We start from the raw sequence: 72089 nt of genomic DNA on the forward strand, positions 1-72089 counted from the left end.
CTTTGGCGCGCATCTATTGTAACGTTTCGCACATCGTCATCATCATCACCATCATTAACTCGGGCAAGCAAAGCAAATCAGCTTCATCGAGATATGGCTTTATCGTGTAGTGCAGTCGGTCGTACATGGTCGTTGCTTGGCATCGTACGTTGAGCGACGCCAACGTTGGTAATGCTCGTGTCTTTCTTTCTACTCTCACTCACCCGTAAACCGAGCCACTCGCACTCGTACTCTCACACACACTTACACATTTATATGCATACATTTTAAAGCAGCAACTGTGGCTAGCTCGCTACTCGTTCGTTTATCTCATATGCATTTGATGCTAGCAGCATTGTTGTTGTTGCTGTTGCTCTTGTTTTTATGGCTGGCTTTGGCTTTGTAGTTTTTAGTGGTGTGTGTGTCCATGTTGTTGTGCTATGGTGTGAGTTGTTGCTTGGTTGGTTTTCTTTGTAATTTGGTTGGTTGGCCGGTCATTTGAACAGGACATACGATTTAGAATTAGACAGCGCGTGTTACAGAGCGGTTGGCATTTTGACGAAGCTTTAAGCGCCCACTTCTTTTTTACAACTTTTTTTAGTTTTTTCCTTTAAAAAACCAAAAACACACTTTCGGCATAAAATTTTTGGCTACCCGACAATCTCAAAAAAAAAGAACAACTAAAAACAAAAAAATTTGGACATATTTAATCAAAACTTTTAATTTGTTTTAAGTTCGAAGAAGAAAAAATTTTTATTTTATTTTAAACCAAAAAAAAAACGCAAAAAATTTTTAAGTTAGATTTTTAGTTTCAAACGCGTAGAAAGAGCAGTGCAAAAATCTCAAAATTCAAAATTCGTTACAATTTTTAGTTGCTTTCATTTATAAAATCTTGAGTTGACAAATTTTTATTTTAAACAAAACAAAAAAAAAAACGCCAAAACAAAAAAGTTTAAAATAACAAAAACCACAAAAAATTGACGCGCCGGTTTAAAAACACCCCAGTGTAAATAAAGCGGTTATGGATAATTAAACAAAACAAACGCAAATGGTAAATGAAACAAAAAATAAAAAAGAAACTTAAAAAGTTGATGAACCCCTACTATTACTGGCTACAACAATAAAACAAAATTTTTTTTGCAAATTCAGTGGCAAACAAGAGAAAGAATACTTTAAACAACAACAGCAACAACAACTGAAACCCAGTGAAATAAATGAACAAATAATGAACGATCAATTGAAAAAAAAATTCTAAGATGTGATCTTTAAAAGCCATAACAAAAAAGAAAAATCCTGATGGAAACAAAGAGAAGAGAAAGAACAGAAATTAAAAAAAATAACAAATCCATTATACATACACTGAAAATTATTTAAAATAAAATTATGATAAAAGTAAAATTATAAAAAAAATTCTTTGTGACAATGAAATTTGTTTTTAAATCTTTAACTAAAGTGACTTAAACAAACTTTTCCTAACATGTATTAAACTTTTCCCTTTTTTTTTATTATATTTTCTCTGTGTCTGTGTATATGTGTTCTAATCTTTTTCTCTCAGTGTTTTGTGTCATTTGTTTTCTTGGAAACGAATTCTCTTAATTGTTGTTGTTTATGTGTACTCCCTTAACAAAAGACCATATCCACAACTTTATTCAACATCCTTTTTGCTGTTTCCAAAAAAAGATGGCCTCTAAACCAGTTTTTCTTCTACTTCATTTTTAAATTTAGATGCGACCGTAACAAAGATACAAAATCTTCCCTAAAGAAAATCAAAACGATTCGTAACCGTAACTCTCTCAACGATCAAAGCAACAACAACAACAACCAAAGTACACTCAAATTTTAACACTCGCAAAAACAAAAACTCAAAGGCTCTCAAATACAGCAAACGATCAACAAAAATTGCGGCCGGCTTTGGCCTAGCTCGCTCACTGGCTTGCTCGATCACATTCACTAGGGGCGCTCTCTTTGGCCCAGCAGCATAATTACACATTCAAGGCTTGGTTTTATATAGCAAACACATCGAAAGCAAGCAACCCCTACAAATTCTCTATACAGCATCATCTTCATCTGCTTTTGATCAACGTTCATCCTGTTCATTAGTTGAATGCGGCCATTTCAAGGATAAAATCATACCGAATGTAGCAGCATATGGCGACATTGGCTAGCGAAATGCCGCCGTTACATACGGCGGAAGCCTTGGCCGGGGTGCAGACTCCGGCCAACGCTTCGCAACCACCGCCTACGGCTGTGGCTAGCGTAGGCGTTGGTGGCGGTACAAATACGGGTGCAGGCAGTGGTGGTGGTGGCGATCCCTCGGATCCCTCTGAGGTGGCCAATTCTGGCCCACAGGCCCCTACGACGGCCAGCAATAGCAATAATACCATATCGGCAGCTGCCGACTCCAGTGATAATCAGCCCTCTACACCCCAGCCGACGCATCACAGCAATGGTTCGGCGGTCAGCGATATGCAAAATCATCATCATCAGCAGCAGCATTCTTCATCAGCGGGCGCCTCCCATCATCCCTATGCTAATCATCATATGTATGCTTCACAACAACAGCCCTCTACGACCACCGCTTCTTCTTCGGCTGCCTCTTCAACGCACATGCAGCAAATGTATCCCCACAACATATATGCTTCCGCCAATATGGATATGCAACAGCAGCCTCAAACTCCCTCTCAACATTCCGGCTATCCTTCCTATCTCAACTCCTACGAGCAATTCTATCAGCAACAACAACAGCAGCAACATCCCTCTTCACAAAATCCCCAAATGGATTACATCAATTCGAATTCGAACTCACAGTCGAGCATGTATCCTTCGGCCAATGATTATAAACAGCAGGCGGCAGGGGTACGCTATCATCCTTATTTGCATACACCCACCTCAGGTTTGCCCTCCTCGGCGGGCCCACAACAAAACTCCAATTCCAATAATGCGCTGGACGCGGTTAATTCACAATCAGCGCCGGTGGTCTCCTCGGCCAGTTCAAGTGTCATGAGTCCTCGTGTGGTCAGCTCCACAAGTCCCTCCTCGTCCAGCAATCAAATGCAGATGAGTGGCAGTGCCAGCAGCATAGGCAGCATGAGCGCTGGCAATCCCAGCTCACCGGCCAGCGGTGGCAGCAATGGGGCCCCACAATGCAAAAAGTGTGGCATTATGTGCACCAATGACTCGGAACTGCAGGAGCACATAGCCAATGTGCATGGGGCTTCGCCTTATGCCAGCAGTGGCTATGCAAGTTCGCCCTACATCAAAGAAGAATTGCAGCAACAACAAACACCTCCCTCGCAAAACCAACAGCAGCAGTCAGCGCAACAAAGCACTGGTGGTGGCACGGGCGGCGGCGGTAATCCAGGTGAGATTTTAGACTTGGATTCCCAGAAAATGTTGTATCCTCCCGGTGGTCAAGGTCTAATGCCCGGCGGCATGATGCATCCCTCCGTAGGTGTAACCGATCCTTTGCAATCCATGCACAGCATGCAACAAAGAGCCGGTATGGCTTCCTGGGACCAACAGTCGACAGAAGGTTTACCCCCCTACTTGCAACAGAACTCGAATGATGGCAAAAGCATGCCCAACCATTCGCCCTACTATCCCTCGGCCAAGGAGTCTCCCTATCATGTTTCGAATAGTTCAAATGTTATCAAATCGGAATATCCCATGATCAAAAGTGAATATCCCGGCGGTGATACGCAGCAATATATGGGTGATAAGTCCTTTGATCCCACTGCTCCCGGCCAACAGCAAATGATGCCGCCGGCAGTCTCCTCTAGTCCGGCGGAGTTTCCATCGACCACCACGGGTGGACCTCAAGATACGGGCAATTCGCAACAGGGCAATGGACAATTTCGCGGAGCCAATTTTGAGCCGCCCTCCTCGAGTTCGGCTCTATCCACAAACCTCGGCACCAAGGCGGCCAATTGGAAATCGAATGAGGCCCGTCGGCCCAAGACCTACAATTGTACGGCTTGCAATAAATGGTTCACCAGCTCAGGTCACCTGAAACGGCACTACAACACAACGCTGCATAAAAATGCCGTGAAGTCCAGTGGTCAACCGGATCCTGCCACCTTACCCATATCGGCCCATCATCATCCCGCCAGAGAGCCCACGGCAAAGACTAGCAGACGTGGTGGTGGTGCAGCAGCAGCAGCTGCCGCAGCCGCGGCAAATGCAGCTGCTTTGCAACAGCCTCCGAATCCTGTCATACCTCCCGAGCCGCCGAATAGTCCGCAGGATTATGGCGGGCCCCAGACGGCAGCTGGTGGCTTGACGCCAATGTCCCACTATGCTGCCACTCCCTCGCCCAACAGCATGTACCACCAGCAGCAACAACAGCAGCAGTACCAACAGTACATGCCACAAGTTCAATCAACGACAAACGCTTCACCACAGCATGCTTCCAACATGGCTGGCGCCCAGCAGCCCAGCTCTCTACACGCCCCACAAACCGTTATGAACGGTCACCCAAACGCGTTAGCAGGCCCCTCCGTCCCAATGACACAAACAATGCCAATGCCGTCCTCCCAAATGAGGGGCCTGCTGAACAACAACAACACCACAACAACAACGCTTATCATAAAGAACGAGCACATGGAGGCGGCAATGGAAGATCCGGATCTTCAGGATCAGGATCTGGAAGAGGACGAGGCACTGGAGGAGGAGGAGGTGGAGGAGCCGGCGGGAGTAGTGGGACACATGGACCCACAGCAGCAGCCACTGCAGCATCGGCGGCTGCTGCTCTTGCCGAAGGAGGAATATGTGAAGGAGGAATTGGAGCACAGCATGCACTCAGCAATGGAAGGGGCGGACCAGGAAGCAGTGGAGGCGGCGGACCGGGAAGCGCCGGCTCACAATGTGGCACTCCACCACATGCAATCACAGCATCAATTGCACTATCAGCTGGAGCAGCAGCAGGCGGACATGGAGCGTCTCTATCACAACACCACGCCCAGCAGCACTCACAGCAACATGCAAGTCCACTCGCCCCTTATTATCTCCCACCAGCAATACCGGGAGCAACTGGAGCTGGAGCAGCAAATAGTGGCGCAGGGCACCTATACCCTCACGCCAACCCCGCCGCCGCTGCAGCAGCAGCAGCTTCATCACAATATAATGGAACCACAGCCTTACATCAGCATGCCTTTGGCTATCAACACGCAGCAGCACAGCAGTATGCTGCAGCTGCAGCAGCAGCACATCACCACGGAGCAGCAGCAGCCGCAGCCGGATACTACCATCCCCACCAGTATGGCCAATATGCTGCCCCCCAGCCACCTCATGCCGCCGCAGCAGCAGCCTACGGAGCTGCAGCCGCTAGCCAGTACTCAGTTGCAGCCGCAGCAGCAGCTGGACACAATCAATACCAATACCCAGCACATGCTGCAGTCGCACATCACCACCAGCAGCATCACCAACATTCCATCGTACCACCAACTGCAACAGCCGGGCTCGGTACTGCAACAGCTGGACCACACGCTGACCTATCCTCACACTATTATTGGTAATAACAACAGTGCAGGCGGCCCACTATCCATGGCGAATGCCGAAATTCTCACCCTGGATGCCTATGGCAACTTGGTCTCCGCCTCGGCAACACATCAGCAGCTGATACAAACAGCCGACGGTCAATTGGTGCAATTGATACCGGCAAACTCCGCCACGGGTGGTGGGGCTACAACACTCTATAGCCAATCGGTGTATAATCCATATATTGCTCAACGCTCGCCGCAAGAAGGGGATCTGCCACCGATTTCTCATCAATATCAAGAGCAGACCACCACCTTGACTGTGGTGGCACCTTCGATGGCCTATTCGCCAAGCATAACCTCATCGTCCAATTCAATGGACCACAAACCGTTCAAGTATTCTATGACTGAGGATTATCTCAACAATAACTACAGCAACCACACAGCAATTTCGGAACACCAAGATGTGATACTACAACAAACCAAGCTGGAATCCGATGAGAGTCAGGATATGCAGCAGCAGCAGCTACAACAACAGCAGCAGCAGCTAGAGAAAGAAGAGGCACAAGCTCGCAAGAAACCCGAAGTCAGCACGGCCACCAAGCGTAAACGCAATCCCAGCTCCTCTTCCAGCACCGGCGCTGCAGCACCCCCAGTGACAATGCTGCCCAGTGGCCGCATCAAGTGCATACCCTGCGGCAAGGAGTTCACCAAAATCTGCTACCTCACGCAGCACAACAAAAGTTTCCATTCCGGTGAGTATCCATTTCGATGTCAAAAATGCGGTAAACGCTATCAATCCGAAGATGTCTATATCACCCATTTGGGCAAGCACAAGACCACCGACAAGGCGCACAAGTGCGATATGTGTCCCAAGCAATTCCATCACAAGACGGATTTGCGGCGCCACATTGAGGCCATACACACGGGCAACAAACAACATTCCTGCGATATATGCGAGAAGAGTTTCTGTCGCAAAGATCATTTGCGCAAGCATCTCGAGACACACAGTAGACCGCGTATGGTTAGCAAAAAGTCACGCAACGCCACCAACTCAGCGGCAACAACGACAACCACGAGTGGTGGTGCGGCGACCGCGACAACGACGACGGGTGGTATTCGTAGCATAGCCAAGGCTTTTGCCAAAATCGAAAAGAAATCCAAAGATTCTCCATTGTTGTTAAATGCCCCAACAGCATCTTGTGCATCTCCACCACCGGCTATGCAGTCATCTTTGGCCGCCGGCAATGCTGCTATGCACGCCGGCGGCAAAAGACAGCAGCAACAGCAACAAGCTAAGCATTTGCTCAATATCAAATGTGAGAATTCTTGCTCACCCTCAGCATCGCCAGTCTCTATGCAGAATCACCACCTGGCGGATGATGTTGCTGTTGACGATGATGAATTATTAGACGAAGATGACTATGATCTTGATGAAGAAGAATACATAAGCATTGAACAGTATGAACAAGAAATTCATCAGCGTCAACAACAACAACAGAGAGAACTGCAACAGCAAGAGCAACAACAGCAAAGTTTGCAACAGCAGCTGATGGAGAATGGAGGCCAATTTGCTTTGGGAAAACAGCAACAACACCAACAACAGCAGCAGGCATATCAGATTATAGAGCAGGAAATACCTTCGTATTGATGATCAGTGGCTATTAAAAGGCTTTCTAGAGAGATGACAACAGAGAAATGAAGATAGAGTTTATAAGAGAGTGGGTAAGAACATTGAAGAGAGCGAGAGAGAGTCAAAATGCGTTAAAAGTTTGTGAAATGAGAAGTTAAGTTCTGTAGAGATTAACAGTTTTTTCACTTAAAGAGCAATTAAAGAAAATTTAATAAAATCTAAAAAATTTAAATAACAAGCAGAGAACAGAGATTATATTAAGAGAAAATATAAAGCATGGGGAATTGCCACTGTTCGACTATGGTTAGGCTACCTTTAATTTTAAATTCTAGGCAATTTTTCTTGGAGTAATTCTCAGTATAATGGAGAGATGTAAAAGGGTATGGTTTCTCTTTTCATTCCCCCTTAAGATTTTCTTTCAGCAAACAGGGAATTTTCTCGACTTGAATTTAAAATTTTCCCTAAGCAACTAGTCGCAAAGCTCCACACATCAAATGACTTGTACTTATCTTGTGCATTATTCACTACACGTGTGTGGGTCCCCAATTTTGAGCACCAAATTAAGGTTATCCCTTGTCAACGGCTCTTGAGAATGACCTTTCCTCTCTTGTACAGTGAAAACTGTACAAATTTGCTGGCGCGCATTATTTTAGCAAACCTTTTCCAAAACTTTGTAATCTTCTCACAGTGAGACTGCAAAACCCCATGCACGTCAAACTAGTTGCCCATAATGACTTTTACAACTTAGCAGCATTCACTGGACATGTGTGTGTGGGGACTTTCTCAAAGACTTTTGTGAAAATTGTTTTTTTTTTTCATTTTTTTTTTTATAATTTACCGGGCGTAACGGAATCGAAGTTTGTAAAAAAAAAACAATATAAAATTTGTATTTGAATATTTTTTAAATCTTCCCATATGCTAAAAATTAAAACAATTAAAAAAATTAAAAAAAATTTTGTGCCTTAGAGAATTTTCATAAACTTCAGAGCAATCTCTAGATTTATTTTGTAAAAATTTGCATTAAAAACAACTCATGGCACAAAAACTGTAGTCATTTTCTTTTAAAAATTGTTTCCTTATTTTCTATCGTAGACACATTTTTTTAATCTCAGGGAAATTGGTTTCACAAAAATCGATTAAAATCGAGTCTAACCTGGTAACCATCTGTGTTGTTAAACTGACGAAATTTTCATAATTGTTTTTTATTAATTTCTCAATTTTCCACAATAAAAATAATAAAACTTAACTTGCAACTAAAAAATAGTTTGGCCAATGCATAAGAGGAAAAAACACAGTCATTTTTTTAACATTAATTTTGGGGTGTTTTAGGGTTTCTTACTTTCTGGGATTTATGATTCTTTAAATCTCATTGTGTATATCCCCCTTTATATGATCAGATTATTCAAAAGACGCCTCATATGTTAAATTCCAAAATTAAATGAAAAACTGCGACAGTATTTTTTTGCTTTCTTTTTATAAAATCAGCTGGCGCGTGCCATATTTAATGAGCAGTGCAAATGTGATATGTTTTGAAAAAGTCTCAAAATGTAAACCCCCTATATATGTACATATGTTTATATATACCCTAAACACCATACAACATAACAAAAACATACACCTTGTTTTTGAAACTTTTTCGATAGAAAATTTGGATAGACGGGTATTTGCATTAAAATATAATTATTCAGCTAACACTTTCATACATTTAAAAATATAAACCCCCCTATACAAGTTGAAAATTTTAACACAACTTTTCTGATTAACTGTCGTATTCCCAAAACTTAACGAAGCCTTAAAATAGGTTTAATCTGTCACATAAACCTATTTCAAATCTACATGAAGTTTTATTAATACCGGTGTAATTATTCTTTACACATAAGGGGTCTTTACATAATGAGATTTATATGAAGTTTTTTTTTTGCAAAAGAAAAAATTAAACAAAAAATTATTTCCAACAGATTCAAAACTTTTTGAAAATCTTCGTATTTAAAACTGCTTAATTGTAAAATAAATTTTTGGACAAGTTTTAATTATGAAGATTTTTAGAAGATTTTTTTTCTCGCATTTTTTGTAATAAAAAATAATTGTAAAAATAAAAACACTTATTTTCATACAAGGAAAAAAATGTAAATCTAAAATTTTCTAAAGAAAAATATATTTTTTGTTATGAAGCATACTTTTTTCCACTTGGTACTAATTGTTATATATATTTTTTTTTTTTAAATTTTTAGTATGTATACAAAAATGTTTTGCACACAAATTGGTAATTTTTGCAATAACACTATTGGCTTTAGTGTTTTTTAAAATTTTCTTGGTTTAACAACATTTACTTGGGTCAAGATTTCATTAATTTTATTGTTTTTTTAATCACTTTACAAACTAAACGAAAACTTTTTCATGATGTTGAGTCCTGTAGAAATTGCAAAAAATTTTTTAATTAAAACTCATTTTGAGGTTTTTTATACATTCAAATATACAGACATTTGGCCATTAAGTGTAAACACCCTCAAGGAATATCAATCAAAGGTAGTGTTTATCGTTTATTATTATCGATAACTCTTCATTATAACTTTGCCAAGCCGAAACTAACGGTGGTCTCATTTGTATAACAACGACAAATCATATGTTGCAATCCGCCATCTTGTCATTAAGCTGATCGACGTTTTGCAGACACACACAAAACAAATTTTACATAAGCAGAGAATAAACAAGAAAGAAGACAACAACAAAGAGAATGCAAACAAAAATCTGACATCTTAATACCGTCAAACCTAGCTGGCTGTTAACAGTTGTTCTCGTGAGACCACCTTTTTTAAAACCGTCTTGCAACTTTGCATTCGAATTCTAGTGCATTGCCTTGCACAACATAGAACTATTGCCACCTAGCTTCACTTGCGTTGCCAACGGGCAAACTTATTATAGAAATTTCCATTTCTGTGATGAAATGCATACTTTTTTTTTCACAATTTACTTAGTAACCGAACGTTTACAACACTGATATTGAATAAAACTGGCAAAAATTTCGAACTTTATAACAATTTTTATTTCAATGTTTTATGACTTGGCAACGCAACTATAGTTGAGTTGTGATTTATAATCGACCCATAACATAAACACTGTAATTGTTGCCTATGTGAGACATACATTTTAGGTTGACAGCATATGAATCGACTTTCTGTGGAACAGATGCTGCGTTTATTTTAGTATTAACCATACAGTGCACATCACGATTAATGCGTTTTTTTACATGGTATCGCATTATATCGATAACTATTTGGTGCAACCTTGAACTAAAATTCTATTCTGAACATATGAATTGTATTGGATAGGTCTAAAATAAATCACGGCAAGTCTTAACTCAAACTCTGTTTACACTGCTCATTAAATCTGGATTTAAGCTCTTATCAGCTGATTTTATAAAGGGAAAACAGATGATCGAGCCATTAAATCCGAATTTAAAGAGCAGTGTAAACGAGATTTTAATGTCTTGTATTTAAATACTTAAGGGTGTTTACACTTAATGATTAAAGGGCTGATTTTTTTAAATACAGCGAAGAGCAAAAAGGCTTTATTTAGAAATACTTGTGAAATAAAATTTAATTTGCCTTTAAAAATTTTGAAAATCTTATCTTGTTTTTCAAATAAAAACATTGTCTTGCATATAATTCACATTATGTCTTAATACACAAAGCCAAAGAATCCTTAGTTTGCTTTAATTTAAATTGAGGGAAATTAAACTTTTGGACAAAGCGTTAGATTAAACCTTATTTAAGATCGTCTTGCAAATCATCCAACTTTCTCATCTTAAGTTTTAACTTCAAATAACTTGAGAGTGTTTACATATGAAGTCTTAAATTATATCTGATAGTGTAAATACCCTCTAAGAATTTCCGTCAAGACATTTTAAGAATATGTGTGCTGTCGTACTCAAAAATTTGTACCGGCAGATTTTGACAATCTTAATGATGTTCATGGGGCTTATTCACTTTATATTTTTGTAAGTGACTTAACCTTCTATTAGTGAATTCTGAACATTCTGGAAGTACCATATTTTTATTTTTTACTCTTCGTAGCAAAGTATGTGTAATTGATTGTTATCGATAACTATGCAGTTAGTGGTGGAAGTAAAATGCGTCCAGTTGAGTTGTGGTTTGCAGTACCTCCAACACTGCTCTAGACTTATTTGGACATCGAATTACTACGCCAACCCTTAACTAAATTAAAATGCCTTGACGTAGTGCTAATTCACACTAGGACCCCGTTTACACAGCTCATTAAATCCGGATTTTAAGGCTCTCGTCAGCTGATTTTATAAAGGGAAAACAGATGATCGAGCCATTAAATCCTGATTTAAAGAGCAGTGTAAACGGGGTTTAGGAATTTTTCCCATTAGAAAAATTTCCTGGTTGGCACTTCCTCATATTTCCCGCACTACATATTGCCACAAATTAATTTACCTAGTGCAAATCGAAACTAAAATGTTTCCTTTTTATTTATTTCACAATTGAAAGATTGAAAACTTTTTTTTATTAACAAAACATTTTTAAGGAAACTGTTCCGATTCACAAATGCCTTTATTTCTCTTTCCAAAAACTCTGTGATGGCTCTTAAATTTGTCTTACTGCAGCATTGAAATATTCAAAGCCCCCCATTGTTTTACAAACCATTTAAAGGGGACATAAATATACCGTTAGCAAAGGGTTAAAACAAGAAAATGTTCTCTTGCCTCTCTCTCTCTCTCTAAGAACTAGTATTACTTTGCAAATGTAGGCTCTCTCTCTCTTTCAGTCTATTAAAAATGAATCACATATAGAAATGTATGTGTGGCGTTCTTCCCCTCTCTCTCTCTCTCGCTCCCTCTGAAACGGTTTTTATTGAATATAAAGTCTTGCAAAAATTAAGGCAATTTGTAAACATTCTTCTCTATTTTTCTCTCTCTCTCGGAGTGCTTAAGCTCTTGCAACTAGTTGTTTAACCTTCATTTCTCCAAGTCTTTTAGCCCCTCTAAGAAAGCCTAGCTTAGCCTTTGCCATACAGAAAAAAAACGAAAACAAAACAAAAAAATAGGTTCTCAATTTGTCCAGAAATTCAGCAAAAGCCTATAGGAAATATAAAATGAAAAGTATTGACAAAAGAGATAAACTAAATAGTGATACCAAATCATATATATTTTTATAATAAAAACAATATCAGGGATTATTAGTGTTAATATTATAAGTTTATACGATTAACTTTTATTTTAAATATTATTTTGTAATATTTTTTTCCATAGCCAGAAAAAAGAAAAAACTTGAAAAACAACATAAATTTTTTACTTGCCTCTTAAAAAAAACTTAAAACCTTAAATTATAATTTAAAACTGTGTCATATATATATTTGAAATTATAGTTTTATTACTTTGACAAAATTTTGTAATATTTTATGTTTTATAAACCAAAAACCCAACTAAAACTTCCTGCCCTCTTCTTCCCCTTTTAGTAGCTACCTACAAAAATTGTTATTATTTAATTTTTTTTAATTATAAAAAAAAAAATACAAAAGAACTTTGAAAATTCCATTAGTTATATTTCTATATAAAGTAAATAATATTTTTTATAAAATATATAACAAAAATACTCCTTTAAAAAAATACCTCATTTACAAAACAAAAACAAGCCAATTACTTAATAAATTGTTGTTAGTATTATTTAAATAACAAGAACAAAAATATATAATTTAATACTTCCCCCCTCCCTCCTCCCCCTCTTAACTAATTTAATTATTAATTTGTAAATTTTAATTTAAATTAAAAAAAAAGTTCTATGAACTTATTCCTTTGATTTTTTTCTTTTTAGGAAACTTGTAAACTTGTACGTTTATTTTTACTTAAAAACAAAACGAAAATTACCTATATCAACCCCTTCCATTTTTATTTTTTTGATTTGTGTATAAATTAATTTTTATTTTATCATTATTATTATTGATTTTTTTTTTTTGATTTTGTAATATTTAAGTTCTCTTTTTAGTGTCTTATTATTTTCTATAAGTGAACGTACTAATTTAAAGTTTGAAAAAAAAATCGTAAAACTACCCCCCTAAAGAGAAAAAATAAATTATTATTTTGTTTTAAAACAAGAATTGTAACCTATGGTTTTTTGTGTTTTATTTCTTATTAGTTGTTGTTTTTAAGGACGTTTATTTTGGTTTGGTAAGAATTTTAATTTTTTGATTTTATTATTTTTATGTTGCTGAATAAAATAAAATTTTATGAAAATTAAAGGCAAATAACACATTTTAGGGTTAAAATTGTACTTTGCTATGAGTCTACACTAAATTTTACCAAAATGCTTCATTCTTGAAGTATGGTGTGACAGACAAATCAAATTTGACTATACGTCACTGAACAACAGAAATCGGTATAAATATTCTCTATAACTTATATAAATAGATAAAAGAGACACGTGACTGGTTGACTAACTAAAGGCCATAACCACAGATGTTCACTATATTCGAGTATAGATCAGGGATGGAAAATGTTAATTTTGAAATGGTACTAAAATAGTACTTCTTGGACCGAAAGAATACTGCACAAAGATTTAAAAAATCTAAATTGTTGTTTGCCTGATTTGGCGAGGATCATTTTTCTTTCGAGACAAGCTTAATGATCGAAAATTTCTATGGAATGGAAAATGAAAGCCATTAAAGATATCAACAAGAAGCAAAATCAGGAAATCGGTTTATATGGGAGCTGTATCAAGCTATAGATCAATTCAGACCGTATTGGACACGTACGTTGAATGTCACGGGAGAAGCCGTTGTACAATATTTCTGCCATATCAGATGAGAATTGTGCCCTCTAGAGGTTCAAGAAGTCAAGATCCCAGATCGGTTAATATGGCAGCTATATCAGGTTATGCACAGATTTGCGCCATACTAAGCACAGTTATTGGAAGTCAAACAAAACACCTCATGCAAAATATCAGCCAAATCGGATGAGAATTGCGCCCTCCAGCAGCTCAAGATGTCAAGATCGAAAATCGGTTTATATGGCAGCTCTACCAGGTTATGAACCAATTTGAATCATATTAAGCACAGTTGTTTGAAATCATAACAAAACACCTCATGCAAAATATCAGTCAAATCGGATGAGAATTGCGCCCTCCAGCGGCTCAAGATGTCAAGATCGAAAATCGGTTTATATGACAGCTCTACCAGGTTATGAACCGATTTGAATCATACTAACCACAGTTGTTGGAAATCATAAGAAAACACTTCATGCAAAATATCAGCCGAATCCGATGAGAAATGCGCCCTCCAGCGGCTCAAGATGTCAAGATCCAAGATCGTTTTATATGGCAGCTATATCAGGTTATGAACCGATTTTGACAATTCTTAGCACAGTCGTTGAAAGTGCTACCAAAACACCACGTGCAAAATTTCAGTCAAATCGGACGAGAATTGGGTCCTCTAGAGGCTTAAGAAGTCAAGACCCAAGATCGGCAGCTATATCAAAATGTGGACCGATTTGGCTCATTTACAATCCCATCCGACTACTGCACTAATAAAAGTATTTGTGCAAAATTTCAAGCGCCTAGCTTTACTCCTTCGAAAGTAAGCGTGCTTTCGACAGACAAACGGACGGACGGACGGACATGGCTAGATCGACTTAAAATGACCTGACGATCAAGAATATATATTCTTTATGGGGTGTTAGAGGCATATTTCGAGGTGTTACAATCAGAATTAGGGTATACAAATCTCTAAAAACCTTTTGCCCTACAGATTACTCAATGGAATGGAAAATGAAAGCCATTACAGAAATCAAAAATCTCTGGAAAACTTCTGCCTTACAGATTACTTAGTACAACAGCCAATCAGAGATGTGGGATATTCCCATTTATGCTGATGTCACGTTGTCAAGTTCGCAGGACAATCTTTTATGGATCCTTTATAATCCTAACCGATACGATCCGAGATTACATCAGCGATTAAATGTTTGATTGCTCATTGGTAGTAAGAATTTCTCCCCAAAAAGATGTCGCACTACTGCGCACGCGGTTCGGACTCGGCTAATAAAAGGAGGTCCTGTATTGTTGAGCTTAAACTTTAATCGGACAGCACATTATGATATGAGAGAAATATCTCCGCTGTTCCTAAAAGGAATGTTCATTGATAAAAAATTTGCAATAAATTGATAGTAAAACAGGGAAAGCGCTCCACCCCTAAACCTTCAAACAAAATTTAGACCGATTGGTATTATTGGACCTGAATTTTGAATCTCATATGGAAATTGGGAGATAAGTGTTAAGGTTCCCCCAAAATTCCCAAAGCTTTTCGGAGGCATAATTATAAGGCGAATAAATATAAACTGATATTGCCCCTTACAATCTCCGCAAACGATCCGCAACGCAAATTCCATAATGATTCGAGCGACTAATAAGTATCAATCCCTATTTTATCGTGGCTTGTTTCATAATGTGAGAACTTCTTGTCTTTTAGGATAAAACAATTAAAAAGGCGTTAAGTTCGGCCGGCCCGAACTTTGGATATCCACCACTGAGGGTATATATTTAACTAAACCGCCTTTCTTCATAATCCGGTGTAAAATGCATAATCTATGCCCCCATAGCAGCTTTATCGAAATATGGTCCGATTTGGATCAAATTCGACGGGGATATTGAGTGGTCTATTAAGTACAAGTCATTGTTCAGTTTTGTAGAACAAAATATTGGTATTTTTGGTAGTCATAATCAAATATAGACCAATCTGAACCATAGACGACACGGATGTCGAAAAGCATAGCATAAGTCACTGTGTCAAATTTCAGCGAAATCGGATTATAAATGTGCCTTTTAGGGGGCCCAAGATTTTAAATCGAGAGATCGGTCTATATGGCAACTATATCAAAATCTGAACCGACTTGGGCCAAATTGAAGAGGGCTGACGAAGGGCCTAACACCACTCACTGTACCAAATTTAAGCGCAATTGGACTATAAATGTGCCTTTTATGGGCCCGAAACCTTAAATCGAGGGATCGTTCTATATGGCAGCTATATCCAAATCTGGACCGATCTGGGCCAAATTGCAGAAAGTTGTCGAGGAACCTAACAAACTCACTGTCCCAAATTTCGGCGAAATCGTATTGTACGATTGCGCCTTTATGGGCCCAAAACCTTATATCGAGAGATCGGTCTACATGACAGCTATATCCAAATCTGGACCGATCTGGGTCATATTGCAGAAAGTTGTCGAAGAACCTAACACAACTCACTGTCCCAAATTTCGGTGAAATCGGACAATAAATGCGCCTTCTATGGGCCCAAGACCCTAAATCGACGGATCGGTCTACATGGCAGCTATATCCAAATCTGGACCGATCGGGGCCAAATTGAAGAAGGATGCCGAAAGGCCTAACACAACTTACTGTTCCAAATTTCAGCAAAATCGGATAATAAATGTGGCTTTTATAGGCCAAAGACCCTAAATCGGCGGATCGGTCTATATGGAGACTATATCAAGATATAGTCCAATATAGCCCATCTTCAAACTTAACCTGCTTATGTACAAAAAAAGAATCTGTGCAAAGTTTCAGCTCATTATCTCTATTTTTAAAGACTGTAGCGTGATTTCAACAGACAGACGGGCGGACATGGCTAGATCGTCGTAGATTTTTACGCTGATCAAGAATTTATCTCCTTTATAGGGTCGGGAATGGATATTTCCATATGTTGCAAACGTAATGATAAAATGAATATACCCCCATCCTTCGGGGGTATGGTGAATGGTGAGCGCTTTCGTGAGATGATTTTTTTGCCCAAAATGCAAGAGGTTGACTTGCATGACATGTGATTTCGACAAGACGGTGCCTCATGCCACACAGCACACGTTACAATGGACATATTGAAAGGCGAGTTCGGTGAACATTTTATTTCACGTTCGGGACCGGTCAATTGGCCGTCTAGATTGTGCGATTTAAAGCCTTTAGACTATTTTTTGTGGGGCCATGTTAAAGTTCATGTCTATACAAACAAGCCCGCTTCATTTGACGCAATTGGAAGACAACATTGAAGCATTTATTCGTGACATACCGGCCGAAATGTTGCAAAGAGCATGACAAAATTGGACTAAGCGAATGGACCATTTGAGGCGCAGTGACGGCCAACATTTGCATGAAATAATCTTCAAAGATTAAATTATATGGACCGTACTGTCGATTCAAATAAAGATTTCATGCATTTGTGTGTGTGTGTTTTTTTTTTTTGAAAAACTTTCCTATAGCTCTTAAAAAATCACATATTCCGATGTTTTACCAACGGAATGACGAAATTAGTATAACCCCCATTCTATGGTGGAGGGTATAACAAAAAACCTCATATCCTTTGAAATCCTAGCAAACACAAAAGAAGTAAAACAAATAAAAAAAAGAATACCTTGGCAAACAAAAGGTACATAACATATAGGGTTAAGGAAATTTAAAACTCCCCATTCTTTGAAGAAATAGATGAACTTAGGCCAAGTATTGGCATACAACAAGAAGTAGGATGCCAATGGCCAAAAAAATACAAAACAACAAACTGAAAACTATTTGCCAAAAAACACACAAAAAAACGAAACAACAAAACATTTTTTTTGTTTTTTTTTCTTTTTTGTGCAAGAGGCCATTTGAAAGGGAATAGAAGATTGAAAAACGTTTAAAAAAAAGGAACAAGCAGTGAACTTAACATTCCAACATGGGAAGGAATAGACACGGCTTCCTCTATATACAAAACATATACACTTCTGTTTAAAAAGACAATATAACCAGAAAACATAAGAGCTACACATACATACTTACACATACTAAACCATCTTTATTTGAAAAAAAAAAACACAGCATCAAAGAAATAAAATGTCTAAAAAAGAAACATTTAGCAAATGGTTTGAAACTATGTTTGCCATAACAAAAAAAAAAAATCACAGCTACAGATACAGGACATCACAGTCGCAGACGCCTTAGATATTTCCCCTTTACTCTAAACAAGAAGGAAGAAAATTTTTATATGCAGACTTTATGTATGTGCATATCCTTAGATCCTTTACTAGAAATTGATTTAAAACAAAGACCAAACAAAAAAAAAAATAAAAAAATTTGCATAAATGAATATGGTGGTATGTATATGGACAAGGAAGTGATTCTCTGTCTTAACACTTTAAATCTATTGATTGGTTATTTCACATAAATTGTTTAAAGCTGTTCGATATAACACTGTGAAAAAAATCCAATTAATTTTGTGATTTTTAGAACATATTCCAACTGGAGATCATATGACAGTATCAAAATGCTAATTTTGCCCATGAACATTCCACTAAGGAACAGGGGCAAACTTCTCACATATCAATGAGTGCAGTCCGATTCAAGTTTAAGCTCAATGATAAGGGGCCTCCTTTTTTTTATAGCCGAGTCCGAACGGCGTGCCGCAGTGCGACACCTCTTGGGAGAGAAGTTTTACATGGCGTAGTACCTCACAAAAGTTGCCATCATTAGGAGGGGAAAATCTCCGAAGAAAATTTATTCCAACCAGCTTTCAAACCCAGGCGTTCAGCGTCATAGGCAGACATGCTAACCTCTGCGCCACGGTGGCCTCAAATTATCAAACATATGTTGCCATCCATATGTCTTAAGTTTACACTTTTCGAAATGAGTCAAAATCTCCCACAATACTTGATTTTAGAATCATAATATTAAAGAAAAAGTGTTTCTGATCACAATCTATTGGGTTGCCCACAAAGTAATTGCGGATTTTTCATATAGTCGGCGTTGACAAATTTGTTCACAGCTTGTGACTCTGTAATTGCATTCTTTCTTCTGTCAGTTATCAGCTGTTACTTTTAGCTTGCTTTAGAAAAAAAGTGTAAAAAAAGTATATTTTATTAAAGTTCATTCTAAGTTTTATTGAAAATGCATTTACTTTCTTTTAAAAAATCCGCAATTACTTTTTGGGCAACCCAATATTAAACATATGTTGCCATCCATTAGTCTTAAGTTTACACTTTTCGAAATGAGTCAAAATCTTCCACAATACTTGATTTTAGAATCATAATATTAAAGAAAAAGTGTTTCTGATCACAATCTACTATGAGTTAGAGAACAACAGACATTTGGCTATCTTATATATGTATGTATTGGGTTGCCCAAAAAGTAATTGCAGATTTTTTAAAAGAAAGTAAATGCATTTTTAATAAAACTTAGAATAAACTTTAATCAAATATACTTTTTTTACAATTTTTTTCTAAAGCAAGCTAAAAGTAACAGCTGATAACTGACAGAAGAAAGAATGCAATTACAGAGTCACAAGCTGTGAAAAAATTTGTCAACGCCGACTATATGAAAAATCCGCAATTACTTTTTGGGCAACCCGATACTTTACTTTAACTGGCTATGACAGAACATTTGTCTCATTAAACGAACTTAGAATAGCATTCCAAGCGCCTCGATCTTCTGAGCTTCTTCTAAAATCTGTGACACCAAGTTTCGAGATGTCTTTCACCACTTGACCTTTCCATCGGACATTTGGTCGTCCCAGTTTGTCAGTGTACCACCGCGAACGCCTTTAAAAGACGTCTTCGCTGGAGCTTCTTCATTCATTCTGACAACCTGACCAATCGCTGTATTTTGATTAACTATGCACACGTCATCATACTGCACATGCAGTTTGTGGTTCATACGACCATGATATTCTCCATTAATGCAAACTGGACCATAAATTCTACGAAGAATCTTTCTCTCAAAAACTGTTTCGTCATAAGTACCCATGCCTGGGAACCATATAACAACGCGGGTAATGTCAGTGTATTTTATAGAGTAACTAGCTGGACAGGGCCCGCTCCGCTGCGCCATCTTTCGCTCTCTTATTTTATCTGAGCCCTATGCGGTCACGTCAGGAAATAAGTCATCTTTGAGAGTGCTGGCGCTCTTCTCTCAAATGCCTCTCATTGGAACCTTATATTGCTATAGTTGGTAAATATGTTATTATTTTATCTGAGCCCTATACGGTCACGTCAGGAAATAAGTCCTCTTTGGGGGTGTTGGTACGGCCTCTCAGATATTTCGCGCGAATGTGGATATTATATTGGTGCTCTTCTCTCAAATGCCTTTCATTGGAACCTTATATTGCTATAGTCGGTAAATATGTTCGGTATAGGGGGTGTTTTTGGGGGCGAGGCGGATCCCCATATATCAGATCAGATTCTTGCTCTGGTCTCAAATACCTTTTATTTGAGTCCCATATTGTCATTTTTGGTTTATATTCCATTTGGCTGGTGGCTTTGGAGGTAGGGCGGCCCCCTAGATATCCCACCCTAAATAAGGATACAAATTTCTGTATTTAAGTTATTATAAACAAAGTAAATTTCGCTTAAATCCCTCCACCCATCTCCTAGATCTACCACTTTTGAAAATAGGGTAAGGGGAGGGTCCGCCCATTAAAATTTGGATGTTAGATCTACTTCATTCTCTTGGATTTGGTGGTGGATTGGTGCAGCCAAACTCTTTGAGCCGAAAGTAAATATGCGATTCATACTCCACTCCCAAAAACTATAGTCGGTATATATGTTTAGGGGGAATTTATGAGTTGAGGCGTCCCTGAAACACTTGGCCATGAAACAGATACAGATTTGAGCCTCCTTTTGCCTCCATAATTCACAAATACGTCCAGTTTGAGGGGCATGCATTCACATATTATTTTTAATTCCCTTTTTTTTGGGTAGGATAGGGTGAGGGGGATTGCCCTCTGACACGTACTACATGACAGTTTGGTGTTGCATTTATTGGGAGGAGAGGGTCGGTCCCCCGACCCTAAGAACCAAACGAAAATTTACTTGAGTCTAATATTGTCGCGATCTACTGTCCTGCGGAACGGTAGGACGTGACCCAGATACTTGGATCCTTATACCAACATTAGATTCGAAATATACTGCCATAGAACTTTCTTTAAATTGACATATTATCCCGATCGTATTACACGTCCTATTGAAGGGTATTTAGTGGGTGAGCCGGTCCTAGACTCTGTCCTAATTGTGCATACCAGATTCGTAATCGACTCCCAAAGACCTTTCATTCGATACCCATTCCCAATCGGTAAATATGTCCTGTTGAGGGGTTTTGGGGGTTGGGGAGGCGCCTCAAATGCCAAGGAATACATTTTTATATCACCATTGGACTCTACCTTTAAATAGTTTTCATTTGATATCCACATTCTCCAAATCGGTAAATTTTTCCTGCACCAGACACCGAAAAATAATTTTTTGTATCAGATTTGTATTCTACTTTTATATACCTTTCAGTTGATACCCATATTGCCCAAAGTGGTTAAAGTTTCCTGTTGGGTGGTGTTTCTGGGGTGGGGGGCCCCCCGACACTTAGGGTAACATTTTAATGCCAAGTTTGTACTCTACTCTTAAATACATTTTCTCTAAGTTGTAAATTTGATACCCATATTGCCCAAAGCGGTGAATGTGTCCTCTTGGGGCTTTTTTTGGGAGGTGGGGGACCTCCCCGAAAAAAAGGGTGAAATTTGTATACCGAATTCGTACTCTACTCTTAAATAGCTTTTATTTAATACCCACATTGTCCCAATTGGTACACATGTCCGTTCGGAAGGTTGCCAGCAACAACTTTTGCAGAAGCTGTAAGGACTTCGAAGAAGAGACTATGGAATATCTGCTGTGTATGTGTCCCGCACAGGCAGTCAGAAGAAGTTTCACCTTAGGTTCTTTTTTTTTCGAGAACTTGTCTGATTTCGCGTAAGTGAACATTCGCAAGTTGTTGGGCTTTTAAAGCGGTAGAAACTAGAAGGCATCTTCCTTCTTCTGTTCCTGTGGTATCACAATGGACGACACCGTCTAAGTGATGGCAGAATACCACTTTAACTTATGCTAATTAGCTAGTTTTTCTCTAAGTTGTAAATTTTTGTTATTTTTTTATCATCGTGACAATCTTTGACTGACTGCGGCAAATTTAACCATCACAGTGTGATGGATGTTGTTAGAAAACGAGCTTTTATTTTCCATATTTATCTTATCCCACTGTGCACCCATTCTCGAATTTCTAAAAGTTTGGAAAAACCAAAACAGGTCTTGGCTTAAAGATGGCCTACAAACATATTACAGTGTTTACATCAATATTAGTCTCCCCGTTAGCCGGATGGTGGCGGGCTCGGTTTACCTATGTGGGGTGTCCATTTTCAACAAACCAGTTGGTCTTTCGCTGCTGTGGTGTCAGAATGGAACCCACGTCAATATGGCTTAATTTATTTTTGTTATACCTTCCACGATAGGATGGGGGTATACTAATTTCGTCATTCCATGTGTAACACCTCGAAATATGCATCTAAGACCCCATATAGTTTATATATTCTTGATCGTCATGACATTTTAAGTCGATCTAGCCATGTCCGTCCGTCCGTCTGTCGGTCGAAAGCACTCTAACTTTCGAAGGAATAAAACAAGGCGCTTGAAATTTTACACAAATATTTTTGACTAGTGTAGGTCGGTTGGAATTGAAAATGGGCCGATCGATCCACGTTTTGATATATCTGCCATATAAACCGATTTAGGGTCTTGAGCCTCTATAGAGCGCAATTCTCATCCTATTTGGTTGTTTTGGTATCATTCCCAACCACTGTACTAAGTATGGTTCAACTCGGTTCATAACCTCATATAGCTGCCATATAAACCGATATCCCTATAAGACTTCTTGAGCTTCTAGAGTGCGCCATTCTTATCCAATTTGGTTAACATTTTGCGTATGTCGATTTTGTAAGACTTCCAACAATTGTGCCAAGTATGGTCTTAATCGGTTAAAAACCTGATATAGCTGCCATATAAACTGATCTCCCAATTTGGCACTCATATATATATATATTGAAAAGTCATTCAAAGATCTTGACAAATGAGATCCATGGTGGAAGGTATATAAGATTCGGCCCGGCCGAACTTAGCACGCTTTTATTTGTTTGCTATATGGATTTCTGTGACATATTTGTGGGTCAGGCATGTAAAACTTCTCTTTAAAGAAATGTCGCTCTGCGACACACTGTTTATCATTGAGCTGAAGCTCAAAAGGACAGCACTAATTAATAAGGGAGATAGGGAAACATTAACTTTTCGTATTTGCAAAAAATTCCGTTAAACACGATTTTCATGAAATTCATTGCAATTCTTGTTATATTATCTTTCTCTATTAATCAAATCTAGTATTTACTGATTCATACACCTAACTATTTCCGTTTCCCTTGGCCTACTAATACCATGAACTTGTTGCTTACTCGCTACCACTTTACTCTACTCGCCATATGCTGTTATTCTAAGTCAGTGTCAAGAAGTGTGTCAGATATCGCAAGAAAAAAAAAAGGGTCCAACAAAAATGTTGTTTCAATTTCCAAAGAATATCTTGAAAACCAAAGGCATATTTAACAAAACAAGATTTTTTTCTGGTTTTGAAGAGAACTAAGAAAGAAAAAACTATGAATCACTGTTAGTTTTGAAGAAAGAATAATAAAAAAGGAATTAAAGGAAAAGAAAACAAAAGAAGATGCGAGTATTGAAATACATGACAAGACAATGTTCACACACATACATACATAAGCACTGCCGCTGGCACTTATCCAAGTGCAGCTCTTGGGGAGTAGAGTTGCCAAGTACAAAATTTTTAGTTAGAATTTTTTTTAGATTTTTATAATTAAAAAAAATTAAATAAAATAAAAAATAATGAAAAATGTAAAATTAAAATAAGAAATAATAAGCCAAACTTTTATTTTCCCATTACCAAGGATCCTCTTCTGTATATGAAGATGTTATATCGAAACAAGTATAAGCGTGCTAAGTTCAGGATTCTGCTAAAAATGTATGCAAAATAAATTATGTTGTAGGGCATAATTTAATTTCACATACTAAACTTCTGCAAAAATTTAAGCTTTTAGGAACAGAAAAAGGATGATAGAGAGACCGGTTTACATGGGAGTTATATCAGGTTATAGACTGATTTGGACCGTACATGGCACTTTTATTGGAAGTCGTAAAAGAACACCATGCGCAAAATTTGGCCAAGTCGGACAAAAATTATGGCTTGGAAGGGCTCAAGAAGTCAAATCGTGCGATCGGTTTATATGGGAGCTATATCAGGTTCTTGACCGATTTTGACCGTGTTCGGCGCAGTTGTTGGAAGACATAACAAAACACCACAAGCAAAATTTCATCCAAATCAGACTAGAAGTCAAATCGGGAGATCGGTTTATATGGGATCTATACCATATTATGGATTTATTTGGACCGCATTTGATATAGTTGTTTGAAGTCATTACAAAACACTATGTGAAAAATTTCAGGCAAATCGGACAAAAATTGCGGCTTCCAATGGCTCAAGAAGTCAAATCGGGAAAACGGTTTGTATCTAAATCTGAACCGTTATGACCCATTTGCAATACCCATTGACCTACATCGATATTAAATATCTGTGCAAAATTTCAAGCGGCTTGCTTTACGCGTTCGACCTCTATCGTGATTTCGACAGACGGACGTACATGGCTAGATCGACTCAGAACGTCCTAGGCGAATATTTCGAGGTGTAACAAACGGAATGACTGGATTAGTATACCCCCTCCTATGGTGATGGAAATAGACTTGTAATGTAAAGTTATCTTGCAAAATCTATGCCAGGGTCTTAGTATTACTCATATACAAAATCTCAAATCGATTTTTATTTTATGCCCCTTATTCCCATCTTAGTGTCGAATCTGTTAGTCGGGAAAGTCGGGCAAGGGTATAGGAAATGATTCCAACATGTCGTAAACACACTGTCACTTGCTGCACTTATTCGGCATAAGTGCGCCGGAAGTCCTATGTGTCACGTAAAGATAACAAAAGCCACCCTGATCTTCTTCTGGCAAAATTCGTTCTTCTAGACTTTCGAGAAATGTTTAACTGTTAATTATGGTGTTAGTGGCAACACTGCTCAAGAGACAAACCTGGCAGACAGACCTATGATGATCTTAAGCGTTTTAGGGAATATGCTGGAAAATACAAACAAGCAGGCAATATGAAAGACAAACAGATACGTAAAAGGCGAAAAAGGATGAACAATAAGAAGAATAACAATACGCACACAACAGAAAGTGGAAAAGTGTAAACACTTGAAGATACTTCAATACGGATATGAAAGACTGCTGCTGCTGCTCAAGTGAATGCACAAATACCAAGATCTTTTAACTGTCTTTGCTTTAAAGATATCACATATACACAAGAGAAGGAGAGAGAGGAAGAGAACATTTTTCAAGAACATCAATGATTACTCTCACAAATTGTTTAATGATATAGGCTGAATTTCAGTAGTGGATACTGAACTAAAATGAGAAAAAGCCAAGGAATATTTAAGCAAATTCTGTTTTATTGCAACTTAACTAATAGAGGTAGCTATTGGAAGGATTTCCAATAGGTTAGAACTGATAATTTCAAATTATTTATTTTATTTAAATAAACTTAAGAAGTAAAACTGCAAAAAAGAACATCAATAGCCTTAATATCACCATACCACCACTATATGGTGTCGATCACACAGACCAACCTACAACCATGAGATCCCAATCAACAGTTCTTTAGCTCACAAATGTTGTGTATTTTTGTTGTTTGTTTGACTAAAGCAAACGTAGTAAAAAAGGAATCCAAAAAAACAACAGTAAGGAGATGTACAAAAAAAAGGAATAAAGATCGTATTTACTAATACACAACATTTTTACCTGGATATTTGAGTAGCAACAACCAAACAATGAAAGCAGAAGACTACAAATATCGTTACTACCACCACCACCTTCTCACCTTAGCTAAATGACACACAACACCAATAACAACGATATTATCATCGTCGTCATCATCATCGTCATCTCACAACAGTATGTCATGCATGGCATGGCATGGCATATGTTGAGTCTGCCTCTTCGTTTATTCTTGGTTGTTGTTATTGTTTTGGTTCTGATTGTTTGCTGCTGATGATGTCTGTCGAACATTGCCTGCCATACGGAATAAAACGAAGAGGCTCAATACCATAAATATTGCCGAAAATTTCAGAAAGTAAACAACCACAAAACCTACAACAACATTGTTTGTGTAGCGTAAAGGCACAGTGGGGTGGAAATGGAAAAAAATGGCCAATCACTAAATTTTAGCTAAAGAAACGTCTTCCTGGATGAAGTTTTCCTATAGAACAGCTTTGAAGGATTGAGTTTTCCTATGGAAAAGTCATTCAGGGTAAACTTTTTCTACCGAAAAGTCATCTAGAATGAACTTTTCCTACAAAATATATTTTTCCTTTAGAAAAGTCATCAAAGATAAACTTTTATGGCAGAAAAGTCATTCAAAATTAACTTTTAGTTAAAAAAAAGGTATCCAAGACTAATTTTTTCTATAGCAAAGTCTCCGGATCAACCTTTCCTTAAAAAAACTCATTTGGAATGAACTTTCCCTTTAAAAAAGTCATTAAGTTAAATTTTTTCTCCAGAAAAGTTATTGTAAATGAACTTTTCCTTTATAAAAGTCATCCCGTATGAACTTTCCCTTTGGAAATGTCATCCAGAAACTTCCTAAAGAAAATTCATCAATGATGCATTTTTTCTATAAAAGAACATCCACGATTAACTTTGACAGCAGAAATGTGGTCTAGGATGACTAGACGACATTTATGCAAAATTTCATCCTGGATGTTCTGGATATTATTCTATAAAAAACATGCATTATTGATAAATTTTCTTTAGGAAAAGTTCATCCTGGATGTATTTTCTATAGGAAAAGTTCATCCTTGATGAATTTTCTAAAGGAAGATTTCATCATTAATGACTTTTCTGAAGGAAGAGTTCATCAAATTTTTTTACAGAAAACTTTTTACCCAAAAATGTCAACCGGGATGAGGTTTTCCTGCAGAACTTTTACAACAGACGGACGTGTTTTACAGAAAATTTGTCCTGGGTGAACTTTTCTTTTAGAAATGTCTTCCAGGACACACTATTCAATTAGAAAAGTCATCAATGATGAACTTTTGCCATAGAATGTCATCAACGATATACTTGACCTATAGAAAAGACATCCAGGATGAACTTTTCTACAAGCAAAGAAACTTTTTCTACAGAAAAATCCAGGTTAGATTTTTCACACAGAAAAGTCAACCGGGATGAACTTTTTCTACAAAGAAGTCATCATGAGCTCTTCCTACATCATCATGAGCTTTTCCTACTGAAAAGTTATCTAGGATCAACTTTCTTCACAGAAAAGTAGTCCAGGATGAAATTTTCCTACAAAGTTATACAGAATAACTTTTCGTTTCATCCTAAAGTTATCCAGTTTGAACGTTATCCAGACGGACTTTTCCTTTACAAATACCTTTGATATAGAAAGTCATCAACGATACACTTGGTCTCATCCAGGATGAACTTTTCCTTTAGAAAATTCATATAGAGATGTCATCAAGGATGAACTTTTCCTTTAGGAAGCCATCTAGGATGAAATTTCCTTTAGAAAAGTCATGCACGATGAACTTCGCACTTTAAGAAAAGTCATCCGACTAATATTTCCTTTAGAAAACTCATCCAGGATGAAGTTATCCAGGATGAACTTTTCCTTAAGGAAAAGTAATCCTGAAGAAAAGACAATCATGGTGAACTTTTGGTTTAGTATAGGCATCCCGGATGAAGTTTTTTTCAGAAAAGTAGTCCACGATGAACTTTCCTTTAGAAAAGTTATCTAGGATAAACTTTTCTTTAAAAAAGACATACAGGATGGGCGTATCCTTCCAAAAAGTAATCCAGGATGAATTTTCTTTAGAAAATTTATTCATTATGAACTTTATTTTAGATTGAACTTTATTTTAGATTGACTTTTTTTAGATTGTCAGTATTGACTTCTCTTTTAAAAGTTCAACCAGGATAAACTTTCCTAACAAAAAATATACAGGGTGAATTTTTCCTTCAAACTTTTTTGAAGGATCTCGGACGAAGTTTTCTTATAGAAAAGTTATCCAGAGTGAACTTTTCCTTTACAAAAGTCATCTAGGATGAACTTCACATTTAGAAAAGTCATTCAGGATGAAATTTTTATTGAGAAAAGTCATCTTAGATAAAGTTTTCCTACAGAAAAGTCATCAAGAATCAAGGTTTTTATACAAAAGTATGCACTTTCTCTTAGAAAAGCTATTCAGGATGCACTTTTCCTTCGGAAGAGTCATCCAGGGTGAGTTTTTCCTTTAGTAAAGTCATCCAGGATGAACTTTGTATATCAAATAGTCATCCATAATGAACTTTTTTCTATAGAAAAGTAATCCAGAATGGACTTTTCCTGTGGAAAAGCCATCCAGTATAAACATTTATTTTAGAAAAATCATTTAGGATGTGCTTTTCCTTCCATCCATTGACCCAACTGAAGATAATGTTTTGTGTTTGTTTAGTTATTTTTTTTATTTTTTCGTATGTTTAACTTTATTTATTGTTTTCAATTGATTTCCCACTGTGCATCAACTGCAGTATTTAAGAAAAAAATCAACAATTCACGATCTCAGCAATAAGCAAATGTGACACTCATACTCACACACCAACATACAAACACTGCCTTTTCTCGCTCGCATTCACTGAGCAAAACCCATACATTGGCAATGCATCCAGAACCGGTTTTTATTTGTATATCAACCAACCATTATTCCTTTTCACATAGCCACGAACAAACAGCCGACAAAAGAAAACAACGAATACCACATGAATACACGACGACGATACAACGAACGTGAAGGAAAACAACACACACACAAGCCTTATGTCTATGCAGCACGAAGGCATACCGATGGTGGGCATGCAGATAGACGGACATGCTTTCACAGATATTCAGAGCACTTAGTACATTGGACGAATAGAAATGAATATTTGCAGGGGTATGTGTGTTTGTGTGTGAGTTTTGCCTTGAAATACCTTCACACTTAATTCAGCTGGAAGTGATTTGCCAATGTTTGGCTTGAAGTGTTTGCGTGTGTGTGTGTGTGCGAGTGTTCATTTTAAACAACAAAGAAGAAATTCTATGAAGCATGCGCGCAACAACTGTCTTTGTTTCCTTTTTTTCAACGATACTTTGCCCCAATGCTAGCTCGATCGCATGTTCCTTTATGGCAATGTGGTCGTTTATTGAGGCGGGCGACGACGCGACGATGCAAAGATCACGATCGATAGTAGTCGTCGTCATGGTTGCTACGCCAGTCTGGCTGTCTATCTGTCTGGTTGACTGGCAATATCCAGCAGCTTTGCTAACAGTGGGGGAGATCATTTAAACGAATTATTTTCTGTCTTTTTTTGTCCAGAAAAAAGGATTTGACTTACAGGGATAATGAAATTATATGGAACATTAAACTTCGCATTTTTAACAGGACTTGAGAAGGTAGAAGGATAAGATTTTTGCCTAAAGATCTTAAAATTTCAATAATTTCCAGGATAAATTTTGTTATGTGAAGTGTACTTATAATTTGACCCAGAAAGGTTCTTAAGAGATGCATGCACCATATGCTTTGATAATCCGACTTGACTTCCTAAGTCCTCAGAAGCATTGATTTTTACCAGATTTTGTTGAGACTTGATACCTTAACGAACTGCATATTATTAATGGAAATTGCAAAAAAAAAACTGTTTTTAAAGCATAGTAGAAGGGAAGAGTAGGAATCAATTGGAAAAAAAACAATAAAATTATAACTTTTAAAATTTTTCTTATTAAGTTGAAATTCAAAACGCTTTTTATAACAGTCTGGGGCATATAGCGTTGTTATAATTTTTTTTGAAACATAGTAGGTGGGAACTGTAGGAATCACTTGATGGAAAAAAAGTCTCTAACATCAAAAATTTTATCAAATTTCTTATCAAATAAAGGACTCAAGCTTCTTTTTTTAGATACTGGCATATATAGTGTGGTTATATGGTAGTAGGGAACAGTAGGAATCACTTTTTGAAAAAACTCAAAACTTTAGTGTCAAATATTGTTCTTCCGAACTTTTCGAATCATAGTAGTAGGAATAATTAGGAATTATGCAGTGAAAAGTGTAATACAATAACAAATTTTACTTTTTCTTATAAAATTATGAGTCCAAATATCTTCATATTAGTTTCTGGTGCTTAATGTGTTATTATAATTTTTGTGAAGCTAGTAGTAGGGCACAGTGGGAACCATTTGTTAGAAAAACTTAGCGAAATTATCGTTTAAAATTTCTTTTTTTATTAAACTAAAATCCAAAATGTTTTGTTATGAGATTCTGGACTATATGGTATTGTTATAAATTTTAGTGGAACATAGTAGTAGGGATTACTTGATAGAAAAATTCAATTAAAACATACATTTTTTTTGTTTTTTATTAAATTAAGAATTTTAAGCTCTTTTTTATTAGATGCCGGCACATTAAGTGTGGTTATATGGTAGTAGGGAACAGTAGGAATTACTTTGATAAAACGCAAAAAAAAATTATTTATTTTATATATATATCAATAAACCAAAATTTCTAAAAATATTTTTATGAGATTTTAGGACATAAATTTCTCTTCAAAATTTTTGAGGCATAGTAGTGGGAAACTATAGGAATCATGTTTTGAAAAATGTAATGCAATGAAAAATTTACTTTTCTGGGCATAATGTGCTGTTATAATTTTTTTTATCATAATAGAAGGGCACGGTAGGAATCACTTGGTAAAAAAAAATTCTATAAAGTTATAAATTAAAATGATTTTTTTATTAAATTAATATCAAAAACGTTTCTTAATGAGATTCTGGAACATATAGTGTTGCTAGAAATTATTTTTAAATATTGTAGTAGGGAACAGTAAGAATCACTTGATAAAAAAAATTAATAATACCACGCAGAGGTTTGCATGTCCGCTTGTGACGCTGAACGCCTGGGTTCAAATCCTGGCGAGAACATTAGAAAACAAATTTTCCGTGGTGGTTATCCCCTCCTAATGCTGGCGACATTTGTGAGCTACTATGCCATGTAAAAACTTCTCCTCAAAGAGGGGTCGCACTGCAGCACGCCGTTCGGACTCGGCTATGCAAAGAAGGCCCCTTATCATTGAGCTTAAAACTTGAATCGGACAGCACTCATTGATATGTGAGAGGTTTGCCCCTGTTCCTTAATGGAATGTTCATGGGAAAATTTGCAATACTTTCTGGGACATACAGTATTGTTATATATTTTTAAAACGATAGTAAAAAGTCCAATAAAAACATAAATTTTATTTTTTTTTTTATTAAATTAAGAATCCAAATCCATTTCTATTACTTTTTAAACAAAATTTGTTTATAAAATGTTTGAGAAATGGTAGTATGAAACAGTAGGAATAACAAGCTAAAAATAAAATTCAAAAAAGTTTAAACACTAATTTGTTTCCTATTAAATTAAATTTCCAAATCTTTTATATTAGTTCATAAAGGGTTGATATAAAGGATTTTGAGAATAAAAATAGGTAACAGTACGAAACAGTTTGTAAAAAATTAAATTTTTATTAGTTTCTGAGACATAAAGTGTTATATATTTTTTTTAAAACAGTATTAGTTTAGTCAAAAATTCCATAAAAAGAATATTTTTTTTTTATTTTTTTTACTAAATTTATGGTTAAAAATCTGTTTCTTTTAGTTTTTCAAATAAACAGTGCTGTTAAAATTTTTTTTGACGCATAGTAGTAGGGAACAGTAGGGATCGCTGTGTAAAAAATTCATTAATACCATTGATTTTAGTTATTTCCTATTAAATTAAAAGTCCAAAACTCTTTTTATCGGATTCTGAGACATACAATGTTGTTATACATCAAGTTCTCATCCTAGTAGTAAGGCGCAGTAGGAATCGTTTGGTGAAAAAAATCTATAAATTATTAATTTTTCCTAGTTTAAATTGAACTCCTAAACATTTTTTATTTCTTGAAAAAATACGCACTTCTTCATCTTCAAAAACATTCTTAAAAATCTGTTTCATTTTTTTTTCTAAATATTTCTAAGGAATTTCATTTGAAAAACAAAAAAAACATAACAACGCATCAAATAACTACGTATTAAAAACCAGAAATTAAGTTAACAGAACAAAGTTTCCAAAAGGCTCCACTCTTTTGGCCAATTCACAAAATAATGGTATGAAAGGAATTTTGCACAGCAAAAAAACAACAAAGAAAAGAAAACAAAACGAGAATCTTAAAAGCTGTTAATTTGATGGCTTTAAATGGGCATAATTCAAAAACGAAGGCGCAGGCGCCCAAGAAAGCATACACAAAGTGCAATGGATAAATGAATGCGATGTGGTTTAACTTTTTTCCCAAATTGCCAAGGGATAATTTTCTCCAAAGATAAACAAAACAAGATACCAGCTACAAAAAGCAACGATTTATATAAAAACCTTTTGCTCATTTTTACTCATAGTTCCGCTAATTTTTATGGGTTTCTTGTTTTTCTTAGGGCCTTTAAACACAAAGAAGAAAATACCATGTGATGATGTGAAGTTGAATACTGAGATTTGTAGTCAGCTGTGCCACGAAAGGGATGATAAGATCTTGAAAAAATAAATTTGAAAACAAAAAACAAACGCACACACAGAGATTTATTTATTATATAATAAAAATTATGAGCAATATCTTGGTAAAGCAACAACATATGGCTTAAATGATATGGGGGAGAAAATCAAGATGATTTAAGCCCTCAATATACATCAAGGGTATATGCCGAACAATTTCAACAGCGAGACCTTCAACAGCAACATATGAGCTGTACTCATTCATATTCTCTGCTCATGCTATTGTTGTAATAATTTTTTTAACAATTTGCCAATGAGCAAAGCCAAGCAGACTGCCTCTCAGGGAATTCCCTCAAACTCTTCAACTTTTTGATGAAATGTTTACTTTGACACAAATCTTCCCAAAAATTTTTTTGTTATCTCAGGCCAATGATTTTAAATTCCTTGTTTTTTTTCCAAAAAATGATTATTTAACTCTATATTCCTTATTGATTTACAATATTACTTTATTGCTTTGGTATTGCTATTGTTGTTGTTTCGTCATTGTTATTGCTTTTATAGTTTTGTGAACATTTCTTAAGAAATTCACACGCTATACCATTATAAACATTTTCAAATCCATAGATATTTTTATTCTTATTTGGGTAGAAAAACATAAATCCCTAACCACAAATACCATGAGGCTGCAGCAATAGAGTGAGCGGCTTAAGATTCAATTTCATTTTAACCCTCTTAGGAGAAAAGGGGCTAATATAGATCGGCGGAAGAAAATAATTGTTGAAAGGCAAATTGTGACTATAATATTTTGAAAAAATTTTTATAGAAATTAAATTTTGAAAAAAAATTTGTCCGGCTGCAGGCCATAGGGTAATCTGTTTCTATTATAAATAGAACACAAAGAAACAGTTTTTTTAATGTTAGGCAGAAAAATGTTTTTTTGTTTGGAACCACCCAAACTCATCGGTAGGATTTGTCAAAAAAGGCGGTAAGATTTGTCAAAAAGAAAAAAATTTTTGGAAAATTTTTCTATAGCAATTAAATGTTGACAAAATTTCCATGGCAAAAAACTGCTTACAAAAAATAGAATTCAAAATTTTATTGCATTTTTTCATAGAATTATTCCTACAAAAACAAACCAAAACTAATAAAAAAAACTTTTAGAATATCATTTTAAAGTTTAATAGGGACAGAGCTATAATTTTATGCAATTTGAATTAGTTTATTTATTTCACTTTTTTGCCCAAGTGATTCCTACTGTTCTCCACTATGTATGTTCTTTAAAAAAATGTATGTTGCTAAAGCTTGTTAAATAGAGAAATGAAAGTCTTATTTTATAAGAAAAGAAATAATTTTTCTCAGAATGATTCCTACTGTTCCCTACTATTACTCTTTAAGAAAAATTTCAACAAATACCGAGAAACTATTAAATTAAAAATTTTGGATTTTTAATTTAATAGAAAAAAAAGCAAAAAAAATAGTTATATTACCCTTTTCACATATTTATGTCAATGATCATCATGATGGTAAAAAATATCACTGTGATAAGAAATAACACTATAAGGACAAAATTCCTTATTATGACAAAACCAGCTGTAATATAAAATTTCAATACAAAATAAAACAAAAATATGATGGAAAACATCACTTTGATGTCAAAAATCAAAAATATCACTGTGATAAAAAATATCACAATGATGAAAATTAAGTTCTGTTGAAAAATATCACCAAAATCAAATTTCTTCCGGGGCTCTTCTCTGAAGAATGTCGCAAATATGAAAACAATGAAACTGTAATAAAAAGTATCACTATGATAACAAAGGTTTATCACTATAATGACAAATTTTTATAATAACGATATTAGTTTTCCTGACGCAATCTCCATAAAATTAAAGAAAAAGGAAAATATATATGAATAATAAGCTGGATTCATTATTAAGACGGAAAGTTTCCTAATTACGAAAAATATCACTTGAAGGCAAAGTCATTTTTCTGAAAAAAACTTTGTAATATAAAACATCAACAGAGTATAAAACATAAATACGATGCAAAACATCACTTTGATGGAAAATATCAAAAATATCACTGTGATAAATTGCATCACAATGATGAAAAATTGGCTTTTGTTAAAAAATTTCACTAAAAGTAAATTTTTCCTTTGTCTCCCTGCTAGAAAATTTCATTCCAGTAGGGAATTTACAAAAATTGTCATCCCAATAAATCACTGTGATTACAAAGTTTTATCAGTAATATGACAACGTTTGTAATTATGAAATTGGTATAAGTCAAGATTTTTTTGACTCAATTTCAATAGAGTTTAACAGATCGCAAATATATGTGGATAATAAACCAGATAAAAGTCATTATGAAAAATACCACTGTAATAAAAAACGTCATTGTGATATAAAAATTCCCCTGTTTATGAGGACAAAAATATTAAAAATCTATACTTACTTAGTTGGCCATTAAACATTTATTCCTCAAGTCAAATGTGGAAAAGAATATACAGTATACAACATGACTACGATAGAAAACATCACTTTAACGGAAAATATCAAATATTGGGTTGCCCAAAAAGTAATTGCTGATTTTTCATATAGTCGGCGTTGACAAATTTTTTCACAGCTTGTGACTCTGTAATTGCATTCTTTCTTCTGTCAGTTATCAGCTGTTACTTTTAGCTAGCTTTAGAAAAAAGTGTAAAAAAAGTATATTTGATTAAAGTTCATTCTAAGTTTTATTAAAAATGCATTTACTTTCTTTTAAAAAATCCGCAATTACTTTTTGACAACCCAATATATTGTTGTGATATAAAACATTGCAATCGGTCTCGTTGACGGAAAATATCACTGTTATAAAAAAACACCAAAAGAATAAAAAACATGAACCTTTTGAACAAATTCACTAAAATAAATGTCCTCTCATGATCCTCTAAGGGAAAATATCACACTGATGAAAAATATCACCGTGATAAAATATATTACCATCAAGAAAAATATGAATGTGATGAAAAATATGAATGTGATGGAAAATATGACTAATATTTATAACCAGAATATCACAATGACGGAAAATATGACTGCCATAAAAAACATTATTAGTATGAAATACATTACTTTTTTTAAATAAATCACTAAAATGAATGTCCTTTAATGATTCTTTAACGAATATATCACAGTAATTAAAAATAGCACCAATATGAAAACTATGATTTCAATAAAACACATCACTAAAATGAAAGTCCCTACTTTTCTCTTAAATGAAAAATTTATTTATTATGAATAATAACACATTGGTGAAACATATCGCTTTGATTAAACATATCGCTTTCATGAAAAATGTGCATAAATTGTACGTCCTGTCTAGTATCTTTAATGAAAAATGGCTTTATTATGAAAACTATCACTAAAAAATATCACTGTGGTGAAATATGTCACCATCAAGGAAATATGACTTAAATGAATGTTCCTTCTTTAATGGGAAATGTCATTATTATGAAAAACTACCAATTTGTGAAAAATATTACAGTGATTAAAAATATCACTATGATACAAATATGCCTTTGATTATCACTAAATGGTAGTCCGCTCTTGTCTATTTAGTGGAAAATGTAATTTATAAGAAAAATATCATTTTTCACTGTGATGAAAAATATCACCATGATGGAAAATATCTCTTTTATAAAAATATTTACTAAAATGGAAGTCCATATCCACTTTAAATGTTGCTTAGAGGTATCAATGACTTACATAGCACCAAATTTAGTTTTTTTAAATAAATAACTAAAATGAAATTCTTTCCATGATCGTTTATGGAAAATATCGAAAATGAAAAATTTTCCATGAACATTCCACTATCACTGAGTGCTGTTCGATTAAAATTTTAAGCTCAATGATAATGGGCCTCCATTTTATTGCCGAGTCCGAACGGCGTGCCACAGTGGGACACCTCTTTGGGAAGAAGTTTTAACATGTCATAGTACCTCACAAATGTCGCCAGCATTAGGAGGAGTTAATCACCGCTAAAAATTTTGTCTGATCATCTCGCCAGGATTCAAACCCAGGCGTTCAGCGTCAAAGGCGGACATGTTAACCTCTGCGCCACGGTGGAAAATAATACTTTGCTAAAAACTATCATTGTGATTAAAATATTATCATGAAGAAAAATATGGCTGTGATGAGCAATGAACCTAAAATTAATGTCATTTCTTATCTCTTTAAAGGTTGCAGGTCATTATTAAATTATCACTGGGGTGAAAAATATCAATTAAAATTGTCTGTAATGAAAAATATCACTATGATTAACAATATCACCATGATGAAAAACCTGACTTCGTCGAAAGACATCAATAAAATGAAAATAATTTTTTGTCTCTGGAAAACGTCATTGTATAACTTTGTTAAAAATATCACTGTAACGAAAAATATCGCCATGACGAAAAATGTGATTTAAATGAACGTATTTTTTAATTTTGTAAAGGAAATATTATTATTATGAAAAATATCACTAAAAAATGGTTCTAATAAAAAAATATCACTGTGATGAAACATTTCACCATGATGGAAAATACGTTTTTGACGAAAAATATCACTAAATGGATGCCCTTTCTTATTTCTTCAATGAACAGAATCACAATTTTGAAAAACTATCACTTTTATAAAAAATACCACTGTGATGAAAGATATGCCTTTGACGACAAATATTTCTAAATGGATGCACTTTCTTATTTCTTCAAAAAAAAATCATAATTCAAAATTGAAAAACTATGACTTTTATGAAAAATATCATTGTGATTAAAAATATCACCATGAAGCAAAACATGATTTTGAAGAAAAAAATCACTAAATTGAAGTCAATTCTTGTCTTTTTAATGAAAAATTTCATTATTATGAAAAACTATCAGTTTTATGAAAAATATCACTGTGATGAAAAATATCACTATACCGAAATATGTGACTAGAATAAAAAATATGACTTAAATGAAAGTCACTTTCTATCTCTTTATTCGAAAACGTCATTATTTTGAAAAGCGAACCCTTTAATGAAGAATATCACTGTGATGAAAAATATCACTATCCAAAAATATATGACTTTGATGAAAAATATGTCCAAAATGAAAGTCAATTCTTATCTTTTTAGTAGCAAACACCATTACCATGAAAAACTATCACTTTTATGCAAAATATAATTGTGATTAAAAATATCACCGTAATATAAAATATGTCTTTGACGAAAAAGATCATAAAAATTAATGTTTCTACATACCCTTTTAAATAAAAATGTCATTATTATGAAAAATATCACTATGATGAAAACTACCACAGTGATGAATAATACCGCCTCGATGAAAAATATGACTAAAATAAAAATCATTTCAGTCTCTAGCTTACACAAGACTAGTTGTTGACTTTGTTTTTACCAATTTTGTATTATTTTTCCCATTTTTTTATTTTTGTTTAATTTTTCTTCTATTTAGCTTTTTAAGGGTTAATTGATTTCTACTGAAGGCACAATTTTTTTATCCTAATTCTCTTGAATCAAAGGTGTTCGTGTCTTCAAATTCAGTTGGATTTTATTTTCGATGATATTTATTAGGGTGGGCAATACTTTGAACTACAACAGCAGCAGCTAAAGAAGATTCAATGATGGCTCTAGCTCTGCTCTGACTTCAATGTTGTTATTGTTATTATCCGATCATAGATATGACCAATTTAATTTCTCAAAAACAACAACAACAAACGATCATATACCCTATAATATATGAGCTGAAGCTGGGGAGCTAAAGACAGAAAAGAAGGTGTATCTCTAAATCTATCTTTTTTTCGTGTTGGTTTATTTGTGTATGGGATGGGGCTGCATATGCGCCCCTACATACATACTTTATAATTAAAATTGAAACAGAACCCCTAAGACAAAATAACCAAATCAAATCTTAAACAATAACAACAACAAAGACATTAAATTAACCAACACGTATGCTATTTAATTTTGTTGTTGTTCTTGTTCGAAATTACTTTGAATTTTGCTTTCAAAGGCTAATAATTCTAATAGTTCCAAAACAACCACAATCTTCAGGCATTGACTTAAGGCATGGTACATAGTAGCATCATATTTGCTTACACATACGAGTATGTTTGTAGTATGGTATATTGAGGGGGGCAATCTGCAGCTTCATTTAGTTCACAAGCCTTTAAGCTAGTCTTGGAATGGTTGACTAGTTTGGGTTTATATGAGGAAGATATTTGATGTTGTATGTTCGTCTAACCTAAAGAAAGAGACAGTGGTTTTGAACATTTTACTACCATAAGAAATATTTGTTTTTGCGGTTCTTTTTATATTTGGCCTCAAAAAAGTTATATAATATGTTGTTGGAAGTGTCCAGTCTAGACCAATGGGGGTTTGGTTTTGTTCTTTTGTTCAGAATAGAAAAGCAAAATAAACCCCTTTTAAAAGATTAAGGCATAATGTGGTATGGCATTCGGCAGGTTATAGATATGGCGATTTCGAACCGACCATGGTTCTCATCAGTCTGCTTGCCACAAAGTATAAGATTGATGAGACAAGAAGAATGAAAAGTTTAGGAAAAATGTGGTGCTGCAAAATGCATTGGGCAGGTTATGGAAATGTCGATTTGGAACCGAACAGTTTTCTCATTTTCTCTAATTACCACAATAGATTAGACTGATGAGAGTCCTGGACGGTTCGAAATCGCTATATCAAAAAATGCATTTTGCAACACCACATTTTGCCTAAACTTTTATAGGGGTTTTATTTGACATTTTAATTCCAAAATACAAACAAACACATTAGTCTAAGCTGTTTAATTCCAACAATTATCATTAAGCACTTTTGGTGATTTTCCATCTTTCTTGAAAAAATTTAGGATAATCAAGAAGTTTCTCAATATTTTTGCCAAAAACTAAATTTTCAACACAAAATCTTTTAAATAACCCCAATTTTGCAAATTTAAGATTATACACTCACTTCACATTTTCAATTCAATCCACTGTCTCTATTTCAATCCCTACTTTAGATACATGCAAGCGATTAGATACAACATCAAAATACTTTTTCTACGTACCACAACGATCTATGTTTGTTTCTGCTTTTGTATGACTGTCTGTCTTTCGGTTGATCGTGTGTGTCCGTCCTTCCTTCTATCTAACAAAATTGAGCCTCGTAACTCATAGTTCTTGGGAGTAGCTGCTGTTGTTCCCCATTTCAGTGTGTATGTTATTTTTGTGTTTCAAAACTGAAGCGTTTTAATTGGATTATAAGATTTATTTCTAAGATTCATTTTCTACAAAACACAGAAAAAGAGGGTTTGTTTTTGTTGTTGATGTTTTTCCTTGTAGAGCTGTATGTATTCTACGGCTGTTGTTGTTTAAATCAGCTCCTATGTCATTTTAAACGCAGTTATTGAAGAGTTGAAAGCTGAATTATTCAAAAAAATTCAAAAAATAAACACTCAGAGAAAAAATTGCAGAAAAAAGGTTTAAAAAGAATCAAGAAAGGCTGAGTTAAGATAATAAAAGGCTCAGAATCAATCCTAAATGGAATTCTGCAGGTCCGAGGAAGAAAATTCGAGGCCTCAAAGCTGGGGAAGATCCTATCCTGCACACCTATTACGATAGGTAACTTTCAGTAGTCCGAGAATGTATGACTAGGTCTAGTGGAGAACACTAGAACTATTGTACTTTTGGATGCTTAAGTTTCTGAAAACTTACCAACGGACACTATGGAACCGTAAAATATTGTCTCTGATATGAATTCGTCGCGGAATGTTAGAAAACTGTGTCTGAGTCAAGAATTCTCTGGACACTCAAAAGTTTTGACTCCTTTAAATCTCCAGTGCCAGCGGTAGATCTACAAGATGTGTTGTTGTAACCACATTTTCATGTGGAGGTGGCGATCCTCGTCAAGCTCCTGTAGGTGAGCAAGCTGTTCGCCGCGGGAACAGAGTGGCCATTGGTTAACTAAAGGCGCAAATAATTCGCCTTGTCGTATTGACCATCACAGGCACTCATTATTTTTACAAGAGCCAGTTCCACCCGACCTCTCACTGAGACTCTCCGCTCGATACCGCTGATTGTCCGCGACTGCCGTTGCAGCTACTCCGTATGGAGTATTCCACTATTCGCAACCTGTGGACGCGCCCGGAAGCTCGCAAGCTTCTCGTGACAGCTATGAACACCGATATCTGAAGGGGAACGGACCCTCCCCTTATCTCCAAAACAAACCCCAACCAAATGGAAAAGTACTAGATCAATCGGGACAATATGAGACTTAAACCATAGGCATTTTAGAGTAGAATGAGAATCCTACGTCGAAATATGGGTCCAATACTTAAGGGGACCGCACGACTTCAAAAATCCTCCAAAACGGGCTAAAGACCGATCGGGACAATGCCTGGAGAAGCGGGCTCTCCCCAGCATTAAGAGGGGATAACCACCGCTTTAAGCTTTGTCCGATGTTCTCGCCAGAATTCGAACGCAGGCGTTCAGCGTAATAGGCGGGCATAGGCTACAGTGACACGAATTCGATATCCACTTTCAAGGCGAAGTGTCCCCATCTTAAAAAGATATAAGAGAGTTAAAGAAGACATAGCGGAGCGGGCCCTGTCCAGCTAGTGTTATAAATAAAATTCAATTTGTGTTTGTTTGTTTGCGGGTTTGTTTGTTCCGTATACTTAAAAACGGCTGAACCGATTACCTTGAAATTTTCACATATTGTGTAGGTTGGTCTGGAAGGAAACATAGGCTATATAATGTTTTGATATCGGGAGGGGGGCGGACCCTCCCCCTTACCAAAAAACTACCCAAAAAAAAGTGGACCGGTCGGGACAATATGGGATTCAAATGAAAGGTATTCAAGAGTAGAGTACGAATTTCATAATAAAAGTTGGGTCCAAGTAGCTGGTGGTCGCCGCAGCCCCAAAACCCCTTAAAATAGGTTTATTTGCCGATCATGGCAATATGGGACTCAAATGAAAGGTATTCGGGAGTAGATTATGAATATGGTCAGGAAGTAAGAATAGGCTTTATAATTTATTGAGAACGGAAGGGAGCGGACCCTCCACCGTTACCCCAAAAACACCACCCACCACCAAAAAAGTGGACCGATAAGGACAATATGGGTATCAAATGAATAGTATGTGGGAGTAGATAACGAATTTGGAATAAAAATTCATGTCGAAGTATAGGTGGACACCCCACCTCCACAAAAACGCCCAAAATGGGCACATTAGCCAATCACGGATATATGGAACTCGGTTTGTTTGTTCTGTAAGGACTGAAAAACGGCGGAACCGATTTTCTCGAAATGTTCGCATACTGTGAAGGTTGGTCTGGAAAGAAACATAGTCTATATAATTTTTCGATATCGGAAGGGGGACGGACCCTCCCCCTTATGCCAAAAACACAACACAAATTCAAAAGTGGAGCGATCGGGACAATATAGGTATCAAATGAAAAGTATTTGAGAGTAGAAGACGAATATGGTATTAAAAATTGGTATTTGGAATATGGTATTAAACCCTACCAAACAGACATATTGAACGTTCATTTCAGTATGGGGCTAAAGTGAAAGGTATTCGGGAATAGATTTCGAATATGACATACAAAATCGGATAGATGTATAGGGGGTCATGCCATCTCTCAAAAACGCCATTAGACCCATTATGACTATATGATACATAGCTGTTTCGATTTTCTTAAAATTTTCGGATATTGTGTACGTTTTTCTGAAAGGAAACATAGGCTATGTAATTTTTAGATATCGGGTGGAGGAGGACCCTCCCCCTTACCCCAAAAACGCCACCTATATTCGAAAGTTGTCCGATGGGTACAATAACGGTATCAAATGAAAAAAATTTGGGTCCAAGTACCCCAACCCTAAAACTCCTCTAAACAGATGTATTCGAAGTTCATGTCAATATGGGACTCAAATGAAAAGTATTAGGCAGTACCCCCACCCCCAAATGGGCATATTAGCCGACCATCGCTATATGGGACGCAAATGAAAGGTATTTGGGAGTAGATTACGAAAATGACATTAAAATTTGCGATGAAGTCAAGGTGGCGCTTTTTCTCCTAATGAGTGCTTTCCGATTCAAGTTTAAACTCAGTTATAAGTGACCTTTTTTTATAGCCGAATCCGAACAGCGTCCCGCAGAGCGGTACCTTTCTGGGGAAAATTTTTTAAATGACCATCAATGGCATTGTACCTCGCAAATGTCGCGAACATTAAGAGGGGATAACCACCGCTTTATCCGATGCTCTCGCCAGGATTCGAACGCGTTCAGCGTTATAGGCCACAATGGCACGAATTCGATATCCGCATTCAGTGCCGATGTGCCCCCACCCTAAGAAGGTATTAGAGCGTTAAAGAAGGCGCAGCGAAGCGGGCCGAGTTCAGCTAGTTATTTATAAAAATAAATGTTTACCAAAATTTTTTATAAATATACAATTTTTACAAAATTTTCTATAAAAAAATGTTGAAAAAATTTTTCTATTAACAAATTTTACAAAAATTTTCTATAAAATGTTTTTCTTTGTATTGCACATAGGTGGTTTTTTATTTACTTTTTTTTGTTAAATGTTCAATTTTTATAAATATAAAATTTTTACAAAATTTTCTATAAAAAAATGTTGAAAAAATTTTGAAAAAATTTCTATAAAAAAGTTTTTCTATTACCAAATTTTACAAAAATTTTCTATAAAATGTTTTTTGCTAAAATTTTTTCTTTGTATTGCACATAAGTGGTTTTTAATTTTTTTTTTAAATATTCATTTCGTATATTGTTTTCTTTGAATTATTATTTTTTCCATAATGTTGTTGCTGTTGTATCTTAGCTGCGTTTAAGATACCGCATCTCAAAAAAAATGTTGTTGGTTTTTCATAAGAATTATCACATACCCAGCAATCCAACCTAAACTACCCTGAGAGGCTACATCCAACATTTGTTCCATGGTTTATGGGTTGGAGTTTTTGTGGTCTAGGAAATTATCTATAATTTGTTGTGAAAACGAAAATTAGTTCAAACGTGTTTTGAATTTTTAATAATAAAATACAAAACAGCTTTTGCGTTTTGCGGCTAACCGATTCCTTTGAGTTTTATGAGGCCCATGTTTGTGGGTATGATTGTTTGTTTGTATGTTGCTTTGTGGCGGTGATATAAATTATGAGTTCCATATGTTCAAACATTTATTTTTGTGTATGAATCGTTTAATTAGAATACGAATTTTAATTTTGATTTTTTTTGTTTTGAAATTTCATACGAATAGGGTGTGTGTGTGTGTATGTGTCAAAATTGGAGGCTTTGTATATGACAGAGAACAGGATGATGCTGATTTAATTTTGTTTTTGCTAATTTAATTTTAAGTATGTCCGTTCATATGCATTATGTCTTCGGTGTATTTTTGTTTTGTTGAAATCTAAATCGAAAGCAATTTTTCGTCAGATTATATGAATCACTGGTCATTAATTAGAAAAACAATGAAATGTTTGTTAATGTTTAAGTGAATGAATATATCATTGTGGGAGTTTTGAGAAAAAAAGTAAAAAAAAAACAATAATCAAGCATCATTAAGCCAAAAAATATGCCAGACAAATTACTTTTGCCATTTTTAGATCAGAGTGTTTTTTTGTTAAGCACTTCGTTGGTAAGGCAGTGTAAAAGGCTTAAAAATAATTTAAAGATTTGATTTTAGAAAAAAAAAATAAAAAAAAAATGCAAAAGTAACATAAAAAAATAAAAATTTAAAACTAATATACACATTAAAATTTTAAATTTCTGTTTATATCATAAGATATTAAAATATTAATTTAAAGAGAAAAAATCTAAAAATACAAAAATTAAACTAAAAAAATGTCTTTTTTTATTAAAACTAAAATTTTTGGGGCACAAAAATTAAGAAAAAAATTTAAAAAAAGTTTAACAAATATTTGAAAAAATTAATAAAAATTTAAAAAAAAAATAATGAAGTGAGACCTTCCAACATTGCCACTAATCTTCTCAAAAATTCAAACCCTTATATCAACTTTTTTCTTTCTAATATCCCATGTCGCCTGTAAATATTCAAAGACATGCATGTCCTTTATTTCAAAAGATAGAAAGAAGAAAATAAAATGGTATCAACAATTATCCAAAAAAAAATCCTTAATGACATTTAACATAAAAATTCAATCAAGTCTTTGATTCTTTTCATTATCTTATCTCTTGACATACATGGTAATTATTTTGTCTATGTGTATGTAAGTGAGTGAACATTTCTTTTTTTATCTTCAGGTCCTTTCAAGAAAATGGGAAAGACAACGAATTCACACAAAAAAAAAAAAAGTTGGGAACATAGCAAAGAGAAAAAAACCAACCCCTTGTCAAATTATTTTAAAAGGACATGGTTGTTTTTATCACTTGAAGGAATGAATGCTGTTAGCAGTAGAAAAAAAGGTTAATAGCTTATATGTAAGGATATCTTGGCACAAATAAATTTTAAAAGTTATTGGAAAAAGTGTCACATATAATTAAGTATAATATTGAGAAAGAATATCAAGTGTAAGATGTTTTTAAAAAGAATAAGACATGACCTTTTTCAGCCAGGCTGAATTCAGATTTTCCCATAGAAAACATTATTCTTCCAGATTAAATTAAAATTTTCTAATAGAAAACCTTATTCAGCCAGGCTGAATTAAGATTTTCCTATAGAAAACCTTATTCAGCCAGGCTGAATTAAGATTTTCCTATAGAAAACCTTATTCAGCCAGGCTGAATTAAGATTTTCCTATAGAAAACCTTATTCAGCCAGGCTGAATTAAGATTTTCCTATAGAAAACCTTATTCAGCCAGGCTGAATTAAGATTTTCCTATAGAAAACCTTATTCAGCCAGGCTGAATTAAGATTTTCCTATAGAAAACCTTATTCAGCCAGGCTGAATTAAGATTTTCCTATAGAAAACCTTATTCAGCCAGGCTGAATTAAGATTTTCCTATAGAAAACCTTATTCAGCCAGGCTAAATTAAGATTTTCCTATAGAAAACCTTATTCAGCCAGGCTGAATTAAGATTTTCCTATAGAAAACCTTATTCAGCCAGGCTGAATTAAGATTTTCCTATAGAAAACCTTATTCAGCCAGGCTGAATTAAGATTTTCCTATAGAAAACCTTATTCAGCCAGGCTGAATTAAGATTTTCCTATAGAAAACCTTATTCAGCCAGGCTGAATTAAGATTTTCCTATAGAAAACCTTATTCAGCCAGGCTGAATTAAGATTTTCCTATAGAAAACCTTATTCAGCCAGGCTGAATTAAGATTTTCCTATAGAAAACCTTATTCAGCCAGGCTGAATTAAGATTTTCCTATAGAAAACCTTATTCAGCCAGGCTGAATTAAGATTTTCCTATAGAAAACCTTATTCAGCCAGGCTGAATTAAGATTTTCCTATAGAAAACCTTATTCAGCCAGGCTGAATTAAGATTTTCCTATAGAAAACCTTATTCAGCCAGGCTGAATTAAGATTTTCCTATAGAAAACCTTATTCAGCCAGGCTGAATTAAGATTTTCCTATAGAAAACCTTATTCAGCCAGGCTGAATTAAGATTTTCCTATAGAAAACCTTATTTAGCCAGGCTGAATTAAGATTTTCCTATAGAAAGCCTTATTCTGCCAGGCTGAATTAAGATTTTCCTATAGAAACCTTTATTCAGCCAGGCTCAATTAAGATTTTCCTATGGATTTTCGTACCATAGAATATTTTAGAGTTTCCTTTTTTATTATCCCTTTCAAACATACCTTTTAACAAGTCGCCCTTCCTTAAAAAATTTCAAAAAGTATAGCTTTGCAGAATTCCGTTAGATTCTTTTGTCCCTATATGTCACCGTAAATTTAATAAGGCTAATTTAAATCAATCTTCATTGTTTCTTACACATCCCTTTTTTTAATGGCTTACCCCTTAAGTGACATAAATATTTACGATCTTTTGGGTTAAGAAAAATTCTAAAGACTTGTTATTGAAAGTAACAAAAAAAAACAGAAGCAAAAATCTTCACCAATCTCCACATATATCCCCGCAAAGCACTCATGCATGGGTTTTTAAGTCTGTCTGTCTAGCCTGACATCAGTTTGATTGGTTTGTTTGAAGTGTTAAGGAATTTTCAATGTATCATTTCATTTCTGAAGGGTTCATTTACTCCATCGAAAAAAAATATGATGGAAGGCCTGACAGCTCTACAACAATGTGTCAAATAAGATATCCTTTGCCAAAGACCAACAACAACAAAAGAACATTTCATTCAAGTCCCTTGAATACAAATGCCAAGATCAAAGGCCAATGATAGGTAGCAGAATATACATTTTGCATGAGACTTTGATAATTTTAAGGATTTTAAGTAGAAAATGAGATATATTCCATCAACAGCATACGAACAGCAAAATTATGTCAAGTGGTTTGGAATGAGGTGACGGTGATGGTAAGAGTTGATTATTTTGGTAGAGTTCCTAGTAATTATTTGACAAAACATATAGGATAACAAAGGGAGGGGAATTAAAAATAAACAGGAACTTGGAAAATCAATTAGCTGTAATTATTTATGCATGTCCTGATATCAAGTGTTTAATGACCCCTCCAACTTGTGCTATATGCTCGTGGATTATTTAATATTCAAAACATATAAACATAAAGTTTATTTTATCTTGTCAGATTTAAATGTTCAAGTTTATTTTTGGACCTTTTTTGTGATCAGCATCCTGCGCTTACAAGTCATTGTACCCATTCCAGTATAATGGTGACAGAGTGACACATACTTTGGCATAAATTTTTCGAAAAAACCACAAAAGTCTCTGGCTTTTGTGCGAAATCTACAAAATCTGGCTAATTAGTATTTATAAGCTGCGCAATAACGTAAATTACAACTTTCAAAAAGGAAGAAGCAAAACAAACAGTGGGAGATTTTTGGCTGAATGAGGTTTCCTGTAGGAAAACATGACTTCAGCCTGGCTGAATAGAGTTTTCTTTGGGAAAACTTCAATTCAGCCTGGCTGAATAGAGTTTTCTATGGGAAAACTTTAATTCAGCCTGGCTGAATAGAGTTTTCTATGGGAAAAATTTAATTCAGTCTGGCTAAATAGAGTTTTCTATGGGAAAACTTTAATTCAGCCTGGCTGAATAGAGTTTTCTATGGGAAAACTTTAATTCAGCCTGGCTGAATAGAGTTTTCTATAGGAAAACTTTAATTCAGCCTGGCTGAATAGAGTTTTCTATGGGAAAACTTTAATTCAGCCTGGCTGAATAGAGTTTTCTATGGGAAAACTTTAATTCAGCCTGGCTGAATAGAGTTTTCTATGGAAAAACTTTAATTCAGCCTGGCTGAATGGAATTTTCTTTGGGAAAACTTCAATTCAGCCTGGCTGAATAGAGTTTTCTATGGGAAAACTTCAATTCAGCCTGGCTGAATAGAGTTTTCTATGGGAAAACTTCAATTCAGCCTGGCTGAATAGAGTTTTCTATGGGAAAACTTCAATTCAGCCTGGCTGAATAGAGTTTTCTATGGGAAAACTTCAATTCAGCCTGGCTGAATAGAGTTTTCTATGGGAAAACTTCAATTCAGCCTGGCTGAATAGAGTTTTCTATGGGAAAACTTCAATTCAGCCTGGCTGAATAGAGTTTTCTATGGGAAAACTTCAATTCAGCCTGGCTGAATAGAGTTTTCTATGGGAAAACTTCAATTCAGCCTGGCTGAATAGAGTTTTCTATGGGAAAACTTCAATTCAGCCTGGCTGAATAGAGTTTTCTATGGGAAAACTTCAATTCAGCCTGGCTGAATAGAGTTTTCTATGGGAAAACTTCAATTCAGCCTGGCTGAATAAAGTTTTCTATGGGAAAACTTCAATTCAGCCTGGCTGAATAGAGTTTTCTATGGGAAAACTTCAATTCAGCCTGGCTGAATAGAGTTTTCTATGGGAAAACTTCAATTCAGCCTGGCTGAATAGAGTTTTCTATGGGAAAACTTCAATTCAGCCTGGCTGAATAGAGTTTTCTATGGGAAAACTTCAATTCAGCCTGGCTGAATAGAGTTTTCTATGGGAAAACTTCAATTCAGCCTGGCTGAATAGAGTTTTCTATGGGAAAACTTCAATTCAGCCTGGCTGAATAGAGTTTTCTATGGGAAAACTTCAATTCAGCCTGGCTGAATAGAGTTTTCTATGGGAAAACTTCAATTCAGCCTGGCTGAATAGAGTTTTCTATGGGAAAACTTCAATTCAGCCTGGCTGAATAGAGTTTTCTATGGGAAAACTTCAATTCAGCCTGGCTGAATAGAGTTTTCTATGGGAAAACTTCAATTCAGCCTGGCTGAATAGAGTTTTCTATGGGAAAACTTCAATTCAGTCTGGCTGAATAGAGTTTTCTATGGGAAAACTTCAATTCAGCCTGGCTGAATAGAGTTTTCTATGGGAAAACTTCAATTCAGCCTGGCTGAATAGAGGGAAAACTTCAATTCAGCCTGGGGAAAACTTCAATTCAGCCTGGCTGAATAGAGTTTTCTATGGGAAAACTTCAATTCAGCCTGGCTGAATAGAGTTTTCTATGGGAAAACTTCAATTCAGCCTGGCTGAATAGAGTTTTCTTTGGGAAAGCTTCAATTCGGCCAAGCTGAATAGAGTTTTCTATGGGAAAACTTCAATTCAGCCTGGCTGAACAGAGTTTTCTAAGGGAAAACTTCAATTCTTCAACTCCAGGCTGAATAAGGTTTTCTGTATATTAAATAGACCCGCCTATTTTTCAATTTATTAAAAAAAAACTCTTATGTTATCTGAAACGAATTGAATGTGCGTGCCTCTTAGAAAATTTATGAAATCTACATAAATTTTCTCTTCCGTTTGTTGTAGAAAATTGCCCCAATACTCTCTGCCACATAATTTTCTTCAACTTATTATTATTGTTATTATCAAATAATTACCCTTCAATAGTTAATAAAGATTTCTATTTCGAATTTGTTTCTTCAATATTAGTAATGAAAAATTTCTCTTTTTGTCTATTTCCTTTATTCTTTATTACAGAATCCAGTTTCAGTTTTCTCACGCAACTCTGTGAAGTCTTTTAATCGCCATAATAATCATCATCGGCATCGCTCTGAATCATTGACATGAAACGCCCCATTATAATGACAAAAGAAACCGATAGAAGATATTTGATTTTGAAAAATGTATTCATATTAAAAGTGGATTAAAAGAATTAATTTTAATTAAGAAATGGATAAAAATAAACGCGAACACACACAAAGAAAAATAAAACCAAGACAGACGTACAACACGAATATGTTATTCGATCATAACAAAATATTTGGAGAAAAGCAGTAAGAAAAATAAAAACAAAGTCAAGAAGAAACCAAAACGAATTGAAATCTAAGCAAGTACTAATCATTGATTATTTATTTAATAAACTAAAAAGAAAATTAAAACATAAAAAACAAAAATTTATGACAGGAAATATTGAACGAGAATAACGAATTTTACAAAAATAAAACCGAAATAAAAACTGAAATATTTTCGAAATATTCTTTTAATTAAAATCATCTGAAAAATCCAAGAAAACATAATACCTAACAAATTTGTATCATACGGAAACAAATCTTCCAAATCTGTATTATAATGAAATAATTTCTTTTTGTTACTAATAGAGTGTTTAACATTAATTTATTAAAAATTAAAAATATATATGTGTATTTTGTTTTATTTTACAATTGAAATCTTCAGTTTAAAAACCTGATAAGTGAATCTCAGGATATGTAAAGGCAGGAATATTTTACACCATTTAAATCTTTTCGAGAATTTTAATTTTTAAAAAATATTTCCCTTGCACACAAGAATATAATTAATATTTTACGAAACATTGTGGTTCAATTGATTTTGCAAAAATATTTTTAAAAAGGAACATTTGAAAAAAAGACACATTTTTCCATTTTTTTAAAACTTTGCACACATGAAGAAGTTATACTGAATCTAAACAAAGGATTTCTTTAAAATAATTTGGTATAAACATATTTCTGGTATCAATTCATTTGTCCTTATTATTTCTCAAATTCTAACATTTCAGCTGCACACACAAACGTTTACACTCCATCTAAAATAAAAATCTACTATCGTTATAAGAACAATTCGCTAGAAAAATTGAAAACAAAAATTAGTTCAATAACTTTTTAAATTTTTGAAAAAGTCAATCCAGACTGCCCTAAAATCGTTTGGCGTTGACATATTTTTCAGATCAATTCGCTTAAGGGAAATAAAGGTCATATTCAAAAATTTCCACTGCACACTAAAATCATGACAACTCATTTTGAAACTTTAAGGTTTCACCTAAAATATTTAGTTCCCAGCATCACCAGAACAATTCGTTAGAAAAGTTAAAAAACAAACTCAGTTCTAAAAATTTTCTAGATTTTTATTCAATTTAATGGAAAATGTTTGCACACACTAATCATTTTTACTATATCTAAATAAACGTTTTCTCTAAAATACTTTGGTGTTAATATATTTTCTTAATAAATTCGTTTAGGAAAATATTGCGAATTGTCAAAAATTTCAACTGCTCACAAAGGCAGGTTCAAAATATTCTATAACGTTAAGATTTCACCTACCATATACATTTACCATCTTCAACAGAACAATTAGTTAGAGATGTTAAAACAAAAACTAGTGCTATGATTTGGCAAAAAAATTTTAAATTTTCATTATATTCAGAAGAAATTTTTTGCACACATAAGCAAGACTTACTAAATTAGAACAAAGGATTCCCCGGAAATAATTTAGTGTACATAAATTTTGCTTAGCAATTCGTTTAAAGAAAATTCTGCTCATATTCATAAATTTACGGTGCACACCAAACCATGGGGAAAATTTTATGAAACGTTGTGATTTTACCTAATCCATATGCCATTTAGTATTACCAGATCAATTCTTCTGATAAACTTATGTAACAAATTTGAGTGCAAAAATTTCAAACAAAAATATAATAATAAATATTGTATCCAAGTTACATAAATGTATGCACATACACAATATTTAAACTAAATCGAAAGCTAGGGATGGCCTGAAGTAATCTTGTGCTAGTATATTGCCAACATCAATTCCTTTGTAGGAAATATTCTTCATATACGAAAATTCACACTATTCTCAAAAACATGGGAAATATTTTATAAAACCCTGAAGATTTTACATAAATTATGTACTCGTATAAGTCATAGAATATTACCAGATCGATTCGTTTGGAAGAGTAGACATTTATTTGTTAAAAGATAAAAGTCAAAATTATTTAAAGTATTAAATAAATCTTCATAAAAAAGTATGTTTCAAGTCGAAACAAACTCTCAACTGTACAAGAAACAAAATTTTTTCTTTATTTTTTTGTTATTTTACTGCAACCCTTATTTTTTGTCAAAAATTCTTTGCACACAATACCAAGTCAAATAAAACTCGGAAGAGGGCATTATTACAAATCGACATTGGTGGCAATTTATTCCCATCAATTCATTTAAGAATATGGGACAATATTTGTTTGCGAATAATATGCGAGTTTTCATAAATTTTTTGTAAATTTGCGAGAATCCACATTTTTTGGCAAAAAGCCCAACGCACACAGAACCAACTCAAATACAATTCGGAAGAGGGTATTATGACAAAATCAATAGAGGTACTGATTGCAGAATATAGGACAATATTTTGTTTGCAAACAAGACACTTTTTCCTAAATTTTTTGTAATTTTTCAACAAACCTCAAATATTTTACCAAAAAATCTATGCACGCAGAACCAAGTCAAACAAAATTCAGAAGAAGACGTTATCACAAAATCAAAAGTGCTAACCTATTGGTCATATCAATTTGTTTGTGAATATAGGACAGTATTTTGTTTCCAAATAACAAGAATTCTTTGGTAATTGTGCAACAAACAACATTTTTAACTATAATCCTATGCAGTAAAAATTCTGAAGAAGACATTACGACGATCTCAGCAATACTGTCCGATTTTATATATCAATTCATTCAATAATATTGGACAATATTTTGTTTTCAATGAAGAAGAATTTTCTTAAATGTTTCTGTAAATTTTCAACAAACCACATTTCTTGTCAAAAATTATTTGCACACACAACATATTCAACAATAATTCTGAAGATGTTATTATATCAAAATCGACTTTCTGTCCGTTTGTTCATATCAATTCATTTAAGAATATGGGACAAAATTTTGTTTGAAAATATCAAAAATTTTCTTAATTTTTTTTTGTATCTTCACAACAAACAACATTTTTGATAAAAATTCCTTCGCACACAGAATCAAGTCAATGAAAAATTCGGAAGATGACATTACGATAAAATCCACAATGGTGGCTGGTTGTCAAGTTTAATTTATTTAAGAATATATAACAAGAATATTCTTAAAATTTTTATAAAATTATTACAAGCCACATTTTTTGTAAAAAAAACCTTTGCACACAGAACCAACTCAAATTAAATTCAAAAGGGGACATTATGACAAAATGATGATGATGACCGATTGTTCATATCATATATTTTGTTTGCAAACAACAAAAGTTTTCTTAATTTATTTTGTGAAAACAAACCACATTTTTTAAAACAGAATCCTATGCACACGAACCAAGTCAAATAAAATTCAGAATAGCACATTATGAGGAAATCAATAGTACTAACCAAATGTTCTTATCAATTAATTTAAGAATATAGAATTGTTTTTTCCTTACTGACTAGAAATTTTGTAATTTTTTTAACTTTACAACAAACCACCTTTGATAAAAATCCTACCCACACAGAACTTTGAAATAAAAATCACCAGAGGACATCATGAAAAACCTAATATTGTTGGCCGATTGTTTATATAATTTCACTAAAGAATTTGGGACAATATTTTGTTTTCAAATAACAAGAATTTTCTTAAATTTATATAACCTTACAACAAAACACATTCGATTAAAAATACCACGCACACTGAATCAATGCAAACAAAATCCAGAAGAGGACATAATGACAGAATCAACAATGCTGGCCGATTGTCAAGATCAATTCATTTAATAGTATAGGACAACATTTTGTTTTCAATTGCTCGTAACAAAATTTTTCCTAATTTTTTTTTTGGAATTTTAAAACAAGTCAAATTTTTTATCAAAAATCATTCGCACACAGATCCATATCAAACAAAATTTAAAAAAGGACATTGTGACAAAATCCATGGTGGAGGCCGATTTATTTAAGAATAGAGGACAATTGTATTTTGTTTGCAAAGAACAAATTCGTCATAATGCTGAAACAGTTTCACTTACCGATTTTGTATATCAACTCCTTTTCAAATATTAGACTTGATTTGCACGCACACAATATAAACATAATATTTCTGAAAAACACATAAAGAAGTAGGGTTAATACTTTCCGCAAATCAATTCGATATACAGTTTAAAAACGAAATTTTAAAAGCAAAATAAGTTTGCACACGGAATCAATGCATAAAACATTTTAATGAGGACATTATCTAAAAACCGAGGTAACATGCTCTATTCCTATATCAATTCATTAGGAAAGATTATTCATAACCAACTCGAACAGTTTTTCAATGGAAATTTATTGCTAAAATTTAAATTTTTGGCCAATTTGCATCATTAATTCGTTATAAAATATTGTATTATTCATTATTTTGGGTATACTATTCTGCACACAAAATCCATTTTAACAGTTTTAAAGGGAAGACCATTTGCTGCCGTCGAAACTTTTGATACATTTTCCCTATCTATTCGTTGCAGTATAAAAAAGCAAATTTTTTTCAAAACTATTATGTACACAAAATTAAATTGAGTAGTTTTAGAATAGGGATTTAATGTTCTAATAAAAACTGTGGGCTCATCATCAATATCAATTCATTATAAAATGTTATACAAGATTTTTGCAAATCTGTAATGCACACAAAATCAATTCTTACTGTTGTTTAATGATGACATTATTCTTAAACGAAAACTTTTGACAACTTTTCCATATCAATTCGTTATATGAAATGATGCATGATTTTGGTAAAATTTTATTGCACACAGTGTCTAGGCAAACTACTTATTAATGATGTTATAATGATAAATTCAAAACTTTTTGTCGTTTCTCTATATCAATTTGTTGAAAAATATTATTTTTGATATTTGCAAAACTATAATGCACACAAATCGAACTAAAACAGTTTCATAAAATAAACGTAATTGTTAAATCATAACGGGTTTTTGATTTTCAATATCAATTCGTTTCCGAAAATATAGCAAGATTGTGCATGCATACACAACAGTAAACAAAACATTACATAAAACTAGATTTTCTACAGAAAAAATAAACTGAACACTTTCTTGATATCAATTCTTAAAGAGAAAAGCACACAATTTGTTATATTGTATTATTTTGTTAATATTTTAGTTTATTGTTTTGTTCAACGAAATATCAAAAAAAAACGTTAACCAAATACAGGCAGAGCATTTTGAAAGTACTAATTTTCGTAAGAAGATCCAATCTTTTCCCCATATAACATCCTCTAAACCCCAGACCCTATCGAACCCAAAAATATTCATAGCAAAAAAGAAAAGAAAAACAAAAATCTATATAGAAAAATATCAATTCCGCTGCATATCATTTTTATTGAAAGAAATAAAACTAAAAAAGCAACAAAACAAAAACAAATAATAGGCATTAAAAAAGGAACACAATGGAAAAGTGTTGAAAAAAACAGCAATAACAAAACAAAACAAAAAATTCATAACAAAATTTATTAAACCAGCATTTCAATTTAACATTTAAGATAAGTGTATATGTTTCTATAAATTAAAAAAAAAAATAAAAAATAAAACCATTAACTTTTATTTTGTATGGTTTTTTGGAAAAACAAAAAATTTAATAATTCTAATGTGCAATATATAGAATTTTATTTTCTGTTAAATATTTAAACAAAAAAATTAATAAAATTATTTTATGTTTTCTTCTTTAAATAAATGTAAAATTTCCTTTTTAAAAATCCCGAAAAAACTCTCATAACAAACCCCTTGCCCTTCAAAATCCATAAACGCAACAAAAACAAAAACATTTTTAAATATTAAAAAACTTAAAGAACTTAAAAATGTCAGGTATATTCTTATATATATACATAAATATAGTAAAGCCAAATATTTATATATATAAGACATCAAATTTAAGAAAAAGGAAGCTACCTCGTTTTTAATCTACAAAACTTTAAACAAAAGAAAAAAATTTATTAAAAAATTTAAGAAAAACCAAGTAAAGAAAGAAAAACCAAAAACAAATTGAAATTCAAAAAACAATAAAACCAAAAATAGTATTATAATAAAAATTGAAAAAATACCTATTATTATTTTTGCTCCCCCGCTCCCCCTTAAAGAAAGTTATACGTAATTGCAAATAAATGATGTAATGAAATGAAAAACAAAAATACAAAAATTGACGATATCTCTGCAACTCTTATTAAAACAATAGTAAATTTTAAGCATTTAGCCAAGTAAAACTCTCAAAAAAAAAAAAAACAAAACGAAAATTATATATAAAACAATTTGAATGAATCAACAAAACAACCAAAAAGGAAAATCTATGAAACGAAGACGACAGAAACGAACAAGAAGAAATAAATAAATGAAATGTGTAAACAAAATTTGAAAATAAAATTGATTTTTGTGTAAAAGAAGCAAAACAAGGTAAGTTAGAGAACAAATTAAGGAGAATAAAAAAAGCGTGCTTATTTCGGATGGGCCGAATCTTATATACACTTTACCATGGATCGAATTTGTCAAGTTCTTTGACCGGCATCTCTTTTATAGGCAAACAGAATAACATCCTATATGGGCTCAAGAACTAAAATCAGGAAATCGGATAAGCATTGCGCCCTCTAGAGGCTCAAGAAGTCAATATCCGAGATCGGTTTATATGGCACCTATATCAAGTGATAAACCAATATTGACCATACTAAGCATAGTTGTTGAAAGTCATAACAAAACACATCAAACAAAATTTTAGGCAATTTGGATAAGAATTACGTCCTCTAGAGGCTCAAGAAGTCAACATCCAAGATTGGTTTATATGGCAGCTATATCAAGTTATGAACAGATTTTGAGGATACTTAGCATTGTTGTTGGAAGTCATAATAAAACACCTCATTCAAAATTTCAGCAAAATCGGATAAGAATTGTGCCCTCTAGAGGCTCAAGCAGTCAAGATCCAAGTTTGGTTTATATGGCAGCTTTATCAGGTTATGAACCGAATTGGGACTTACTTGGCACAGTTGCTGGAAGTCATAACAAAACACGTCATACAAAATTTTAGGCAATTCGGATATGAATTACGCCCTCTAGAGGCTCAAGATGTCAACATCCAAGATCGGTTTATGTGGCAGCTATATCAAGTTATGAACAGATTTTGAGGATACTTAGCATTGTTGTTGGAAGTCATAACAAAACAAGTCATACAAAATTTTAGCCAATTTGGATAAGAATTGCGCCCTCTAGAGGCTCAAGCAGTCAAGATCCAAGATCAGTTTATATGGTAGATTCATCATTTATCAGGTTATGAACCGATTTGGACCGTACTTGGCACAGTTGTTGGAAGTCATAACAAAACACATCATACAAAATTTTAGCCAATTCGGATAAGAATTGCGCCCTCTAGAGGCTCAAGAAGTCAAGATCCAAGATCGGTTTATATGGCAGCCATATCAAAACGTGGACTGATATGGCCCATTTACAATCCCAACTGAACTAATAAGAAGTATCTGTGCAAAATTTCAAGCGCCTAGCTTTACTCCTTCAAAAGTTTGAGTGCTTACCACAGACAGACAGAACAGAGGGATAACTCCAAGGGTTGCACAGTTCGTCGCCAGCCTTTAAGTAAAGGTGGTTTTTACGATTCAGTCTCAGACAGCGGCAGTGTCAATTAAAAAGTCATCCCAGCCGAATCGATAGATGAGGTCAACGGGATGATTGACCGAGGACATTGCTAAGCTCACAGCAAGACCGAGAGAGTTTTGCGGGGCACGACCAAAGAAAGTGAAGAGTATGTATCGGAGGATAAATGGGCAAAAGTCTAGGATGGTCGTAGGGATACAAATGATGTTCTAACTACTTCTACGGAAGCTGGAAAGAGAAGCAGATCTCCCGAAGAGCAAAACAGTTCAAAAGCCCTGAAAAATAGCTCCCCTCTTTCATGTAATTTGAGAATACCAAGATTGGTACCATAGGGGAAGCGCACAGGACCCCTGAGTCTTCATGGAGGTCTGTGACTTCCAAAAGGATGCCACAGCCATCACGGAGGGGAAGATGATCGCTGAAAAGAGTAAGAAGTCGCCATCTTACTCCTTAAGTGGCCAAGAGGCACAACAGAGACGAGCTGGCGCCTGCAGTCCTTGATATCGGCAGAGCATCCCATAGGATTCTCCCAGATCGTAAATCCTAACTAGAGGACTTTGGAACATTTGTTGTATCCTAGAGAGGGTCCACCCACACAAATTCTTAGCTGCGAGTATAGCACGGACATCTCGATGCTGTGTTTAGCGACAGCAGAATGTATTGATATGCTCAAAAAGCCTATTGCAAGTATCTCTACTCCCTGGGAGGGCGCAAAACTCGACTTGGCGAGGAAGATGTACATTCCCTAGCCTATAAAGGCGACGGTTTTCGTCGTAGGATGGGAGCAGCAACTTCGCAACAGAACGCATGGCGAAAGTCTTAAACAGCAATAACCAAGGTTTGGTCGTAGAGATATGGTAGGTCTTCGACAGGGAAGAGAGGATGGAAGAAGCTCTACTTGTGTTGGGCATTGATCAAGTCTCTATGATAAGTTTGGCTACGACTTAATGCATGGCGTTCTATTTGTCCATGGCTGCTTTTGTAAAGATGGTCAGTGCAGCGACAGGAACCTTGATGCAGCCCACTGACTTGCATGAAGCCAGTTTACTGTAGGATCAATAATTGGAGTCAACGGCGGTTTTAATCAAAGAATGGGGACAGCAAGTTCACGACGGAACGCATGATGAAAGTCTTAAACAAGAACAACCAAGGTGTGGTCGCAGAGAAATGGGAGGCCTTCCACAGGGAAGAGAAGGAACTCTGTGGAGGGCATTGAGCAAGTCTTCGTGACAAATTTGGGTAAGAAAGGCATGGCGTTCTACTTGTCTAAGGCTATCTTTTTCAAGATTGGGAGGACTATGATAGGCAAAGATCCTCATATTGAACATCAGGCCGTGCAGTGGCAGGTGACTCAATACCGCCTTACGAACAGGGGGTCAACAATGAGACCATCATAGACTTTCTCAAAATTGGAAATATTGTGGTAAGTATAGATCCTAATATCGGAAATCAGGCAGTGCAGGGACGGGGGACTAAACACAGCCTAACGAACAGGGACCCAAAGTTGGAACTATTACCGACTTTCTCAATATTCGGAAGGATTAGGATAGGTAAAGATCCTAATATTGGAACATCAGGCAGTGCAGTGACAGGAAACCCAATGCAGCCTAACGAACAAGGAGCCGACGATGAGACCATCACCCACTTTCTAGAGACCCATTCACTCAAGATTTGGAAGACTAGTATAGGCAAAGATCCTAATACTGGAACATCAGGCAGTACAGGGACAGTAGACTTAATGCAGCCTAAAGAACGGAGACCCGATGATAGAACCATCACCGACTTTCTCAAGATTCGGAAGACTTGGATAGGCAAAGATCCTAATATTTGAACATCAGGCAGCGCAAATACAGGAAACTCAATGCAGCCTAACGAACCGAGAGCCGACGATGAGACCATCACCCATTCACTCAAGATTTGGAAGACTAGTATAGGCAAAGATCCTAATACTGGAACATCAGGCAGTACAGGGACGGTAGACTCAATACAGCCTAACGAACAGGGACCAGAAGATGGAACCATCACCGATTTTCTCAAAATTCGGAAGTCTTGGACCAGCAAAGAACCCAATATTAAAATATCAGGCAGTACAGTGACAGGAAATTCAATGTAGCCTAAAGAACAGGGAGCAGACGATGAAACCATCGCCCACTTACAGGAAGCACATTTACTGGAGGACCAATGATTGAGACCATCCAAATAAACGTCCACCGGGACAGCTACCCACGCCCTAATGGAGAAAATCAACAAGGCAAAATGTATATAACCTTAATTCAGTAGCTATTGACGACCCGGAACAAAGTTTCTGAACTGAACCATATCAACTACCAATTATTCTAAGCTAACACTGGTACACTGAACCTGCCTTATTTATATTCATAAGAATTTAAAACTTTTCCCCCAAGTTGTCAACGTTGTTGTTGAAGCCACATTTTCATGTGCAGGTGGCGATCCTCGTCAAGCTCCTGTAGGTGAGCAAGCTCGTTCCGGCCCAAAGGACCGATCGCCGCGGGAACAGGGTGGCCAATAACTTGCCTTGTCATATCGAGCATCAAAGGCACTATTTGTGCAAGAGCCAATGCCGCCCGGCCTCTCAGTGAGACTATTCGCTCTATACCGCTGATTGTCAGCGACTGAACCGCAACCTGTTGAAGGTAGCTCGCAGCTAAACTTCTCGTGACAGCAATGAACACTACACAGGTTGGAGCTCAATGTTCCAGCCTGTGTGGTGCTCACAGCTATCCCATGACGGGAGTTGTCAACTTTGGATGCAATAGTGCTGGGATAGGGAGATGGTGAAGCATACCTGGCATCACGTTATCTGCCTATCGGCTCTCCGACACCGCTGCAAACGTCGTTTTTACATGGCATAGTACCTCACAAATGTTGCCCGCATTAGAAGAGGAAAACCACCGCTGACAATTTTTTTCTGATGGTCTCACCAGTATTCGAACCCAGGCGTTTAGCGTCAGAGGCGGACTTGCTTACCTCTGCGCTACGGTGGCCTCCAACGCTTTCTTTAAGGATGGCACAATCGGCATCGTTTGGGTGCCACCTCATAGCGGAGTAAGGGGAGATGGAGGAGCAGACGATTTGGCAGTGAAGGTCAGAGGACTGCCGTCAATAAACTTGGTTAACCCGAAGATTTTCGGGTCTACGCAGTGCGGGATAAGGGCGTGTCCGAAAAAATCTGGGGAACAGCGAAACGGTCCTTAGGACGACGAAAATCCTATGGGGATATTCGGTTTGTGAAAAATCGATGCTATTACTGAAAGGACGTAAGAAGGAGGTCAGTTAAGCTATCGATATTATACGGGGCACATAGGACTACGAGCTCACTTATGTAAAATTGGCACGGCAAGTCATATCATGTGTAGGGCATGCGGGGATGATGATGAGACGTTGGAGCATTTCCTATGTCATTGCCCGGCTTTCGCAGCTAACAGACTACACATAGTTGGGGATACAATTCGAGACATGAACCAACGTAGGGGCGTGGTATAGAAAGTGTTTTGTAAGTAACACGCAAGTCCTGACTAAAATTTCCTTTTTCGAAGGTTACTCTTTGGTATTTAGAGCTCATAACAAGTCGATTACGGGCTTAGGTGTATAGTGGCATGGGGCGGAATAATGTCCGCCCCCTCTTTTAAACTTAATTCTAACCTACTCGACCAGTGGCACATAATCAAGGGTTTGTAATCTCACACTACCATAGTTCGGCTTTCTTCTCCTGGGGATGATCACCAGGCGACCACAATATTGCGAATGACAGCTGTTGACAGATAAGAAAAAAAGGCGTTTGGCGTAGCTTGGCCAGGTCCTATGCCCCTTATTGAGATTTTTGGTGAAAGACTAAAAACCAGTCTAACAACGCCTTCCTCCAGCCTTCCACCAGTCTAACCAAGTATTTTCCTCAACTTAAGAGCGAATCTCATCAATGGCGATAGTTTTTGCCAAACAAGGCGGATGACCTAGGCAAATCACAAGAAGGTGATGGTTTGCTCTTGTCCTCAAAGCCTGAAACAGAAAGAAGTCTTCACCTTGTCAGCTAGTGTAGCCGGGCGCAGCCTGAGCACAAGTCAAGGTTTAAGTATCAGAGAATATGCTACTATCAGATACCATCACCGGTTGTGAATTGAAGAACAAATGCGGACCACCAGCTTACTTAGAGGGTATCAACTTCTATTTATCCTGTGTGGAAAAGCTTTGGTGAAAAAAAGTGAAAGATATATTCTTGAACTGCAAATTATGACCACATTCACTCCACTCAACAATTCAGATCAAAGTCCTATGCAATTTTAGTAATCACTCAACTTTCTACGAAGTTAAAAACTTCTATTTTAAAACTCAATTTATCACAAAATTGACTTATCTCAGAAAAAGCAACAACATCAATAATTTCCATACTCAATTATTAACTAAAGAAGAAAAAAACAGACAAAAAAGTTTAAAATTTTTAATACAAATTTCTAATATTGAATAAAAGTTATCGGGCTGAAAATAAATAGACAACTTGGCAGAAAGTTCAACATCAGTCAATCAATCAATCAAAAGTGTAGATTTTTTCTGCTAAATCGGGTGAGGGTCATCAGCTACATTGGCATAGAATCTCCATGGGTTCATGTGTATGTAAGTCCCCTTTAACCCACTACCACACTTATTTAGGAATTCCTGGCTCGTTTGTTTTTGTTTCTTTCGGGGGTGAGGCGAAGCGAGTGGGCGATTTGCGGGGTTTAAATTTATAAAATTACGAAAATTTCCATATAAAATAGTAGTGAGGCTAAAGGGCAGGGGAGGTTTTGTGGAGATGACGGCGTGTGTTAACTGTTGAAAAAGTCCCCCGCCAATCACAGGGCCTTAGGTTGTTTTGACACCAACACCCCACCCCCACATATGTAGAGTAAGACACACACTTACACACATATGTACCCATACATTTCAATCGCCACTTTCATCAATGTATGCACATTGAGTTTGTATTGACATAACTAAAACTCTAAAGGCAACAAAGCCATATCCTTTGAAAGTACTAGGGATGAAGTATAGGAAAAAGGGCCTTTTTTGAATGCTACGTTAAAAAATAGAATAGGATAGTTGGATACACCTCTCTGAATTAGAAATAAATCAAACTCCTTCGAAACTCCCATCACAAATTTTTCTAAATATATTTTTTTAATATTAAAATTCTAGCCTTCTTCCTTAAGTCTTCAACATTTTTCCTTATTTTCTAAGGATTTTTACAAGTTTTTTTAAAGGCCCCCTTTAGAGTACCTCGTTGCCAGTCCTCCATGATCTCGTTATCCACCTTCCACGTCAATAGCGAACGTAATGACGATGATGCTGGCCATAGCCATCAGCAAAATTGGATTTATTTATTTACCGACCGACCGAACCCAATCACACACCCATACACGCTCACTCACTGTGTGGACACACATATATTTCCACGCGCTGCTCTGGGCACACACGCTCATCAATAACATTGTTAAAGCATATGTGTGAGCGGAAGGTTCCTTGGGAAATTTAATGGTATAAGGGTGGAAAAAGTTTTAAAGAAATTTGAGAAATTTGTTTTGTCAAAATTTAAAGCTTTGGAAAAAAAAACGTTGGTTGTAGAAACGAAATTTTGGTTGTAGAAACCAACTTTTGGTTGTAGCAAATAACTTTGGTTCGGGAAGCCAAGTTTGTTTTGGGAACCAATTTTGGTTTTGGTAATCAACGTTGACCCGAGTACCAACTTTGATTCCGAGAATCAACTTTGATTCCGAGAATCAACTTTGATTCCGAGAATCAACTTTGATTCCGAGAATCAACTTTGATTCCGAGAATCAACTTTGATTCTGAGAAACAATTTTGGTTCTACAAACCAACTTTAGTTCTGGAAACCAACTTTGCTTCTTTGCACCAGTTTTGGTTCTGGGAACTAACTTTGCTTCGGGGAACTAACTTTGGTTCTGGGAACCAACTTTGGTTCTGGGAACCAACTTTGGATCTGGGAGCCAACTTTAGTTGTGGAAACCAACAATGTTTGTGGCAACCAACCTTGGTTTGCGAACCAACCTTGGTTTAGGGAACCAACCTTGGTTTAGGGAACCAAATTTTTTTCTGGAAACCAAATTTGCTTCGGGGAACCAACTTTGGTCCTGGGAACTAATTTTGTTTCTAAGAACCGACTTTGGTTCTGGGAACTAACTTTGGTTCTGGGAACCAACTTTGGTTCTGGGAACCAACTTTGGTTCTGGGAACCAATTTTGGATATGCAAACCAACTTTGGTTTTGGAAACAAACTTTGGTTCTGGAAACCAATTTTGTTTCTAGGAACCAACTTTGGTTCTAGGAACCAACTTTGGTTGTGGGAACTAACATTGTTTTTGGGAACCAACATTGGTTCTAAGATGAACATTGCTTCTGGGAACCAATTTTGTTTCAAGGCACCAACTTTGGTCCTAGGAACCAGCCAACTTTGGTTCTTGGAACCAACTTTGGCTCTGGAAACCAACATTGGTTCTGCGAACCATCTTTGGTTCATGACACCATCTTCGGTTTAGGTCAGGTGAGATCCAACTTATTTTCTTGGAAATAACTTTGGTTGTGGGAACCAACATTGTGTCTAGAAATCAACTTTGCTTCTGGTAACCAACTTTAATTTCCGTAATCAATTTTGGTTCTGGGAACCAACTTAAATGCTGGAAACAAACTGATCCTGGGAACAAAGTTTGCTTCTCGGAACCTATATTGGTTCTGAGAACCAACTTTGCCTCTGGAAACCAAAGCTGCTTCTGGACATCTAGGTAAGTTCTGGGGCCAACATTGCTTCCAGGGACCAAGTTTGGTTGTGGGTATCGACTATGGTTTCGGCAAACAACTTTGATTATGTGAACCATCATTCGTTTGGGGTACAAACTTTGATGCTGGGAACCAACTTTGGTTCTGGAAACCAACTTTGATTCTGGAAACCATGTTTGATTCGGAGAACCAACTTTGTTTTTGTAAACCAACATTGACTAACTTTGATACTGCGAACCAACTTTGCTTTTGAGAAGAAAGTTTGGTTTTGGGAACCAACTTGATTCGCAGGTTCGGATGGGTCTACATTGGATAAGACTCGAGGGCAGGAGTCAACATTCAGCTCCTTAGAATTAGCTAGGTTTCAGGTTGCGTCTTTCAGGGGGAGGTCCGCGTTCTCCTGAAGACACCGCTGAGGATTTCGATGCAGGTGTGGCTGCCGATTGGGCTAAAAGTTCTGCGATCGAGACATGTGGGGCTGAGACTGATGAGGAGCTGCAAAAATATTCGAACTATGGCTGTCAGGTTCTGCTGGTTCTCTGGCCCTCAAGAGATAGCGGGGACGAGGCGGCAGACGGGTTTGTCAGGAACTGATCGCTGTTAAGCGCGGATCGTACTTAATAGACGGATAGACGTTTTCTACGTTGCTAAAGGGATTGGGCAGTGAGCTGGTGCCGTAGGTCGCAAGTTGACGAAGTCCCGGTCACGAAACTGAACACCTCTTATTCCGGGGCTGAGGAAGCATGACCTTGAACTGCTGACTGGTCATTGCAATGGCAGGTCTTTGTCGTTGCACTGTAAAGAGTGAGAGACGGACTTCTGCTGATTCTTGTCTTGCTTTTCTCTTCATGGCGAACACAATGGACAAAAGGTCACAAAGTGAAGCAGATAGCAAACAAGGTTGCTAGTCGGCTAGGTTAGGTTAGGTTGAAAAGAGGGTGCGGATATTAATCCACCCCATACACCTAAGCCAGTAATAGGCTTGTTGTGCGCTCTAAATACTAAAAAATTAACCTCGAAAAAAAATCTAAGTTAGGAATTCCGTGCTATTTACAAAAACCTTAATTGCTTTCCATGCCAGGTATTGTGTCCCCACCTAAGTGCCGGTATCTGTTAGACGCGAAAGCCGGGCAATGACATTGGAAATGCTCCAACGTCTCATCATCTTTCCCGCATGCCCTACACATGCTACCACATGCCGCACCAATTTTACATAAGTGAGCTCTCATAGTCCTATGTGTCCCGTTATGATACCGAGAGCTATAATAATCTCCTTCTTACTTCCTTAATAGCATCGTCTTCCCACGATAGGATTTTCGCCGTTCTGCCGACCGTTTCGTGTCCTACCTAACCTGACCTTGGTTTTGAAAGTACCTAAAATTTGTGTGAATATTTTTTTTAAGAATTCTACAAAATACAATTTATTTCCAACCATTCCACCCCAATGTCCCCACATATATGTGTTGTTTAAAATTCGCCAATTGTAATATCTTTGTTGGTGCCGCTGTAGTTGTTGTAATTCATGCCAAAGTGAAAGTTGTGTGTAAAGTTTGTTAATGCCTTAGTCTAATGCGTGATAGAACGCGCGTGTATTTTCAGCCATAGGGGGTACCATGTCCGTCTGTCCGTTTTGTCTGCCCAATTGAGTTGAGTCCTTCGAAGGGTGGTGGTTAGCCATTCAGCCAGGGAAGCACACTTCCGTTTCCCTTACCGAATGGATATAACGAGATATGCGTGTGTGTGTCTGCCAGTCCAATTTAAATAATAGCATTACATATGTACTTGAGTGTGTGCGTGTGTTTAAGGCCCTATTTATGCATGTATGCTGCCAGTACAATGTAAATTATTGTAATTTAGTTTAAAGTTTATGTTATGTTGAGAGTTTTCTGATAAAAATCATTTTTAAATATAAGCGGATTACCAAAGGATCTGTTCCATAGAGAGCGAAAGTGAAAGTTTTCACAATGGCAACTACCTAAGCACACATGCTAGGAAGGTCCATTATTGGAGCATATATGTTTCTTTTTGTGTGTGTGTGTGTTTGTGCCTTAAAGGCTCACTCACCCCTTTTATCCTTATCATACCAATGTCTAATAGGCACAATTGCCAGATATGTTTGATTTAATGACCCACCATTCTCATGTCCCCAGTCAAAAGTGTCAATTTGCATTCGTGAATGACAATCGTACTCAAGTAAAAACGGGGGACCGTGTATATATTCAGATACACATTTAAGATTTCTGTTGGATTTTGTGTTTTCACCAAGCATTTTAAAGTTTGGGATAGACATTTTGGATTTTTTGGTTTATATGTAAGTTTTTCGATGGATTTTCTTCTCTTTAAGGTGTTACGAGTTATCGTTCATTTCTGGATTAAGCCAATGTTCACCATTAATGTTTTGCCCTTTTCCACATTTGCAAAGATATCTACCTCTTGCTGTGCCCAATGCAACCACAAAGACTCCAAGACTGTCAAGATCTGCTATCAGTAGCCTAAGGTCAAGCTACCTCAGCGTCAAGATAATTGCGGCTCTCCTTCTCGAGAAACAACCGCAGGCTAACCTGCAACCTATAACTGCAGCTCCCAATTTATTCGAACAGTCGTTGCAGAAAGCGTCTTTACTATCAAGTAACTCACTCAGAGGTGAGTTCAATGATTCCATAACATGACCACCACTCATCAACGAATGTATAGCAGAAAACAGCAACAAGCCACCTTGAAAACAAGTGCACATGGTAGACATGCAGCGAATGGCAAGCTCACACCTTATACCAGCAATCGTTGTTGACGCTTGCGACTCTCAACGACCTTTAAATTCGTTGAGCTATTGCAAGTGGTTTTGCTGATGAGCATAAAATGATTGCTGGTCGTATTTTACATTTTGAGCAATACTTACAAGTGCTCTCGTTGACCGTAACTGTATAGAAGACACACACACAGAAATTAATTTGCATTCTTGGTAAAGGCTTGGGTAAAGAAAAAATAGAAGTAAGTCCGTCACTTTTGAACAGGCGAAGACAGACGGCATATACTTCACTGATAAGAACAACTCTGATCCAAAAATAAAAAAGCAAGTGCAAAAAAACAACGGAGTATATCTATGCCGCTCAACAATACTTGATGCCTCATTGCGCTGGTTGCTTTGGCTTTATATGGCACTCATCCGAGTGGTGTTCATTTGCAAACAACACACGATGTCCGTCGACCAAATTGATCACATCCGCTGTACGATTACTTAATCTCTTGCGCATCTCTCACTCTATTGTATTTGTGCGTGTGTTTCTAGCTAACTTTGTTTTTATGTGGCATGCGATACAGACAATTGCTTTGGCCAAAGTGGCTATTGAGTGCTAAATTTTGGATATCATGCAGTTCTTGTCAGCTACCTCATTTCAAGCCCCATATGGCCCCATGCTAACCCAGCAAAGCCTAGTAGCCTTTCCTTTGTTCCGAAGATGTTCCTTGAATCTCTTAACAAGTGTTCAACTCACAAAATCAGATCCTTCAGTCTGGTAGACATCATTTCTGCCTCTAAATCGTAACCAAGATTGCGAAGACTACATTAAAAACCGGTGTACAGGTACATACTATATACCGAAGGCCCAGAAAAAGGTGACTCAGCCCAGATTCCCCTCCCAAGCCGAATTTAGATTTTGCTCTCGTCCAAGTCATCAATTAAGCAGCATTTCAATGATACTTGAGGCACTACTTCTCGTTGTCGATAACAGCATCGCAGCGTTGCTCTGCACCTTTTCGATCCCGCTGCGAATAATCCCTCTACAATATCCAGTGTCCGAAGTCAAGCCAGACGCCTAGAGGTGAGAATTGGGCGAATCACAGCAGTTAGCATTGAGTATTCCTTCCCCGTCTGCGGCCCCTAACCCCTAACTTTTAGACATTTCTTCCCAACTCTGATATCTGATGCCGACGCCAGACAAGACACCTATAGGTGAGAATCGGCCGAATCACAGCAGTTAATATTGAGTATATCGTCCCCGGCCTAAGTCCCCAAACTCTAACATATTCGACATTTCTTTTCAAGTCGGATGTCCGTTACCAATTCCAAACAAGATACGTACTCCTGAACCCCTATCCCAGGCCTAAACCCCTAACACCTACCTTTCTCGACATTTTTTCTTCTTAAGTCTGATATAAACCCTAGAATTACGCCAACGTATTAAGCCTGCCGAGACTGCGGCAAAAACCAATTCCATCAAAAATGTTAGAGATATTCTTTAATGAACTCTGAACGAGATCCTTATTGATTAGGAAAACTCGATCATTTACCATAATGACAACGCCATCCCACACCTTACTGACACTCTCCACACGTTATGCAATGAACACCATACTAATCGGAGCTCAGTGTTTCAACCCGTGTGCTGATCATAGTCATAATGTTGCTAATTGAGCAACATTGGGTTGATGCTTCTGCTCTTTAGCATTGTATCAACCAAATTTGCAAGGATGTCTTTCTATGTCCACGAAGGCTTCCGCAAGCCGACGACAGCTTACCAATTATGGACGTTCTTATAGTACCCGATGTCTGGAAGATGGGAGAAGCTATCCCGCTACTAAAGCCTGGAAAAGATCCGAGAAAGGGAGTGTTGGACAGAACGATCTCCCTTCTCTCACCAGTAGCCAAGACGCTTGAAGCACTACTCCTCCCGAGCCTCGTCGGGCATCAGCATAGATTTTAAAGACTACAAAGCACAACAACTGCTTTGCATGCCATCAACGCACACATTTGCCGTGGCTTCAATCAGCCCAGGCCATGTGATAGGATGGTTCTCGTGGCACTGGATCTATCGAAGGCATTCGTCATGGTAAGCCATGACAAACTATTTGAGGAGATTGCAAAAAAAGGCCCTCCGGCCAGGTCTGAAACGCTGGGTCGCGAATTATCTGTGTGGTTGCTAGTCATTTATGGAAATTTGGGATAAGAAAAAACACCCGTCTTAGGGAACAGGGAGGGTGATATTTCCGGCAATGTCTAACCTTTACCTATCCTCCATTCCACCGCCTCCAGACGGCATAGAGATCCAATCATATGCGGATTATTGTACGATCATGGCATCAGGCCCACCACCCATTGATAACATCTGCGATAGGTTAACGTCTACCTCAATGAACTTGCCGCTTATTTGGCTGCAAGAGATTTGAAGACCTATTAGAATGACGCTCTTCGAAATGTGACGTACTGCCTACTCAGTTCTCATGTGGACCACCTCCATCAGGAGATAGAGATCCTACCCATTCGAAAATATTACTACATGTTATCTAAGCAATAACCTCTGGGCTGCTTTCGTAGTGACCATCTAAATCATCATCTTCTGGATAGGTATCTACCGCCCAGAAGCCTTAATGTGTATCTACATGATTTAGAGCGTGAGGTTCAGCGTTACAACACAGAACCTCTAGATCAAGCGGCATATTAAGCGGGTCTAGCCAACATTCATGCAGACACGATAGCAGAGACGGTGATTAGCTACCGGGCGACTGTGGTCCTTGGAGAACGACCGCCTCCCATTGCACCTGAAGAAATTGACCTCCTCTGGCAAATCAGAGTGGTTGTGGCTCAATTATGATCAGGCAGATGCAGCCGCCTCAACTACTTCAGAGCAAGGATTGATGCCAACGTGCAGGATGTGTGTTCCGATTATGACCTGGTATCACACGACTCACGTCACCTGTTTCACTGCCCATTCAGTCCCACTTGTCTCAGACCCAAAGCCCTCTGGACGAACCCTCCTTAGTCGCAAAGTTCCTAGATCTGGATATTCAACAGAATCAAGCAGGCAAACGATGGAACACAACACACTGCTACAATAACAGCAACTATTATTATGGCAGCCGATTGTACGTACCGGATTGACCCGATGGAGTCCTTCATCGGTAAGGGCTGCCGCCCCAGTGTACGACACACTGCTCCAACAACAAAAACAATAACAGCAATAACCATTTTATTTCAAACGGCGCATCACACAGCACCTCGAGAGTAGTATGAGAGCCATTTGCCACATTCTTGGTTGCCGAGCCAACGATCAACTATCACAATATTCTGTGGACGATGTTACAAACGGCAAATCGCCCAAAGCGCCGGGACCTAATATAGATTTCACACCTGAGTGATCTCGCTACTGAGACCAGTAAACGTTTCGAGACGGGATAATCCTACCGGCCAAATTGCCTTTCCTCGGCTCGGCTAACACTCTTGAAGGTCCATTCCTCCCGAAACTTGTTGGAGAATTTCCTTGTGCTGAGCGTCAACATTGAACTGGGAGTGATGCCGCAACTGAAGCCAGTAAACGTTTCGAAAAGGGGGAATCGTCGGATTCTAGAGGGCTTACTTCTCCCAAGCCTTGTTGGTGAATTTCCTTGTGCTTAGCGACAGCATGGAACTATGGAAGGCCTTCTATACAGACAGCCATTTCATACTTTTTGAGAACAACGCCAACATCTGCCTTTAGCCGATGCAGAAAAGTGTGATCGCGAAATACTGCTGTCAGATCTAAACTTATCAGAATGCTGCTCTACGAACTAGGATGTATATTAAGTTCTCATATAGACCACCTAGGTCGAGAGCATGATTGGCAGTGTTCGTAAGGATAGGTTAGATTAGGTTATAATAAAAAGTGTGCGGATATAAATCCACCCCATGGCACTATGGACATACACCTTAGCCAGTAATAGTCTTGTTATGCGCTCTAAATACTAAAAAAGCTAGAAAAAGAACATCTAAGTTAGAAATTCCGTGCTACCTACTAAATCCCAAATTGGTTTCCATACCACGCCCCTAAGTTAGTTCATGTCTGATATTGTGTCCCCACCTAGGTGCCGGTGTCTGTTAGCCGCGAAAGCTGGACTAAGTTAGCGAAAGAGCTAAATAGTAACCTAGCGAATTGCGTTGTTGACGACCATCCATTACAAACCAGAACACTTCTGACGCTACGACATTTCAGCAATGCAGCTGTCTCAATTCTGAATGGCCTGGGGTACATGCCAACATGCCACGTGTGTGTCCCGCTTGTAAACAGCGGCCGATCTTTTCCTCTTCACCTACACAACCAATTCTACTCGACATTCAAACAAATCACACTCCCGAAACTATGAGCTCCGATTTGTATTTGGAATGCTCCGTCTACAGAGGAGCTACAACTGCAGTTGTAGAGTGAAAAGTCTCATTGAGGTTGGGCTGCTCTTGCCTAAATACTAAGTGGCTGCGGTGGTCGATATGACAATCGAGTTATTAGTGCCTCTAAATAACCAATGACCATAACGTACCCTTGGCTATCGGTTCTATATCCCTTATAGTGCTGGGAACTTCTCTCCAAATGCAATAACCGTTTTTTTTTATATATTTTTAATGCTCACATTCTCACACTCATTTTAATAATTAAAAATAAACACTCACCTGCTTCAGTTTATTCTATTTCTCGCAAATATTTCAAACGAAAACAATTGCACCTTCCTTTTTTTTACAAAAAAAAAATAAAACAAGATTCCATTGTACGATAAATCGTTAAGGCGCTTTATGCTTACTTGTTGATGATATGTGTTCATTCGTTCAGCGTTTTCAATGTGATTCTGTTTCATTTCAACGCCGTGCTGCAGTGCTGCCACCCCATTTGGCTTTGCAGTTTGACAGACGCTTTTATATACGGCCGAGTGCACACACAAAGAAAGTTCCTTAAGTTCTCTTGCAAAATTAAGCATAAAAAAGTGTTAAAAAGACTATAGAGACATGTTTAAACATAAACAATTTGTGCA

At 36.1% G+C, this 72089-nt stretch overlaps 2 protein-coding genes across 3 annotated transcripts in view; both read left to right on the forward strand.

Annotated features, from left to right (window-relative positions):
* The first annotated feature begins 525 nt into the window (after nucleotides 1-525).
* LOC106084669 (mediator of RNA polymerase II transcription subunit 12) lies at nucleotides 526-50510 on the forward strand. 2 transcript variants are annotated; one of them, XM_013248546.2, is made up of 3 exons: nucleotides 526-1030; nucleotides 1705-6208; nucleotides 49651-50510. In XM_013248546.2, the coding sequence occupies exons 2-3, from the start codon at nucleotides 2128-2130 to the stop codon at nucleotides 49692-49694; spliced, it is 4125 nt and encodes a 1374-aa protein (XP_013104000.2). In that variant the 5' UTR covers nucleotides 526-1030; nucleotides 1705-2127; the 3' UTR covers nucleotides 49695-50510. The 2 variants fall into 2 exon arrangements, with proteins under 2 accessions (XP_013104000.2, XP_013103991.2); XM_013248537.2 differs by lacking the exon at nucleotides 49651-50510 and having other exon boundaries at nucleotides 1705-7239.
* A 21464-nt stretch (nucleotides 50511-71974) lies between these two features.
* The window catches only part of LOC106084690 (uncharacterized), a 163123-nt gene continuing 163008 nt past the window's right edge, over nucleotides 71975-72089 (forward strand). Inside the window, exon 1 of the mRNA XM_059367061.1 lies at nucleotides 71975-72089. This exon is cut by the window's right edge and continues 33 nt beyond it. The gene's annotated coding sequence lies outside the window, so the exon portion shown is untranslated.

Source organism: Stomoxys calcitrans, chromosome 4 (genome assembly GCF_963082655.1).
Source record: "Stomoxys calcitrans chromosome 4, idStoCalc2.1, whole genome shotgun sequence".
Taxonomy (NCBI): domain Eukaryota; kingdom Metazoa; phylum Arthropoda; class Insecta; order Diptera; family Muscidae; genus Stomoxys; species Stomoxys calcitrans.

Bases quoted from the DNA above. Each gene is read 5' to 3' on its own strand.
- LOC106084669 (XM_013248537.2), top strand. From the start codon at position 2,128: ATGGCGACATTGGCTAGCGAAATGCCGCCGTTACATACGGCGGAAGCC.